Here is a 61,664-nt window from a genome sequence, read left to right on the forward strand (position 1 = left end):
TGTAGGAGAAAAATAGCGTCCGCAATTTAAATTTTGCAGACTGTGCATATCTATTACACCGTTTTTACTCATACATACATACATAAAGGATGGGATAAATAATTAAATTCACAGATAATTAGTAAAATAACTTATTTATTACAAGCCTTGTGAAGAATATCATTTACAGCACATGTCAATAACTCGCAATCTATGAGCGATTCGCTGTTAAACATATCACTATCATGTATCGTTTTTGCAGCGTCGCATACATTAGCGATATTATTCTGTTGTAAAACAGTTATAAATTATTTGACTGTTTCATTTACAATATGCGTATTTTCGCATAACCAGTAATACATATGATCTAAGCATTTTTCAAAATCGAATAAATAGAATAGAGTTGGCGGTTTTATATATAAAGAATTATTAGATAATCCTATTTTTATAATATTCGAATCAGATATTTTAACCACTTCGAATGTCATCTCGAATCCGCAATGGGATTTCAGTCGATTGTAGAAGCCGTTAAATGTCCGCACGGTTCAGCGATTTCCACGTTTCAAAAGGCAATATTATCTGATTGCCCCGATTATCGCCGAGAACCAATTCCACGCAAGATACAGCTCCAACGTTTATTCCAATGTCCAAATATTTGTATGACGTCGGGGTTAAGGCGTATCATCTTCCGAGTATACGAACCGCGCGATGAGGCTCGGATGAGATGCTAGGGAGTAAAAACAATATTATTTATATAAATATTTAAAAGATGTAAAAAATATTTAAAAAGTATAAAAATTCTTTAAGTTAATTAAAACTTACTTGTTACATTTCTTCTTCTTACGTGGTGAAGTTTCATCAGCATCTTGAATCGGAACGTAATAATTCATGCGGCTTCCTTCAGTGAGATACATTTTTATATGAACCTTTCACACAAGTGGCCGTTGCAATACTGAACGTATGAAACATATTTAAAATATGTATTAGCGTTGCAAAATTGCAATGTGGTGGGAATTATTGCCGACGCGATATTTTTTTTAATTTTTCTATTCAAGCGCCGATGTACGGCTGCTTTGTGATGACATCACTCCCACGTGTGAGATTTAACCGAATGCACAAAAAATGCAACATAATATAAAATTTTCAAGCGCTAATGTGCGGCTGCTTTGCGATGACATCACCCTAGATATCAGAATTCAAACGCGCGTGTCAAAACATGACAAAATCGTGAAATATAAGAATAATTATAAAGGTTAATTTGTGCTAATATACAAGTAATTTAAAACTTTTTCGATGCATCTGGGCTGAGATGACATCATCATCACCAGGTGTGAGATTTAACCAAATGCACAAAAAATGCAAGGTAATATAAAATTTTCAAGCGCCGATGTGCGGCTGCTTCGCGATGACATCATCCTCAGATATCCAAACGCGCGTGTCAGACTATGACAAAATCGTGAAATATAAGGATAATCCTCATGATTAAATTGCACTAACATACTTGGACAGCAGCATGTAATTTGAAACTTTTGCGATGCACCTGGGATTTGACATCATCTCTAGACGACAAAAAAATGCAATAATCGACATTAGTCAAAATGTACGTGACAAATCGCGAAATAAAGATTTAGTTGATACACATGATGGAAAGATACATCAAAATAGAATATAAAATCATGGTAAAGAGGCACACCTTGTCAATATTTTCGCCAAGAGTTCCGAGACAAGAGCTATTAATAAGCGCATCTTGTTAGCAAAAATTTTTGGCATAAATTTAGAAATATGGCGGAAAACAATGCCGAACGAATTCTGTGCGAGCAATCTGCAAGGATGAATTCGATAGAGGAGTACGTTGCGTGGGAGCAACGATGCGACGAATATATCGAATCGGTGGAAGAGCAAAGCCGAATCAAACGTCCACGATTATCGATCGGGATTCGACAATCGTTGATTGCCCGAATCGCACGACTCGAGGGATTGAAAAACTCGTTACGCAGGCGTTTTGTACATGAGGGTGCAGGATGCAGTACGCGGCAACACGGATTGATTTGGCGAGAGATCGATACGACGTTCGAGAGCCGCATATTGACTGGTGCGATTATAAATCATAATTATATCGAGCCTCGTCAATTTTTCGAGGATGCCAAAGACATTGTGCTCGAACACGTGCAAAATGTGTTGAAAAAACTCTTTAATGTGAAAATTAATACATTGTTCAATGGTGAATTTGTGATGGGTGATAAGCGCGCAAATAAAAGTATCAATACGAGAAACTATAAACTCTTTCGCACATCCGATTTACACGAATGGTACGAGCGGCGCGTTGTCGAGCCCACTCTAGCATTGCTCGAAGAATTTCAGGAACGCGATAGCGGGTGGGCATTGTCGCGAATACTCGATTTAACTGTAAATATAAATAAACAGAATCCAATGCGCGCGGGGTGCCACATTAAATTACCGCGAGAAATAACAATGAAGAGAGCGGTAATAAACGTGCAATCTAATGACAATGCGTGTTTCGCGTTGTCTGTGGTCGCCGCTCTATATCCAGCCGAAAGAAACGCAGATCGGGAATCTTCGTATCCTCATTACACGACAGTGCTGAATCTCCCGGACATTGAGTTTTCAGTGAATCAAATTAAAAAATTCGAACTTGCCAACGATATCTCAATCCATGTATATAGTATCGAGGAAAAGAACGTTGTCCCGATACGTCAGAGTGAGTTGAAAAGAGACAAACACGTCAACCTGTTGTACATTGAAGACAACAATGTTAGACATTTCGCGTGGATCAAGAATCTATCCCGCCTCGTGAGCTCGCAATTGAGCAAACATAATAGTCAAAAATATATCTGCGATCGGTACGTATATATTTAATAAAATAATAATTGTAGAAATAATTGAACAAAAAATAAAAAATTATTTCTTTTTACAGATGCTTGCACTACTTTGGCTCAAACGACAAGTTATAGTCACATATGGTGGACTGTCAAGAGATGAACAAGTGCACTATCCAATTACCGAGCGATAAAGACTAGTGGTTCACGTTCAACAACTATAATCGAAAAGAGCAGCTTGCTTTCGTCGTATACGCCGACTTGGAGTGCGTTTTGGAGAAGACGGAGGAAGAGAAAAATTACCAACATCATAAAGTATTTAGTATTGCTTATTATGTACGTTGCTCGTATGACGAATCGTTATTCACGTATCATTCTCATCGCGGTATCAATTGCATGTCATGGTTCGTCGAAGAACTTAAAAATTTAGTACTGAGCGTAAAAAGCATTTTATCAGCTAATGGTCCCCATGGTAAATTTAACACCCGATGAATGGGAAAAATTTCACAACGCGACACAATGCCACATATGCGAGAAACCATTCGTAGAAGACGATACACGCGTACGCAATCATTGCCATCTGACAGGATATTACAGAGGTCCCGCGCATTCAAATTGCAATTTAAATTATAAAGATTCTTTTTGCATTCCTATAGTTTTTCATAATTTATCCGATTACAACGCGCATTTTATTATCAAGGAAATAGCTACAGCGTTCGAAGGGGAAATCGAGTTACTTCCGATAACAAAGTAGAAATATATATCATTTATGAAAAACGTTAAACTTGTCGACGTGAAATGGAAAAATCATATTAAATTGCGTTTTATTGATTCGTATAAATTTCTTACAGTCAGTCTCGATAAATTAGCATCATTCTTGAATAAAGACAAACTCAAAATTTTAAAATCTGAATTTCTAAATTTACCGCATGATAATTTCAATTTATTACTTTATGGAAGGGGATCTTTTGGTACGAATATATTGACTGCGTCAACAGAATGCAAGATACGTGTTTACGCGCGAATCATTTTACAGTTCCTTGACCAGTGACACAATATCCGAGAGCGATTACGCGCATGCCGAAAACGTCTGGAAGCGGTTCTCCATTCGAACGCTGGACGTATATAGCGACTTGTATCTCAAAATTGATGTTTTATTATTAGCAGACATTTTTGAAAATTTCCACGAGAGTTGTATTAAAAGTTATGGGCTAGACCCCGCGTATTACTATACTCTTCCCGGATACGCGTGGGACGCCATGTTGAAGCATACGAATATCATCTAAGAATTGCTTACAGATATCAACATGGTTTTATTTATCGAACGCGGAATACGCGGTGGTTAAAGTCAATGTTCTAATAGATACGCACATGCTAATAACAAGTACATGCAGTTGTACGATCCATTGAAACCTTCATCGTATCTCACGTACTTTGATGTAAATAATTTTTACGAATGAGCAATGTGTCAACCTTTGCCCTATGCAGATTTTTGATGGGGTGACGACGTACCCGATTTTGATACATCATCGATCGCGCTCCATTCGTCTATAGGCTATATCCTTGAAGTAGATCTCGAGTATCCGCAACGTGTTCACGATGCACACACCGATCTACCGTTTTGCCCTACACACGACAAATCATCTAGTAAGCAGGATAAACTGCTCGCAACCTTATATAATAAGAAGCGTTACGTGACATATTATCGCAACCTGCAGCAATGCACGCCACACGGACTTCGTGTTATAAAAATACATCGAATATTATAATTTTCACAATCTCCATGGCTTCGCAGTTATATCGAACTCAATACACCATTCCGAGCATACGCGAAAAATGATTTTGAAAAAAATTTATATAAATTAATGAATAATGCAGTATTTGGCAAAACGATGGAAAATGTGCGGAATCACGTTAATATTAAGCTCGTGAAACATTGGGATGGAAGATATGGCGCAGAAGCAATGCTTGCAAAACCAAATTTTCATAGTAGAAGCGTGTTTTCGGAGAATCTGATCGCTATTCAATTGCGCAATCTCGAGGTTAAATTTAATAAACCAATCTACGTGGGTATGTGTATATGCGACATATCCAAGACATGTTTGTACGAGTTTCATCACGATTATATAATACCTATGTATCGAGAGAAATGTAAAGTCATGTACACCGACACCGATAGTTTCATATATCACATCGAGTGTGAAGATGTATATGGCAATATAAAACGCAATGTCGACAGACTCGATACCAGCGATTATGCAATGGACAAGTGTACGGTATACCGCTCGCGAATAAGATACCAAGTTTAATAAAGGATGAAAATAATGGCGCTATCATGACCGAATTCGTCGGGCTTAAACCAAAAATGTACGCGTTGCGAGTAGATGGTAAGAAGGATACGAGAAAGGTAAAAGACGTTCAAAAGTAACGTCGTCGCGCGAACAATAACGACGATTACACGCGATGTTTGAACGAAGAGATTGAAATTACGCGTCAGCAGTCTTGTATAAGATTTAAATTACACGAAGTATACACTATTCGCGAGACAAATATTGCTCAAAATCCGTACGATGATAAGCGGTATATCGTACCCGAAACCACTGATACGCTACCGTGGGGACATTACAAAATACCCTTGTAAATAAAAATTATGTATATTTATCGTAAATAAAAATTACGTATATTCATCGTAAATAAAAATTACATATATTTATCATAAATAAAAATTACATATATTTATAAATTTAAATTATATGTATATTTATTGTAAATTATATATATTGCGACGAATTTTATCTCCGTCTCGTGGCCGAACGATAGACGCATCCGCCATTTTGATCTTCCTGTCGCGCGGATGTAATTTGCGCCGACAAAGAGGAGTTAATTCGCCGAACGAGAGACGCCGGAGAGTCGTGGACAAAAACGGGAAAACGGAAAAAGAGATCCACGCGCCAAGTGGGATGTTAGGTGTTCCGCGCGTACCGTGACGATATTCGAAAGATAATCGCGAAAATCGAACTTGGGCGCCAGATACGGTCTTTCACGCATCAATTCGCGAACACAAATAAACGGCGAAATAGACACGAAAGAAATCGTCGGAATTCGCCACGGGCTGACTAGCTCGCCTAACATTAGAGGGGCAAGGCGAGTGTTGATCTAACGCGTTAATTTGTGCAAGAGGCGACAGATACAACTAGGAGCGCCAAACACAGCTGAAAATAAACTCGATCATTAAACAAAAAAATGACAGATTTATTATAATAGCGGGAGCCGAAGCTCCTTGAGAATAGCTATGATCAAGATCGCGCGGATGTTCCACTGCGGTAAAAGAAACGCGGGGACAGTGGGTGTTAGAAACGGGGCGCAAAAACCCCGCCGAGTGTACGCCGATGTCGGCCCGTTAAAGCGCCCGTAATTTGCTCTCGGCGTTAAATACGCTTCGCACCGCGGGGTTAACAATGAATTAGCTGCTGAATACAATTTGGGTGAGAATCTATCCGATTCTCGGTATCCAATCTTCAAAGGCGACCGTATCGTTCGCTATTATTACTTAAAAACTAACACGCAACTTAGAACCAACAGGCATTTATCGCAATGCGAATAGGCTTTGATTGCAGAAAGACGTGATACGCAGTATCGAACACTCAACACACACGCGCACACTCCACGCAAGAATCGTGAGGAAATTCGTACAAAACGCGCTCACAACTCCGAAACGCGATTCTTTACAACTGACATAACATACCGAATTTACGCGACTCACACTTTTGTGCAACGCGTACAATAATCGCAAAAAAAATTCGCACTAGACGTGCACGCAAAATTTAGACGCGAAGATTCGTAAACGTCATACAAAAAGGACGTTTCTTACGCGATCGACACATACACTCGGACGACCGACATACAACCAAAACGAGACTTAAACGCTAAACGCGCGAGAACCAACGCAAATACGATATCTGAATCTCCAGAGAGACGACACACGGTTATTAAAACGCGAGGTAATGTCTTAATCTGCGGAAATCGATACTTTCGAGGCCCCGGGGCTCGAATCGCTTGACGACGTGACCGTGACGCGAAAATCTATACTAAAGTATCGGGCTTAGCCCGTACATCAAAGTACGAATTCACGGCGACGACGACAGAACAAAACGATTTCCGGACGCAAGCGCGGGTGGCGAATATGTCGGAGGATAACCTCACCGGTACCCTTTCTCTCTCCGGGGCTGCACGGGGTCGGCGACGCTGACGTCCTCTCGTCCGGGTCCGTCCCTCGATCGCTCAGACCGCAATGCTCTCGAAATGGCTCTCGTGAGAGTCTTTGCAAGACGGTTGCTCTTGTTACGCACGCCCGGGCCAGTCTGATTCCGGATCATCGCGATCCAGAATCGATACCTGTGGGCCAGCCGGAACTGCGCACACAAGGTGCGTATTATCGCGATCAATCATGCGTTATCACGCGCTGTGGCCGGCGGGCGGCACGCCTACGGTCGTATCGGGGGTGCGCGCGTTCTTAACATTTCAAACAATAAATCGCTAGGGCCCTTTCCGCATGGCCGTCGTGAGGTCTAGGGCGAACGGCTTGGCCGGAAGTATCGCTGCAATCCTTTCGATCGTCTTTTCCTGGGATTGTGTCTCGCCATCGGGAGCATCATTGCAGCCCCTCCGCGGGAACCGAATCCGCACAGGCCTGGGTCCTTGCGCGAGGATCTTCTCGCTGTCCCGTGCGTTGCGCATTACGTGTGTGGATCCTGATCCCGTCGTGACGTAGCTAATTTGGCCGTTAGATGTTTTGGATTCCCGGATTACTGGCTCCTTGCCCCTCGAAGATCGTCTTTGATTTACAGTCGTATTCTCTGCCCTCCTTTAGCGATCTTCCGCTCTCTCTTTCTCTGCCGGGGAAGCTCCCAAGAAATACTCGTACGGAAAGAAAATAATAAACCAAATTAATTTAAAGCACGAAATCTCAATTAATAACGCCTCTCTGGAGACAAAGATACGGTTCTCGCTATTTTTCGACTGGCGCGGACCTTTAGCCCGCGCTTTGCGATCGGAGAGGGTTTCAACGGACGCGCGAGAGACGGCAACGTCATAAAATATTGTTATAGCCCGAAAAGGCTATACACGAATTAATTGATATATATTATAATAGATATATATTATTATTTTATACAATAAGGCATTGCTCAACGTGTAACACGAATACAGATCACGTTACAAGCGTTGACCGAGCGAAGCGCTGACAACGCGAGCCACGCGCGAAGCCCGAGCGACCGTGCAATCATTTCATTGCGAAAACGCGGAAATCAGGGCAAGCGGAAGAAGGACATTGCGAAAATGCAACGTAGAAGTCCTAGTTAAAAGTGAAGTAAAAAGGAATAAAGAAATTGCGAAAATGCAAGCAAAGAAGTCCTACTTGGAACTCCTTAGCTTGCATCCGGATCTTGCCAAAATCAAGCGACACGACACATAGTCGTTAAACGATCCCCTCCCAGGAAATCAAAGGGAGATAATAAAAAGACCCATCGCTAACGAGCGGCGGGCAGTCTTGATCATTCATTAATATTACGCGGGTAGTCACAATAACTACCAAACGGGCAGTCTTTACCATTAATATTACGCGGGCAGTCATCATAACTACCAAGGGCGCAATCTTTATTCCTAATTACCTTCACGCGTGTGAAATCACTAACAGTCGGCAGAAATACATACAAAGAAGCGAGATGTGAGTGTCGAGACCGAAACTCGACTTTAGACACGCGCACGACAAGATATCCATTATCGCGATACGCGACGCGAGCGAAAGTGCGGAAACATTGTAATTAAGTCAAGTCACGAATAAAGCAGATATTAATATATTTATTTAAATGCAAAAGTGTCATTTTTATTCAAATAAAGTCAGTGAAGTTCTCGGGCGGAGCCCGAATTCCTAAATTCCTTCCGGCAAACGATCCCAACTACCGTGCCTCTCACGGAGGCACAACAATATCCATAAGATGTACATTTTATAAGGTGTACAATTATGTTTATATTTGTAAAATATTTTTAATATTATGTATTATTGTTAACATATTTATAATATATTATTTTTATCTATCCAAGAGTTGTATGTAGCATCAAGTCCAAACCATTTCACATAAACCTCGTCACCCTTTTTGCGTATCACCTTTTCCACGAGATGTACGTCGGGTTTGACAACGCGTTATAACTCGTATTCGTAAAATCCGCCGGCGACGGGATTTCCGCGCGAATCTTTGAATACATAGGTCACGGAATTAGTTTTCTGCACTTTAACGATCTTAAACACTTCGGTCGACCAATTTGGCGTATAACCTTTGTCAAAGATGGTCTTGAATTTACTCACGCGTACCGGATCGCCTACTTTGAATCTTGCTGATGCCGCAATCTTTACATTGTATACCGTATTTAAAAGTTTATCGGCGATCGCGGGGGTAACATCTATAGGTCTCATACCGATTGTGCGATGTTTTTGCGGATTGTACTCTCCAACGAGCCGGGACAACGCGTCGATCCACATGTAATTTCCATTAAGCGTAAACATTTTTCACATATTGCTTTTTAACGTTCGGTTGAATCGTTCTACGACCGAGGCTTTTATGACAAAGTATGTCGAATAATGATTAATGCTGTGTTTTTTCACAAGTTTCTGTACATCTGCGTTGTAAAATTCTTTTCCTCTGTCGATTTGAAAATTTTTCGGGATCTTCCATCGTCTCAAATTATCTTTGCGATAGCATCAGCCGTCTCGTTTCCACTCTTACTCTTGAGCGGTGCAGCCCACGCATACTTGCTCAACACATCGATAACTATGAGTATGTAGTTGTAGCCTTTGTTGAATTGTGCATATGGACGCATCTCGACCACGTCCGCCTGCCACAGATCGTCGTATCCGCGTACTATGACACGTCTACGTGGGAAATTTTTTCTTGCTGGAGCATGCAATTCTTCTACGAGCAGCTGTTTTTCAGAGGTCTTTTGCGACATATTTGATCGAGGCATAATTTGCAATAATGAGATAATTCCTCCACATATATTCTTTATATATCTTTCTTCTCCTGCGCTGAATTAGATGTAGTCTGCGCGTGAGTTGCATACTGAAGCATTTTCTGCATCTCATCCATCATTATTTGCAGCGTTTGCACATTCGTCTCGAGCGTGATTATTTTTTTCTCAAGTTTTTCCTGTCTGTCTTCCAAAAGCTTGACACGTATTTCCACGTACTGTTTGTTTGCTGCATCAGTATCATCTTCCGGTTGCGCTACGCGTCGTATCTTGCGCGACCTTGCGTCAAAGCCGGAGGCTGTCTGACACAGAGCATTATCGCGCACATAATTTCTTAGTAATCCATTCCATTGATAGTATGAGTTGTTTGGTGTTCCCAACGATAATCCAAATTTATTAATCGAAATTTCGATACAAACAATAATGACAAACTGACTCGTTTCGCCAACGCATAGATTAATTTATAATAAGGCCAGCTTCGTAAAGTTCCTCGATAATTGATAATATTTCATTGTCATGAGTAATGTTGCCGGCTTGACGCGAAGCTTCCAGCAATCGCAAGCGATCAACCAACTCGTTGAAATCATTCCAATGCACGTAATCGATCTTATTATCGTTTAACGTCATAGCGCGCGGTATGTTTATAATGCTTCCAGCTTTTTAAATAGAGATTAATGGTGCTATTATATTTTTATACTTGTATCCCTTGTTACTTAACACTGGATTACGCATATCATTGCCACGTCTATGCGCATTTGTCGCCAGTAATATATTTTTGTATTTAATTTTATCATCGTCATTGTATACGTCACCGTCGGGTATTCTCTTGAAAATCAACTCGTAGAGACCTGGTGTTCCCACGTATCTTATTCCACCGATAATTATATTGTCATCTTTATCCACATCAAAAATTTTATCACCAAGCATCATTCCATTGTTGCAAAATTTAACACCGTAAACATAATTCATACTGTTATTTTTACCTTCACTCAAAATAGCTCCCACATATTTTTGCCCTAGTGGACCCTGATATGTGCGCAATATATTTTGACCCTCGGACGTTTGTAATTGATGTTGAACCGACGTCATAAGCGTTTCAGGTGTGGTTTCAACAATTTCTTCCACATACGGAGACGATCTTTCGTGCAATATTTGACTCGATTGTACATCTTTTATCGGAATAGAAGTAACCACATTCGATAATTGTTTCATTCGCTTACGTTTCGATTGATTTGGAGTAGAAGTTATTAGCGAATCGTTCAATGATATATTTGACCTTGTTCGCTTTGTTCCAGACTCTTTTTTCAGATGCTTGTCTTCGAGCATATTCGATATTTCGACTTTCGCTTCATTAGATTCCGCATTGATTGTATTTTCGACAAGTTGTTTTAGAGGTTCGATAATTGGTTTAAAGTGCCTCTCCAATGCGACGTCTTCCTCCATTTGACCGGTTTTTAAAGAACGATATTTTTTGCGGATTGATTCGCTCGTTTTTACAATCGCTCTCGCAATCTTCTCACGATCATCACTGTCAATTGTCGTAGTCATGTTGCGCTCGGACGAAAATTTTTAGACGTTGTTAGATCGATGTATCGATAGCGACTAACCACTTTATGGTATTGCATGATCGTTCAATCCTTTTCGATATCTTCCATTAGTCTGTAAACTGTCTTTATCAATCGCTACAAATCCATACTTGTGTTGCCAACATTTCTGACAGAATGTGCGAAAATCGCCGTAAGACATGTCAGTATTTACATGATCGTTGTATACATGTTCCAAGTTTGTACCATCTTGTTTAAATAAAATCAGTAAATTTGCATTGTCCCGTATAAGATGCTTGGGTATCTTGGCATACGTTTGACAAAGATAGAAACAGTTGACGCTCGAGTGTCGACCCATTGCAAAGTACTCTCTTATCGTATCTTGCTTATCGCACGCCACGTCGTCAAAGATAAAAATGGGATTCGGAAGCGCCTCGCTCAGTGGAATTACGTCACTATTATTAGAGAATGTAAAATAACCAATTTCATCGATCGATAATAGCAAATTTTCCAAGTATCGATATTTCGGTTGTTGAAGTGATTTCGAGTATACGTACACATTCTCGAAATGTACACCGTGTGGACTTTCTATCAAACTTATCAACACGTTAGTCTTACCGCAATTCGAAGGACCGCAAATGATACCGCGTATAGTAGTCGGCAGCATGTTTCCATGCTTGCGTATTTCTTTCTCGGACATTACTCGTGTTTTATCATCAAAATTTATCACTTTGATTATCGTCGCTTGTCGCGCGAACCGCATGTTTGCTCTCGCGAATCTCAAATCAGATTTTAGAAAATGAGTCATCGGGACCCTATTTATAGAGGCGCATCGAATCGAAACCGCTCAGTCTCAAAAATGTTTCTTCTTCTATCGGCTGACAGCGATATTCTCAAGCTTACCACCGAGCAGTTACAGATTATCTCCAAGATTGTTTTACTGCGAGACTTTGGTAGCTACGTGGAACAATTGTGGGACAAGCTTCCCGAACATATAAAAACTGACTCAGAGGTTCAGTAGTATCGTCGATGCACGCGACATTATAATTTGTCGTGGCAGCAAACACATTTCGACGGTCCAACACCGTTAATAAAAAATTGTGACAAATGTCAGCAAAAATTATAAGAGGTAGCGGTTTGTTAAATCGTGCGATAAACGCACTTCTTATCGAATTACATATTCCAGGCTATCAGTCTTGCGGACCGGGAACTCATTTAGAAACACAAAGGAAATCGGGAACTTGGGACAAAAAATGGAATAATTGAACCGGGTGGATTGGTACGAAGGATAAGGTAGAATTAATCAAGATCCACTATATCCGGACCGACACGATAATCCTCGTCCGTAAGAGGCACAGGATAAAGAGGAAATTGATTTAGGAGGTACTTGTACCAGCCTTCCCTGTCCTGGTCTTCGAAAAAAGATTCCGACTCTCCTTCGGGATCGGAAGATTCCGGTTTAAAATCTTCCGGTTCTTCTTTGAGATCATTCTTCTACAGGCTTCTTCAAAATTGTCCGACGCTTCCGGGAGATTCGACGATTCGAGTAGTGAAGAGAAAAGGGGAGTGGGAATTCTCGACAGTTGATAATCGAGAGATGGCTGGTAGTTGAAGGGGGGAGAAGGAGTAGGAGTTGTCGGCAGTTGCTGGAAATCAGCGAAAGATGGCGAATATCCGGAGGGAGAAGGGGGACCAGGATTTTCCAGATGTTAAGGAGATTCAGAGAAGGTAGGTGGGATGTTCAGGGGGAGAGAGAGAAGTAAGATTTCCCGTCTGTTGAGGGGATTCAGGGAAAGCAGATGAAGGAGGACGCTCGGGGGAAGAGACGGATAAATAAAAGGGGGGGGGGGAATAATGAGGAGAGGAAATAGGAGGACAAGGTGATAGGTTGTGTATCTTGTGTGTTCGTGTTTGTTTATTGTATATTCTGATTAGACGATAAATTTTTAGATTAAAGGAATGCTTATCTAGGTTAAATTTCTTATAATCTATAGCGTAATTAGGATCTGCGGCAGCCCGAGCCAATTCTTTTTCAGTTTATTCCGACGATTTCGCGACCTTTTGATGGTCGCGCGCGTAGGTTGATTTAATCTTTCCACTAAGGAAAGGGAGCCGTGATGACTAATAATAATAATGAAATCGATAGTGAAGAAATTCTTAATTCACGAACCAATTCTTGAAAGTTTTTCTTTAATTAATTAAATAATTCTAGATTTCAGGTCCGGATAATAAGGTCCGGATAAAGAAAGTGTATATTTTATATTTCTATATGAAAATTTTTGGACGACCTGGGAGAAAAGGGTGTTAAATGTAATCGGAAGTCACTCTGTAAGATACAGGTAACTCTCGATGACAGACAAGAAATCGGGAGCCGCTTTGTAAAATACAGATAACTCTTGACAACTGGCAGCAAGTCGGGAGTCACGCTGTAAAATACAGATAACTCTTAATGACTAGTAGCAAGTCGGGAGTTACACTGTAAAATTCAGGTAACTCGTGACGACTGTTAGCAAGTCGGGAGTCACACTGCAAAATACAGGTAACTCGTGGTGACTAATGTGAAGTAGAAAAAGAATATTCGAGGTAATATTTCAAGGGAGGAAGAATGAGGATTAAGGAAAGGAAAGTTACACAAAGAAACAATTAAGATCTAAGTACGAAGTATCGAAATGAGATACTGATTGATCCAAGAATTATTTAGAATACAAGACGTAAAATGATAATAATAATAATAATAATAATAATAATAATAATAATAATAATAATAATAATAAAAGGAAGAATAAGAATTGAAATTGTTCAACTCACTTATTACTTGAGAATGCATTGAAACTTGTAGTGACTAAGTGTGATCCGACTCCAGCTGACATAGCTGATCGGAATGGGATTGGCAGTGATGGCTCGGGAACTCGGCTTGTTGTGTTGCTGGTTTAAACACGGCTTGTTGTGTTGCTGGTTTAAACACGGCTTGTTGGCACTTAACACTTACGTATTACTAAGTCTTTTATTTTTATTTAAGCTCGTTCTCTACATAATTTAGAGTAGCGGGAAAAAGAATACTTGATCTCAGAGCTGACTACTAACTAAGTAGTGTGTTGGTTGAAGAACGAAAACGGAATGAATTTTTGAGAGAAAATCTCGCGTATCCTCGAATCTTAGCGTCTCCCTATGTACCCTTTCCATTAGGCAACCAGAATTCTTTTTTAGCAAATCAAATCTTTACTATTTATCTCCCTCATTAGTAAGAAGTGCTATCCTTTCAGAAAAAGGTTCAGAAATTGCGTCTATTGGTGTAGGTTTTTGTTTTTAAAAGTTAAGTCCAGCCTATTGGAGAGTCCGTTATGATTGGCGAAGTTGACATTTTTATTGTTCCCGTTGAAATTTATCTCAAACAGATAACACAAGAGGGTGGTCTGGCAGGCGAGCACGTGGTGTCAAGTATCGCGAGTTCTGGTTACGGATCTGGGTTTCATCTGTAAACCATTGTCCCTGTCCCTTTCCTTATTCTTTGTTTTAAACCCTTAACCCTGTTGCGCGGACCTTAGAGTTGAATATTTGATCCATCTGTTTGTTTTCCGTACGCGCATGGTATAGATTTTTAGCGTTCAAGGGTTTCTTATCTTTGTTTAAAATTTTCGAATCTTTGACGTGGATCTTAGTCTCGGAATATTTATTGATCCGTCTCATGATTAAAAAATTTTTTGTTATTCTGGAAGATTAGTCTTGCCTGCTAGATATTTCTTGGTTTATTGTTTACGTCTTGTGCAAAAAGGTTCCAGAGCGTATTTTTTATGTCAGTGAAAGAGTTTTATGAAAGAAAAGAATCGTGGAGTCGATCGGATGTAACAATAGATATAGATAGTGTAACGTTCCGCTTTTGCAAGACGGACTAGGACAGCTCGGTCGGGATTCTAGGCTCATGAAAGTGGTATCGAGATACGAACGCATAGTTATGTAGTTGTAATGAACAGATTTATTGTACTTGAAAGTGTGTGTGTGATGTACAATGAGTGTGTGAGCATACGAGCTATGAATGTGCGCGCTTGAATGTACAAGATCAGTGTGAAATCGCTGAAATATAAACTACACATAGGTGCGCGTGTGTACGTGGAATGTGAGTGTGTGCGTCTGTATTATACGAGTGTGTAAGCGCATATGATATAATATCATATAATATATATTGCGTGGTGAATGTATACGAGAGGCGCGTGGTTAATTCGAGTGCGGGCGGTACTGCATACAATGCAGCGTAGTCATCTTTCTGGGGTCTTCGAGACTCGAATTATCGATTATAAATCGCGCGGCGCGGGTTTGGCAGGAGCCACTAGCTATCGGGCCGAGGATCGTGCGGGCAGTGATTGCGGTAGCTTCGGTGGGCGTTCCCTTAATGCGTAGGGATGATGATATTGATTCCTGCGAGTCGATCAGCGTTACGGTAGGGATGCGGCTCGTCTCTCGGCGCGGGACTTATCGCTCCGTACCGATGGCGAGTTCGTGGTGACGATAGCGGTCGACGGTAAGTCTGGTAATTCGCGCGGATTTTAATAGCGTCGGTTAGCGGAATCGCGATGTGGATTTACTCAGACTCAGGAGCGTGGCAGCTGACGAGTACACCCGTCCGGGGCGGAGAACTCCTCTTCACGTGAATGCTACCGGTACACGCAGGTAGTCGGAAATCTGCGTGGTGTCGAGAACGGGGTTGAGTACAATCCCGGTTTGCCTCTAACAATTATTTGAAAGGACTGCTCGTTTGAGATGCCGCAAACTCTCGGCGAAGGTTGAATACGCTCAATCCCGTTTTCTCTATCATAGGAGCTTTCTAAGAATCTAGGATATTCTCCAGGCGTCTTACTGACTCTGGCAGATCGGAAGATCTGCTCTCGATAGACGAAAACGCGCTCTGTTTATACGGGTTTTCGGCGCGCGCGTCTGCGTAATTCGCCCGAGCGCGTCACCGGCTCTTGATAGTTCCGCGCGCTTAACGGCGGTTAGATATTTACGCGTTTTGTCTATTGTTTAAAAAATGGGCGCTCAGCGCCTCCGCTTTTTGTCCGACTGGTATTCGTCGGGCGGCGGACTTTCGGCGGATCGGGGGTCGGGTAATGATTGAGAGTAACGATAGGGTGCATCGTTACAATAGAATATAGAATAATTATCACTTTTGGTTCAGTTTTGGTTTACCCATTTTGTTGTATCGATACTTTTATTGATTTGGAGTTCTTCATTTCAAATCCCACGAAAATTCTGGTTTCTCATCTCAGATATGTCCCTAAAAGGCGTCTTATTGTCTTTTAGACATCTTTAAAATGTCTTTGGCCTACTGTAAATTCCTAAGATTAATTTGCTATTAGTTTTCTTGAACAGACATTGTTCACTTCCCATATAATATTAGACATACAATAAAAATATATTTTACTTTCGTGACATGAAAATAATATCCTATATGTAAAATGTTTATATATTTATATATACATGATTTAAATGTACATTATATAATATATATATTCATTGATATATTTTATATATACATATGGCATATGTATGTGTATAGATTAAATGTGAAATGTAGATATATAATTTATATATATTTATATATATTATATATATATTTTGTTGTACATAATACGTATATACATTGCTATACATCATATACAGAGTATTCGACAAATAAGTGACCAATCAACAGGTGGAGATAGATTAGGTCAAACTGAAAAGAAAAATCCTGTATTATTTTCCGATTTTTGTAATAATTATTAAGAAATTAATTAAAAAAGATCGACTAATTTGTGCGAGTATTATTGCGCGCTGAGAAAAAACGGCCTGATATAGGCGGCATTGATATGTGGTTGCTAGAACGCAAGAATCCATCGTTATGTACCGCTCATACGTAACTGTTGTCATTTGTAGAGCGCTCTTTCCAAAACTTTGTCGCGCTATTTCTGGGTTGTGTCTTCTACTGTGCGCTCTTTCGCGCGAATTGGTCGATCTTTTTTAATTAATTTTGTAATAATTATTACAAAAATCGCAAAATGGTACAGGACTTTTCTCTTTTCAGTTTGACTCAATCTATCTCCACCTTTCGGTTGGTAATTTACTTGTCGGATACTCTGTATACAGACATTATGCAATCTCTAGATACATATATTGCACATATACTCCGTCCAGCGAAAGAATAATCTCGGATCGGACGAAAACTCATCCGTTTCACACAGGTCTCCTCCCACAGAACGCCTAGAAAGCCCCCACCACATTGCCATATTGCTCGTGCAGCTTGCCAGTGCTAGCAACAAGTGACAAGTCCCTTCGACTGTGTAATTTAAATATATTACAACTCTTGCTCTTGTAGTTGGCTGTCTTATTATTCCTTATTTTAATTTTGTATTGCGTGTAAGATTTCGATTTTATATCACATTGAAATTAATCAAGATTGTTTCATCCATTTAATTTTCTAAATTGAAATAATAATCCCGGACTTGAGGAAGCCGTATCTATGTATACGGTATTGAGTACTTCGCCATGTTCTCCCTATTTTGCCTGCCTATGCGCGAATCGAGGTTATTCTCTCGCTGGACGGAGAGTAGATAATTTGTTGTATATAATATTGTTAGAGATGTTCGTAATGTCTCGCATTTTTAAATGCAATCGGATGTATTTTTAAATCGCAATGCGAGCCGAGTTATTAAGCGCCGATGGATGTACGCCTTGAGAATGCGGCCCCATGGACTAATATTTTCCGCGTAACGCGTATCGCGTAACCAATCAGATTTTCTATGTTGCGTAATAGAAAATGTGTAATGCCTCTCATTGGTTATGCGATACGCGTTACGCGAAAAATATCAGTCTATGAAGCTGCACCTTAGTATAAAGAATAAAGGAAGGAGCGTTTGCTTGAAAAAGTGAAACTAGAATCAAACAAACTATAATGTCATAAATGACATCACATAGTGGCGCTAAAGTCAAATGGTCAATAAATAACTTTCGTATTAGTATCTGAAATCCAGTCACAAAATATGAGATATTTTAATAAACAATTTTAAAAATTAATGAAACAATTAACGTAAAAGTATTTTTAAATCCTTTTTTAATTATTTTATCATATTATTTACAAATTATAAACCATTTATCAAAAATATATTTATGTATAAAAGTTGCTTATAAAATAATTAATCAATTGTTTAATTTAACTAGAATATTAGATTTCAAGTTCTTTATACTCCGTCCAAAGAGAGAATGACCTCGAGCCGCGCATAAGCGGGCAAATTGAGAAAATGACGAGATACTCAATACCGTATACGTAGATACGGCTTCTGTGGGTGGAGACCTGCGCGAAACGGACGAGTTTTCGTCCGGACCGAGATCATTCTCTCTTTGGACGGAATACAGAGTAATGATGTCGAATTTGAAAAAAAGAATAAAAATTCATAAATAAAAAAATTGTACACAAAAAAACAATTCTTTATTGTCTTTTGTGAATTATTAATTTAATATAAAAATTACGATTATTTTCTGATTTTTCCATCACATTCTTACGCATATAAAACAATCTTGTAATAAAATATTTATAACAACATTCTGTATTAAATTACTGTATGTGTTTTTAAATTTTCTTCAGAATGATCCCATAATTTCATTTAAATATTTTTATTTATGAAATATCTGGACGGAGCCTTTGTCAGGGGAGGATGAAGTCTAAGGGATGAGAGGACTAAAAGCTACTATCACGGATGTGTACAACCAAGATGACGGTCGATAGAGGCTAATGCTACGGTGTATGGTTATTTTCATGCTGCGCAATTAATTAAACTATTGTACTTTAATAAATCGACAAATCATAAATTTAATATATTAGATTCACAGTAAAAGAATTTTGAATTTAAAAAGTTACAATAAATAGAATGAATTGTTGGTTTATAAATACCAAATATACCGTAAAAATCGCATACAAATTTTTTTATTAAGAAATAAGAATTATTTTTTCACAGATTATAACAAATTTTAGACATTATTGATCTTTAAACAATATCATCTTATTGTATAATTGTCTTGTACTTAATACATTATTAATGCTATGATTTTGCCCTATGAAGTACAATCGAATCTTAATATATTTCGCCACAATCGCTCTCGTAAGATGAAACGCATCATTTTTGAACGCGCTTTGGTTGTGAGAGATAGTTGTAGCAATCTTGTAATCTTTCCAAAACGATTGAACTATTGCCTTCGTGCAGTGGTTGTTTGAATCCAAATTGTTTTATATTTCTCGAATTCAAAATACCGAACAGATCATTTATTAAACGTATGAATCTTATCGTCGGCTCTGCTTCTGCAAATTCAATAAATTGTAAATCTGTTTTATACAGCTCTAGCGCATTAGTCACAGAAGCACTGAAGACTTGCGTTGCAAGTTTAACTTTTCCATTTTTTGTTTGTAATATTGTATATGAGACGTCCTTAGTTTGTTATCTAAGTGCAAACCTTTTTTAACTTGTAAGTAATTAAACATCGAGAGATAATTCCATTGGATGATATTACCATTGTCATCGATGAATATTTTGATTTCTGCCAATATATTGCGCAGTAATTTGATAGCATGGCATACGACAAGGAAAGCAGTCACTTCTCCCTGCGTTGTGGGATGATTGAAGTGACCCTGAAAAGTTGCATAGTTTAAATTGCATCCTAGAATAGTAAACATATTTAAATTTGCTGCAACTTCATCAAAAATCACAGCAATTATATTCATGCCATGCTTATGCAAGGATATTAAAGCTTGATCGACTAAGCTAGCTTTTTGTTCTGGATTAAGCCCATTAATTAAAAAATATCCTATAGGAATCTTCCAATCCGTTGATGCAATTAACCAAAAACACCAATGTTTCTTTTGCCACTGTCCCGTAACCACAATAGATATCAGGCCCCACGTCAACGTATTTTATACTTTGTACCATCATATTCAATATGCTGTCTCACAGCCGTTTCATCAAATATGAGAACCACGAATAAAGAATAGGATTAACTTAGCACGCTTTTCAATCGATTTCAATGCTTCTATATTGTCACCAGGCTCACAATTAATGAACTTGTACCATTTGCACAGTGTTTTCAGTATTACGTCCAGACTCAAAAAAGGATGAGTCGACGGAAGGGCGTAACAACTATCTCTTAATTATCCCGAAATCAGACGCTTTGCGGCGTAAGAATCGGGTCGAACGAACTCTTAGGTCTGAAAGCCAGGTAAATGACCGTTCGGGTCGCTACTACGCTGTTTATTCAGACGTTCGCTCGGTGGTCCCTTTTCGGTCAGGGAATTTAATCCCTTTTACGCGGGATGGGACCTAGTGCGATCTTCGTATTGGGAACGAGAGAAAGGTTAAGAATTGTTTAATTAGTTAAATAAAATATAATTTTATTCATAAGAAAAATAAAAGGTTCGAATACATGATAAATATATATATTTGTAGAAAATGATAACATTTATCGTGTGAGTGTGAGTGTTTGTGTGTTGTTGAGATTATCGCTCCGCGGGTGTTACAATGGTTCGGGAGACATCAGTCAGACGTCTGAGTTGGAAAAGGCTCTATCGTTAAGATTAGAATTCTGACTGGTAAATACAATATTTTCTATTATCTTTCAAAAAAATAAAAACATAGTGTAAAAGTAGGTCAGTGAGAAAATGGGTTATTGAACGAAGGAGATATGGAGATCTTTAAATTGTGTTAATCTTGGTAGGACGATGCTGCTTCCAAGTCAGGAAGCTCATCGATAAATTCTTGGATTGCTTTGTCTATGTAATCCAATTCAGGAGACTGAGGAGAGGGAGAGAGAGAATTATCGAGGATCACTGTTGAAAGTGAAGAGAATGATCCCGGGGAGGGGGGTAGATTTGGAGAAAACAAGGAAGAATATTCAGGGGAGTAGGAGGGGGAAAAATAGGGAGGAGAATTTGGAGTAACGAGGTCGCTAGAATGTTCCGCCCTCGAGCGAATCGGTGGCGGCGGCGGGACCGGCGATGGGCTGGCCGCGCCTAAGTCCCGGAAGGGGGGTGGGGGGAGGGCCCCCCCCCGCTAACCTTGACCGGGCCCAGCGGCCCACCAAGGGCAAGACCCGGAAGGGGGGCGGAAGACGGGCTGCGGCCCCTCCCGCTGATCCCAACCGGGCCCAGCACGTGCCTCCGATGAGTGGCCTTCACTTGGACACAGTACAATTGGACACGGTGCAAATGGACACATTACAAATGGACACGAAATTGTGCACACGGTTCAATTGGACACAGTGCATTTGGACACAGTAATATTGGATACAGTAGCTTTTGGACACATAAGAAAATACGCATCGTTCACTTGGACACCGCTCAATTGGACACTGTTCATTTGGACACCGTTCGTTTGGACACAGAAAGATGCGCACCGTTCGTTTGGACACCGTTCATTTGCCCACCGTTCGTTTGGACACCGTTCATTTGCCCACTGTTCGTTTGGACACCGTTCATTTGCCCACCGTTCGTTTGGACACCGTTCATTTGCCCACCGTTCGTTTGGACACCGTTCATTTGTACACAGAAACATGCGCACTGTTTGTTTGAATATGTAACAGATGGAGAGAAATAAAAATCATTTTGGGAAAATATAATCAGTATTCCTATAACACTTTATACTGGTAAATCTATGTAAAATATGAAATCGTGGAAAGGAGATACATTTGAAGGTTATAATATCTGTCAAAATAAAATATATTCAGACTTTTATATCTCTGATACTGATGTCATTAATTTTACATTGCTTTTAGCACTTTGTTTAGCCTTTCGCATATTTGGATGTCTTGCATGGATACAGTGGGTTCCGCCCCCCCTGCGGGGGGGCTCCACTTCCGGAAGATATAACCTAACCCAAACCTATTTCTTATTTAAAACAAAAATTTGGTGTGGATTACGTCGTATAATTTAAATCAAATTTTGGTGTCCAAACGAACGGTGTCCAAACGAACGGTGGGCAAATGAACGGTGTCCAAACGAACGGTGGGCAAATGAACGGTGTCCAAACGAACAGTGGGCAAATGAACGGTGTCCAAACGAACGGTGGGCAAATGAACGGTGTCCAAACGAACGGTGGGCAAATAACGGTGTCCAAACGAACGGTGTCCAAATGAACGGTGCGCATCTTTCTGTGTCCAAACGAACGGTGTCAAAATGAACAGTGTCCAATTGAGCGGTGTCCAAGTAAACGATGCGTATTTTCTTATGTGTCCAAAAGCTACTGTATCCAAAATTACTGTGTCCAAATGCACTGTGTCCAATTGAACCGTGTGCAAAATCTCGTGTCCATTTGCACCGTGTCCAATTATACTGTGTCCAAGTGCACCACTCCCGCCTCCGACGCCGCTCCCCCCCGATCAGTCGGGGAGAGAGTGGATGCGGGTGGTGCGAAAGAAGAGGGGGGTGGCGGGGACGGGGCCCGCAGAAAGGGACCCGCCCCGCCCCCCCCTCAGGGTCTGGGGGCCTGTTGGGGGGGAAGGGGGGGCTTGCGGCGGCCTCGCGACCAGGGAGGGTCGGGGTGCGGGGGCCTCGCCCCCCGGGGCCGGCGGTGGTTTTGCTGTCCGCGCCGGAGGGGTCGGGGCTTTCCGTTGGGGCGGCGATGGCCCGGGCCCGGAAGTGCATAGACCTCTCGGGCCTGGGCATCGCTGACACCCGTGTCAGGAGTGCCGCGAATGGGGGGACCTTAATTGCGGTCTTGGGGCCCAGGAGGGTCCGAGTAGGGGACCCTGAGCCCCCACGTCCGCGGAGCTGGCGGACAGCCTGCGGGAGGTACTGGAGGGGACAGGGGTCCGGGTTGTCCGGCCCACTAAGCTCGCGGAGATGCGGCTTAGGGAGCTGAACGGCTCGGTAACCCCCGAGAAAGTTAGGCGGGCCCTTACGGAACTCGGGGGGCCGACGGGCGGGGTCATCCGGATCGGGGAGGTCCGGGGGGCCTTGTCCGGCCCGAGGACCGTATGGGTCCGGGCATCCATCCCCCTCGTTAGGAGGGCGGCGGCTGCCGGAAGGGTCCGCGTGGGGTGGGCATGGGCACAGGTGGAAGTGCTCCGCCTCCTGCGGTGCTTCCGCTGCCTAGCAATCGGCCATGTCAGGCAGCATTGCACGGGAGGTGAGGATAGATCCGGGTGTTGCTACTGGTGTGGCACGCCCGGACATCCTGCAGCCCGGTGTCCGGCGGGGTCCCCCAGGTGTCTGCTCTGTTCGGACCTGGGGCGACCGGCGGACCACTGCGTGGGGGCGAGGGGCTGTGCTTCCCCCCGCGCCGAGAGAGGAAGGAAGGGGGGGGCCTCCCGCGAGCAGCGAGAGGCCCCGGAGCAGCCGCAGGAGGCTGTCCCGCCTGCCGCGATAAAAGCGGCGGGCCCCTCCCTTACACAGGAGGATGGCACCACGGGGGTAGGGGGGTTGAGAAGGTGGATATGGAGGTGGGGGTAGCCCCCCTCCGGTCCCTCCTTCCCCCCACCAATGGTGCCGTAGGGAAGGTGTCCCCACAACAACGGGGACTTTGAGGGGGGAGGTCTTTAAACCCCCTCCCCTTGAACATGGGTGGCTCATGGGTGGGGGGCCCCTCTAAAGTAGTGCAAACGCCAGTTTCCGGAGGGGTCCTCACGATCGCCCAGGATAACACCCCGGAGGGGTTTTAGTGAATAGTTCCCCGGCTCGCCGGGGGGAGTCCCACATAACCCTGTCCCGATACCCGTCGGGGCAAGGTATGCGTAAATGCATTTCCCCTCCGTTACAAAAAAAAAAAGGTCGCTAGAATGTCTGTAGGTGTGTGTGTAATCGTAATCGTGGTTGTTAATTCTATTAATTATTCTAACAATTCCATTTACTTTGATTAAATTGCTGTTGATTTTAGCGATATATTGGTTAGCTATCCTAATCGTTTTTGAGTCAGCTTGCGCCAACGCCCTCCGAGTCCTGCGATAAACTCAATGCACGTACTTGGTTCGCGAACGAAGTCGCTTGATTGAAATACGCAAAGATCTTTTTCACTATGGAAAATTATAAGTGATGATTCCTCGTTGGAATTCGCGTAAGGGAAAATTGCTTGGTAGCGACTTACTCTTTTTAAGTAGAGGACGGGCGGGCAGCGTAACTCGTAGATCGTCGTTCGTGGTCGAGAGAGATGCTGTTGAACAAGACGGGCCGGACTGATTTGTTAACCGGGTGACTCTGCTAAAAACTGAGAGAGTGGAGTCTCGCGGGCTCCCTTTTTATAGTTCGTCGATTGGTCGAAGGTGAACATTTTCCGATGGACCTTTGCACACGTGATTTTGAGGTAAATAGCAAAGGTCTATGATTTCTATCAATGATGATGCGGTTATTTTGTTAGATATTTCGTAAGGTGATTTCATCGTCTCTTCGCTGTTTATTTGTTCTTTCGCTGGAAAGTCTATATATGGAATATCTATTGATCGGCTTAATTTCTTTTTGTTTTTCTCGTGGTTACTCATAGATATATTTACTGATAAATGATGAAATGTATAAAGTTTAAAACGTTATGTGGTGCAAGATGTTTTATTTACCGAAAGACTTATTTTTATTGTCAATCGACGATCCTTGCTGCAATTTCGCGGAAGGAAGGAATCGTGGAGTCGGCAGGACGTAACATCAGATGAGGCAAGCACGTATTTTTTTCCGAACATATGCGTACCCTCGAAGAGAATAGAAATGTAAGTTGAAGCGAACATTTTATCTCTGGGTTGTACTTTTTTTAGTGGTATTTTTTTAACTTTATGAAGCTGTCGTTTCAGCAAATGCTTATTGACATTATCTATGTCTTTTAAGACACCTAGCTATTGTGCATCAAGTAAATTGTTCCGTCGCAAAACTGCCACAATATCTTTAACTCTTGCAATAGACTTTGCGCTTCTGCGTTATATTTGTTGCAGAATTCTAATTTTCTTCCGATACATTTTTTTCATATTGTCGAGAGCACTTTGCAGCATTCGTTTTCGTGGTGTATATTCCGAAATACGTGGAGAGAGCTGTTCCGCAAGTACGTATTATTTTCCTCGCCGATGAATAAGAATTTTCGAAGCCGACTGCTATATTTAATACTTAAACACAAATGCAAATATATAATAAATCCAGTAAAATAAATATTTGTAAATAATTATTACTTACAAGAAAATGAATGTCATACTTTCAGTGTTTAAAGTAGTTCTGTAAGTTCTGTTCTGCCTCCACCAGACATGTTTAAATAGCTTTCCATCGAATGGTCGTCGTATCGAATAGTATCTGCGGTGTTTGTTAAAATCAGAAAAAAGATTAATATTGCTCCATGATCATGTCATCAATTTTTAAAGATCTGTATTCAATTTTTTTTAAACAGAAAGCATAATTCGTTTGGCTTCACGGGAAAGCGGCGGCCAATATTTATTTTAAAAAATGACGGAAACTTATTTACTGAACGAGGTTTTAAAATCATTCGTTGAAAAGTCAAATCCATTAAAAAATTCTATGAATTTCTATGAATTCTTTCCTACGACCAAAGCACGTTCGAAAATCATGCGGTTTACCTTACGAAAGTGATTGCGGCAAAATATATTAAGATTCGATTGTACTTCATAGGACGACAGCATAGTATTAATAATGTATTAAGTACAAGACAATTATGCAATAAGATCGTATTGTTTAATGGTCAATAATGTCTAAAATTTGTTATAATCTGTAAAAAAAAATTTTAATTTTTTTAATAAAAAAATTTGTACGCAACTTTTACGGTATATTTGGTATTTATAAACCAACAATCCATTCTATTTATTGGAACTTTTCAAATTCAAAATTTTTTTGCTGTGAATCTAATATATTAAATTATAGTTTGTCGACTTATTCAAATACAATAGTTTAATTAATTCCGCAATGTAAAAATAACCGTGCATCGTGACATTAGCCTCTATCGACCGCCGTCTTGATTGTGCACATTCGTGATAGTAGCTTTCCTTTCATCCCTTAGGCTTGATCCCCCCCCCCCTCCCTTCCCTGACAAAGGCTCCGTCCAGTATTTCTTACATCCATGATCTGATTAATATAAATATAAATATATATTTTCGTACATCGACGATAAATGACTGAAATGAGGGGGAGGGGGATTTAAGGCGGCAGAAGGCATGAACCAAGTATCCATCTCTTCTATGGCAGCGGCATTGTTGTATCTGTGTAGGGCGTTTACATACTTCCTCAGCCCGACAAATAATTGTTAGGAAACAACATTTGTGGGTTTGAGAAAATATGCGAGTGGCTGAATCGGGAATCGAACCTGAATCATTCGCTTTACGGGCAACTGCTCTTACCACTGAGCTATTCAGACCTCACACCTTACACCACTTTAACACAGTTCAGACTCCAGAGCGATGTTGGAATCTTGCTCAATAGATGCAGTGCCGATTGCCACGGAGAGACGACATCCTCAGCACGTCTCCAGAGTGGTCCAATTGTATTAAATGATTGAAAATTGGCTCCTGTAACCGCTCAGCGATGAATCTTGACTCGTCACCAGTATGCGAGTCCATCCTAAACCATTTCGCCTAAGCAGCCCTCTTTTCTACTCCCAATTAATAATACGATCTTCCACCGTCATCACTTGGTGAATCTAGGGGACAGATTACCAGCATTTATACCCAAACCTGTTTAGGGGGGGGGGGGGACGGAACTCACTGCGTCCACGTATACACTTTTCTATCCACACAACAATCGTGGGGTGGAACTCGCTTTGCGTTGTAAAATATATGCGTGGACACAATGGGTTCCGCCCCTCCTGCTACGGGGTGACTCCACTTTCGGAAAATATAACCTAACCCAAACCCATTTCTGACTAAAATTTGGTTTGGGTTACGTCATATAACCCAAATCAAATTTTTGTTTTGAATCAAATTTTAACTTTAAATATCTCACAAAATTATAACAGACTTGATGCTTGCGGGGAATTACTCAGAACACTTCTCTCTACTTATTTAATAATTTACAAAATTATAGAAATTGGAGGTGTCTTCCTATCTTTATATATTTTTCCAAATTTTAACTTTAAATATCTCAGAAATTATAAGAGACCACCGATTAAGTCATAAGGAAAAGTTATTCAGAGTCATGTCCTTGACAACATATCTCAAGATCAAAGTCATCGGCGACGTGTGACCTATAATATGCATATTTATCCCATTTATCTTCATTTCACGATTGAAAATTGTGCGCGAAAACATGTTCTTCCACTATTAAGAAATATATCTCTTTATTAAAAAATAAGTATTATGACCTGTCGCATTTCCTCATCCAAGATCACATAGACTTATTACATTTCTTGTAGTGTTCACTGAAATATTTTCTGTAGCTATTTGCCCTCAGATATTCTTAAAAGATGTTCAAACCACTGAAGCCCGCTTTATTCTTTTGATTACTGTCTCTTTTGTGCTTCCATCTTATTTAAAATTATTAATATAATAAATATAACTACGGTATTCTTCTTACTGACTTTTCTCCCTCGATCCGGCAAGGCATAGGTGATCCTACCAATAACTATATATATGTTACCCCGGTATAACTTTTAGGTTCATTAAAATATTCCTCAACTAGCAAATGCTTTCATTGCGAGATATGTTCTTCGATGTTTATTGCCGCAATATACATAGTTACATATTATTTATGAACCCACATTAATAATATTAATAACATGAAATTAAACAAATTTTAGAAAATATAGTTCTTTTAAAGCAGCATTTTAATAAAGAATAATGGTTCGCGGCAAATGTGCTTAATTTAAATCGATTATTGATTGAGCTGTTGATTTATAATGTTCACCAATCACAAATATGCAACGCGTTATGAGTCACTCGATTTGAACCGTATGATACAAATGTTTCAGTCTGTCAAGAACGACGTGCACGAATAGTGTGCCCTCAAGAACACAAATAGCATAAATATAATATGGTATATATATAAGAAACAATTGTCACAGTTTTTAATCAAACAAAAGATATAGAAAATATATATGATCTGGTAAAACGTGGCGCATGAATAGAGAAGATTAATTCGTAAAAGTTCGATAAGTGGTACAATTTGTGAGTGAAGAAAAGTTTGCTAGTTACTCGTTGTATCATACGGAAATATTACTTATTGAGTCGTATGAGAGCAACGAATCTCTACACACAAGATAAGAGTCAGTGAGTGAGAGAAAGAGAGAGAGATAGATAGATAGATAGATAGATAGATAGATAGAGAGAGAGAGAGAGAGAGAGAGAGAGAGAGAGAATGTGTATGTGTGTGTATACGCGTATACGTTCTCTCTCACACATACATCCCATCGCATGTAGCAAACAGTTGATCGCAGCGAGCGCCTCACGTAATCACCAGCATGCGACGGTGAGTTGAGCCGCTCCTGCCTGCCTTGCGTACGCGGTCCGTAATTCGTTAACTATTTTGGCTTATAATTTAAAAACTAAGCCTCGGAAAAAATTTTGGCAAAGGAAAAATCATCTTAGAATAGTATCAAGTACATGACATTGTAAGGACAGAAGGTTGTTTTGAATCATCCTGTAAAAAACAATTGTTATACACCAGATCAGTATTTAATCAAACAAGAGATATAGAAAATATATACAGGGTGTTTCAGAACAACCTTCCATCCTTAAAATGACATATTCCTGATACGATTCTAAGACGATTTTTCCTTTACCAAAATTTGAATTGAATTGAATATAATTTTTGAATTATAAGCAAAAATAGTTAGCAAATCACGCGTCGAGTACAGAAGGCAGCCAGGATCGGCGCAACGCGCCGCAGCTAACCGTCCGACGTGTGACTACCACGCATGAGTCGCTAACTATTTTATTTTATAACATAAAATTATGCCTTAAATAAAATTTTGGTAAAGAAGAAAATGAGTAGTGATACTATGAGAGTTCTAACTCGGGTCCTCTGAGGGGGGTTGAGGGGCGAGGGGAACCCGTGGCGGGAGGTATGACGTCACGCGGGGGGACCGCGGCGAAGCGATTGGCGCTGGGGCCGCGGAGATGGGGGAGGGGGATCGCGGCGGAACGGTAGGCGCGGGGGCCGCGGAGAGGAGGAGGAAGACCACGGCGGAACGGTAGGCGCGGAGGCCGCGGAGAGGGGGAGAGGGACCGCGGCGGAACGGTAGGCGCGGGGGCCGCGGAGAGGGGGGAGATAGCGCGAGGCGTCCGCGAGTAGGTGTGAGAGAGATAGCGCTAATGATATTCTACGGGCGTGGGAGAAGGATAGCGCGAGGCGTCTATATGAGCGTAAGACAAGGATAGCGTTTGCATGCACGTTGGAAAAGGATGGCGCGAAGATATTGCATGCATGTGGGAGAAGGATAGCGCGAGGCATGCACTTGAGAGAGAGAGAGAGAGAGAGATAGCGTTTGCATGCATGTCGGAAAAGGAAAGAAGAAGGTGCAGAAATAATGGACATATTTATTTAATATAATAATAATAAAAAGTTTATTCAATACTTGTGTTTATAATACAATGTGTGTGTGCGTGTGTGTGTGTTAAAAAAAATGATAATAATATAATAATAAAACATAATAATAATAAAAAATATATATATATATATAGGCGGCGCTCCTTCTGAAACAAAAAAAAACATTATATTAATACAAATTTAATTTTTAATATTTAATATATTACGAATCTTAAAAAGATACTTACAATTATTTCTTTGACCTCTTGTTCGAAGGCTCGTCCCACGATTTCTCTACGTCCTCCTCGTAGGGCTCAAGCCCGAAGAGACGTCTTAGGTCTAAATGCAGACCGTTGGGGTCGTTATCCTCCCACACGTCCTCGCGGAACTCGCGCTCGTGCCGTCGCAGCGTTCTCACAAATCGCCGGTGTTTGATACTCACGAATCCGGGAATCTGGATATCGCACGTATATTGATACTATCAATTAAATTGAAATTGAATAATAATATATTATAAATAATTAATATGATATAAAATAAAAAATGCTACTTACTCTTTGGAAAACCACCAAATTCAACAGGGCTTTCAACAGCCTCATCGCCAGGTCCTCCGCCCACCATGACGCGTTCCAGCGACCCCGACACAACACGGCTTCAATTAATGATGGCATTTTTCAAACTTCACTTTACCACTTAAACTTTTTGTCACTCAGTGCTCGAAACGTTATAACAGCCACGACAGGGCAGACATTGTCTCGATTAAACATTTTAGAGTAGGGGATGTATCAGTTACAAAGAACGCTTACCTTTTGCACATGATAAGAAGACAAAAATTAGCATGTTTCCACGAGCAAATATCTAAAGTCTTTTAAATATGAATAATATATTATTATAATATGTAAACCACTATCGAACGGCTATGAACGGCTATTGAACAGCTTTGAACGACTATCGAACGGCTTTGAACAGCTATCGAACAACTATCGAACGGCTTTCAACGGCTATCGAACGGTTATTGAACGACAAAACAATTATTTATACATCATTCAAATATTTAAAGTCTATGTCCATGTACTAAAATGTAACATCTATATTTTAATTAACTAGCTAACGCCGCTATCTAACGTCACGTACAGAAATTTAATACTCACGTACTGGGATATGAAAGAGAAAAAAGGAAGAATAAAAGAGAATAAAATATATTTTAACAATAGTTTACTCTAAATAATGTTTGGATGAATCTTTATGATGATTCGTCCACCAATTGAATATTTTAAATACATTTTGTAAAGCGCAATTTTTTAAATGGTTTTCACAGCGCATAGTATTAGTAACATCTAGCTTATTTAACGAAGTGATATCTTCATAGTCCGCATCCAAGGTCTCAATAATAACGTCGTTTCTCACATCATCGTCAAGTATATCGACCAGCCATTCTCATTTTTCGCGTCCTTTAACGTACACGATAGGAGATGCTTCATCTTCCTCTCCCGTCGCGCCCATCACAGCTCTCGTAATCAAACGCCTAGCGAAGCTGTATGGAACGTTTCCATCCACCCATTAAAGCCCATGGTGATGTCCGATTAGCCATGAAGCTTGACATCTCTCAGATTTTGTAAGCGCACGCCATGGTACGGGACTTGCAAAAAAGTAATGAGAGAGAACAATTCCATTTCTCAATATCGCTACTTCCTTCACGATAAAGTTTCGCCCGATAATGAATCCCTGCAGATCCACAAACGTTGACGCGATCATAATATTACCGTACGATTGCAAGAACGATGTACGACTGTTGCCGATCGTCAAAATATCAGTCTTTATATATTTTGACATTGGAGGGGATATTTGCTGATTTCGGTAATTTTATGAACTACGTTGGTCAATGGGCAATATTCGACAACGCGATCGTGTAAGATGAGACAATAGGCGGTAGTATTTGTCGGTATATCCTCCTTGCACTCAAACTCTAATCTCACGTCCACGGTGGAATTTTTAACAGACTCGTTTTGTCGCGAGTAATCGATAACCGCGAGAGGACCACAATGTAGAAATTTTGAAATGTTTAATAGCACATCATCTTTATCATATCCATAATAAGATTTGCGAAAACGAGAGTACATATCGAACAAGAGGGCGAATCTATTTTTATCAAAATCTAAATTCAAATCATCGTAGGGATAAAATTCCGAGTTTAGATAGAGTTTAACGTTGGTCAATTTGCAGTCGTCGAATGTAGTAATATCTTTTGACACAGCATTTTTTCTGCCAATCTGCAGCGCAAAGATCACATATCGCGGCTTCTCCAGCTGAGAGGCGGCTTTCACGGTCCACGAATGCTTGGTCGTATTATGCAATAGAGGAAATTCGTATAGATCCCAAGAGCGAAAACTGATATTCAAATATCGCCCGCTTTCCAACGCGCGCAGCTAGGATAGTTTATTGACCTCGCTCAATATTACATGTGGCATACGCCATTGTATCTTGAATAATTCGATATCAGCTTCAACCGAAGCATGTCCAAATATGGAATTGTTGTCGTTGCGCGAACGTATCAGAATTAATTCGTGACGAGCGTTGATCACAATTCGCTTATAATCTTCGCAAAAACCCAATAGTATGTTTAGCGGCACGCAAAAATTGAAGTAAGATTCAACAGCATTATGTGACATATTCCACGCAGCATTCCCCAAGATTTTACCTTTCTCGGTTGTTAGAGAGATATAGTTTTTAATCGTGGAAGTTATTCCAACGTTTCTGTTGCGGTCAATCTCCACACCGTTGAGTTCATATTGAAGTTCATCAAACATAAACGCGACACAATTGTTTCCCAATACCACTCTTCCCTCTTCAGCAACTTTACGCACCATCAACTTTCCTTCGACGTATAGAAAACTTTCACATGGTAACGTGTACAAATCTTGATGTTGTATCGGTATCCGTATCTCGTCGCTATATCCAAGCGTTGTGTTGGCGTATGGATTGTGCGTATGGGTCTCAATTTTGACGATACGGTCGTCAAAGATCGGCTCACCTCCGATATTCAAGATGTCAATCATATTGTTAAGTATTTCGTACGACGAATCCCAATGATTTTAAAAACTCGCGATTCAACGCGCTCAGCTTCTTTTTAGCGTAACCAGATATCTGATTATTGTCACCCGATATAGCAGTCACTCGCCTTCTCGCAAAAATATTGTCCCTCGCAAAGATATTGTCTCTCGCGTGCTCCGTACTTCCGTTCAACACAAGCATTTCATTTGTCTAACGCTTTATTTTTGCCGCCGTCGTATATGCAATCTTACGGTAATTTCCTCTCCTCGAAAATCGAGCAAATCCTTTTTGATCAACAATGCGTATCGTTAAATCAGTAATGCTCCGTGCGACGATCGGTAGATAAATGATCTGTGTAGGCATTTCCGATATTTTATATCCTGGCGGCACGCTCGGTGAAAATTCATGTATTGTGTGTACGCGCCAGTGGTTACGCTGCATTCTATACGAATAATATTTACGCTAATAATATTTATCGGTACATCCGATTCGTGCCATTTCCGAGGCTGTAATATACGATTCGACGAGAATCCCAACAACGATCCAACGTTGCCCGGTTTACTAAAATTTATCCTATAGACACATTTGATTTCACTTTTTAGCGTATTATGATTAGCGCGAAGCGTTATTGGATATTCATCGTGTTCTTCGCCATCAACAATATCGTTGGAATCAACTACGCGTCGATGTCGTAAAATTGCATGTCGGAGATATTCGTTTATAGCATGTAATTCGTACGATCCCTCGGGAATCGTAATTTCCTTATCGTCGTTATCAAAATAAAATTTATTATTCCAAGAATTCACGTTCGACATCGTATGATACGTTTCAAAGTCCGTTAAACCAAGCTCGTAATAGCCGTTTAAATCTATAAAGTAGCCGGAAAGTAGCTTACAGCAAGAGCGCTACTCTTGCCGGTCAATGTAAGTGTGAGCGACATGCTGGAAAACTGTCAAACGAATACTGAGTCGCGACGGTGAATTGTCAGGCTTTAAATTCATATCTATCATCGACCGTTTGAAGAAATCGAAGACACAATTGTCCACAAATACTTCGATTATAATTTTGATAGCCCGTGTGATTGTATTCTATATTTGCAACATTCTGTCCAAAATATCGCACTAACTCCTTGGGCGGTCGCAGATTTCCAAAACTATCGAAATATACTACACGATCTCCCCTCTTTGCATACGCAACCCAATGAGTACCGGAACCATCGACGTCATCCAAATTGACGATACCGTTCTCATTTCGTCGTACACCGTTTATCGGTAAATTATTGCGCATGAAAACACTTCTAAAAAATTGTATACGCATACGTCTTGCAAGCTGTTCCAATTATACATTGGTTGTTACACCGACAGGCATTTTTATTTTGACATTTTTTTTTCTTGGCTGCTGTTGAGAACCCTCGTCCACGCTTGTATGGAGCGAGATAAAGTCCGTGACCTTCCATGGCGCGATTATGACGTTGCATTTCTTCGAGCGGACGTTGCGTCGCCTTGCTATCGTTCACTGCCTTCGCGATTCCCGCTGCTCCGCCAGCCAACGAACCGAGAACTCCCAATAATGGTAAAATTGGTAAGATAGATTGCCTTCATAGCCGCCCAAACAGCTGTAGCGGCTGCTCTTTCGCCAAGAGTCGAATCTCTCGCGGTAATACGCGTTCGCGCTTTCGTGGCGAGTATATTATCCGCAATGTGTCGTTGATCGAGATTGTTGCTTCGGGAATAAACTATGTCGTGCTCGCGACACGCGGCATCCAATGGATTGATACCTCGATCGCCTCTAGCCAATCTTCTTTAGCCGTCTCTATCGAGATCTTTTGGATGAAGTACCCTTCTCTCTCCACAGTGTAATTCCAAGACTTTTAATAGCCCTCCTCCCCTTTTCTCCCTACCGTCCAACTTTAATTTCTCTAATAATTTGTTTCAAGTAATTTTTCTAAAACTATTTATTGTAAATTTTCAACCAGAATTTAAATTTTAGTTTCTTCGTTTATATCCGGTTGATGTCCTTCGTATTTATTGTAACACTCGCGAAAACATAATTTTCCTTTACGTAGACTCACGCACACGAACACAATTACACATTAGAATTTAAGAAAATATATTTTATAAATAAGACTTCGTAAATCGAATTAAATGTTCCTTTATTAAATTTTATTTTTTTTTAAATCATTTATTTTCATTTTCTTGAATAAATGTAACATTAAATTTTAAATTTGATTAATTCATTAACCCGACCTTTTTCCTGTTATCCGAAATCGCACAAGGTCCCGTCCCGGGTAATAATGATTCAGTTCCTTTACCAGAAAAGGGACCGCCGAGTGAACGACATTTCGATAGAGTAAGAGCGATCCTTCCGGTCGTTGACCTATCTGAGGCTCTGGTCTGCTCGTTCGACTCTAGGACATGCATCGTCTAGCGTTTGTCTAGAGGTAAGTAAGTTACGCTAATCCCGATGACTCTTCCTTTCATTGAGTCTGGACATAACACACTATATTATAATATAGAGAAATAATTGGTAATGTTCTTGTGTACTATATCTACTAACAAACACACGACTAGATACTGCCTAATGTGAATTTTTGCCGCAGTATGTAAAAGAGCCAACAAAAGAGACATAAAATAAGAGACGTGAAGCATATACTCAAATATCCGAATGAAAACAGATGTTTCAAAATCGAATTAAAAAACAGTTGTAACGATGCACCCCCCCATCGTTACCCGGCATGTAGCCAGCCGGAAGTCTGCCGCCCGGCGAACACCAGCCGGGCAGTGGCAGAGGTGCCTAGCGCCCTTTTTAATACTTCAATCACCGCGGTTGTGATAAACAACCATACGGCCGTTATACGGCCGCCGTTACGCCGAAGCCCGAGCACAGCCGAACGCTGCCGGAAGATCCCGAGCGTCACTCGCCGAAACGTCGCGTCGTTTCGCCCAGGGGAAGCGACGCGTTTACCGTAATTACCCGCCGAAAACAACGCGTCGTTATCCCCACCCGGGGGCGAATGACGCAATTACCGATAGACGCTCGGGTATAAAAAGACAGCGTTTCGGCATCTCGGGACGAGAACGATTCCTGAATCCGCTCGAACAGTACGCTCCGAGATACTGTACCAGAACCGATCCTGAAATTCGCAGCAACGACGGAACGTGAGGTTGACGTGTTCGCAGCCTCCGCCGAGCATTCTCGGTTTCCGTGCAGTCTCCGAAATCCTGATACAAATCCGACTAACTCGACGAGAGCGGAGTGTTCGCCGTTCTCCTAGATTACGGTTTATCATCCGACCGCTCCAGCCAGCCGGACCGTGGGTTTGCGAGTTCGCTGCCCCGTCGAGTTTTCTTGACTCCACCGCGCTATCCTCAACTCCGCGAAAGGAAGCAGGGACGGAGAGTTCTCCGCCCGGTCGAGGGTACTCGATCTCCGATCGCATTTCCCTACCACTGGGAATACGCGCTTAATCCCGCGACAACGATCAAAACTGTTGTGATACTTGCGAATTATAATCGCCGCGCTGAAATACCTGTCGCCTAATATTCCATTATATTCCGCGCGCCGTCAAAATAAACACGGCCTTGCCGTACACACGCCGACCGACCGCGCCCGATTTCTTGCGCGTTTCGCGTGCCGTCAAAATAAACACGGCTTTGCCGTACGAATATTATAAGCGTTTCGATATATCGAACATCGCGCACTGAATAACGAACGCGCATTGCATTTAGCGCGTTGCACCATCCGCCGCGCGCTCGCTATTGTAAATCGACCATTGCCAAACGAGGCAAATAAAGACGATATCTGTTAACTAAATCTTTCGTGTGTCTCACCTTTTCACGAGCCCTGATTCCGACCGAGCTCATCCACGCACTCGCGAAAAGTAACCCCGTTACACAGTAATAAAATCAATCTGCTGAAAGCATACTGTGACGTTGACTACACAAGAGATCCCTAGACAAAGAAAATTATTGTACAACCATTAGATTCATAAGATTTATTTTACTTTGTTGAGGGAGCAATTAATTGAAGTTCAAGAATATAATCGGTAATCGTATTGTCCGGCACAGAGACTGAGTATATTGTTGCAGCGGAATGTTGTAAAGCAATGCTGAGATTTACTTGCAATTTTCGGCCGGATTTCTTGACTCACGCCTACTGCTCCCCTCTTACTGCTCGGATTTTAGCAACGCAGCGCCGGACGCTCGTAACTAAGGAGCGCGTCACTTAGTCTCAGGAACGTGCGTATCACAAATGTAATAGCGCAATACTGAAAAAAATTGCAGAAGAATTGCTATATTGCCCTTCCAAGCGCGAAGGGCCGCACTCAAGAATAAAGTATCCTTAATATCGCTGTTCTGAGGAAATCGACAGTTGTGTTGACTTGTGCTAGATTAGCACAACTCAGATATGCAATACTGTCTTTATCGGATAATTACAAAGTCGAATTATGAAAATAGAAGTCGAGCGCGAAGAGCCGCGCTCAAAAGTACAATATCCTTGATATTGCTGTGCTGAGGAAATCGAAAATTGTGCTGACTTGTGCTAGACTAACACAACTCAGATATGCAATTATATGTCATTTGGATATCTGATGTGAACGTAAACGTTGGTTGAATGTAGTATTTTTTATGCAAAATTATTTTTTATAACTTTTTTTCTTACTACTATTTTTTTTTAAATACTACTATTTTTTAAATATTTTAACACATTGTTAGTACAACTTAACACAATAATTAAGAAAATTGAAAAAAATGAAAAGTGTGGGGCTAATCTAAAAAATTGTTTTTTCCATTTTTTCCTGCATTTTTTATATTATAGTTTTAATATTCGAACACAATATAACATAGACTTAGTATAATTCAACACAACTTTGGAAATTAATTCTAAAAGTGAGGGACTAACTTCGAACAGATGTTGAGACACACACACACATACACACAAATTATGACAGAGAGGTATCTTTGACTCAAGATATTTGCGATGTTTTCTTAGTTTTTTTAATCCTGTATATACATCAATATTCTTGTACGTAACTTTGCGATATTGATAACATATTTTACCAAACATTACATAAGAATATATCACAATTAAGAGTTGAATGTTTATATTCATACCACTATTGTAAAAAAATAAATGTCAAAATGCACGATTCTACACTAATCGACACGAGGATACGCATATATACGTAATCTTATCGAATTCGCCGCTGTTCCATGAAAGTTGGCGGAGTAGTGTAAGGACATGGATCTCTTTTATCTTACCGACCTAAGAAAAGTTCGGAACGAAAACTAATAAAACATGAGTTCGTCGAGGTAATAGGCTAATGTGGCCATTTCCAGTTTGTGATAATTCATGATAATGCTTGACGAAAATGATCGTAAATCGATGTTAAAGTGGCAAATTTTTGTTTGTAACAACTGAACAAAGTGCATTTGAATGAGGCAGTCATTCGAGCCGTCCCGATCACCAGAATGTCGACCGAACATTGGAACGACGACATCGCCTACACTTTTTCTGCTCATAGAATATTCTTAAGAATATACGGTCTGTGGCCATTGCAAGCGCAGACGCTGTTCACGAGGATACGATGGAGCTTCTGTATTATTGCGCAGGTACGTCAATATAAGCTGAATAGCTATATAATATAACGTATATACGATAGAAAAAAACGCAAAAAGGAGTTGATATGCAAAGTAATTTTGTAATATTTTTTTCGCGATAATAATGAATAAATACATCTTTTTCTACTGGTAATTAAAATTTTTTAGTTGCTGTAAAAATTTATAATCTATTATAATATACAAAAGTTATTATTATGTTTCCTTTGTCAGTAGCATACGCGTACATTCATTTCTGAGTCAAAAGAATTATTATTTAGTTGATGGTGCTACCCTTTGTAACATTGGATCTCATGTGGAGCAATGAGAACGCGGATACAGGTATAGAAAGTATACTATATTTTGTGTCCGCGGTGCTTGGGATCATAAAACAATTGTGTATCGCTGTCAATCAAAAGAAACTAGGCATAAACATTAATGCTGCTATTGATGATTGGTTGTCCGCTAAAGACGATGAGGAAACTCGAAAGATTATGAAAAAATATGCGATTAAAGCCAGAATTCTCACTTTCATATTGCTATATTCGGCTTGCGGATGTTTTTGTATTTACGTATCAGCGATCGCGTTTATAAATCTGAAGCAGATATTTTTCACGGATTCATTGGATGGTAAAATTCACTTGTATATTTATCAATATATTACTAATTTTTGTTGGTGTAATTTCTTAAATTCAGTCGTTTATTGTGATATGTTATACGTGCTAAATAACGTTACCTTTATATTTTGCATTCTCATGGTATGCAGCTAATGCTAATACAACAAATTGGATACTCCTGGTTCCATCTGGCCCATTGGGCAAATCGATCACTGGTTCGCAATATGTTATAATCCTCCTTATTCAAATTGTTCAAACATCCATAATATGTTCGACGCAATGTATCATAGATAGCTTTTTCTTCAACGTTACCATGCATCTCTCTGGTCAACTTGAAGTCCTTAAAAACAGATTCAAAATTTTCTTGAGCAAGCCAGACACTGAGGCAAATTATCGAAAAAAATTCGTCGGCTTAATTAATAGGCACAGTGAATTAATGGAATTCTATCAAAATTTAGAAGACAGCTTCCATTTTTTTATATTATCTCAACTCGTGATGGTGACGATTATGCTTGCACTAATAGGTATATAGTATACGATAAAGATTTTATTAAATAAAATAAATATATATAATAATAATAATTTAATTTGGTAAATATGCTTATTAGGACTTACTCGCAATGATCTTAATCTTGACATATGTTATTAAAGTCATGATCCTAAGTAACATCCAAAAGGTTTTAGCCGTCGCTCATTTTTTATTAAAAAGTCATTAACAATTAAATTGTACAATAAGAACAAGTATTATATGCAATAATCTAAACTTCTCCGATTTGAAAAACCATGAATTTTATATTAATTGTATATTTAAATATTTAAGTAAATGCATGGATGCGGGAGGCTCCATCACTTTATAATAATTTTTTCTAATAATTTTCATTCAAAAAATAGAAATTAGTTTGAGTTAGATTAGAATTTTTTGGGGCGGAAATGGAGGGGCTCCACCGCTTTCCCGCTCACTCATTCATTTTACAGTGACTATACAGACAATAATTTATTTAATAATTATTACGGATGCGTACATATGCATGTGTGTATATCTATGGTATATCTATACAGGATGTCCGGAATCGGAGTTAATTGCATCACCGCGCTTACACTCATGCAAATTGATCCATCTTTTTTAATTAATTTCTCAATAATTATTACGAAAATCGCAAAATGGTAAAAGACTTTCCTACTCATTGTCAGTTTAATCCGCTCTATCTGTAAACGATGGGTGATGCGATTGATTCCGGACATCCTGTATACAAATGAAGTTTTGTGTGAAATTCACATAGGACCGTACAATTATAAATCGTACAATTATATTGTTTTTTTTTATATACAGGGTGACTCGCAATGACCTATTTTTACTTAAATACTTAAATATACAATTAATATAAAATTCATGCTCAGAGATCTTCCGATTATCATATTTAATACTTGTTCTTATCGTATAATTTAATTGTTAATAACTTTTTAATAAACAACGAATGATGGCTAAAATCTTTTGGATATTACTTAGGATCTTGACTCTAACAATATCTCTAGTAGCACAAGTTTATTGCAGCAATATTGGCTAACAATATATACCCAATTTTTTATATTGGATATAAACCGATTTTCCATATTGGTCCAATATTGTAAAGTAGACGCTCTCCATTTTCGAGCTAATATTAAATTGTAATATTGGATCAATATATGAATTTCATCTTTAACCAATCTTGGTTAAAATTGAAGTTCATATATTGGTCCAATATAATAAACAATTTTGTTAGATTGAATACAAATCGATTTCTAATATTGGATTAATATTGTAAATTCTTTTTTAACCAATATTAAATGGTATTATTGGACCAATACATCAACTTCTTCAATCAATATTGCTAAAAATTAATTTTGCATCATGATATACCATGTCTCTATATCAATATTGATAAGAATATTGATAAATCATGATGAAAAATAAATTTTTACCAATATTGATTAAAAAAATTTAATGCATTAATTCATAAATATAGTTCATTATTAGCCAAAAATAAATATAAAACCTGCTGTTACTAAATTCTAAACAAATTAAAATAAAAAATGAACATATACAAAAAGATAATTACAGTTTACAGTTTAATACCTTTCTAATTTTTAATTTTATTCAAAGTTTATAAACATTCTTATACAAATATAATATTATATATTAATATGATAATAAAGTTTTATATGAATTTAACAAGTTTTAGAAATATAATATAAAGTTCTAATAAAGAAATTTTAATATATAAGTAATAATATTCTCTTTGGTATAATCAATGAAAGAAACCTTTTATAATACTCTTTGGTACAGTCGTTGAAAGAAACTGTTTATTAATTATGCTCTCTTCTCTCTTTTCTACCTCCTTCTCTGTCTCCACTCTCTGCAAGGAACTTCGATATTTTTTTTAGAATTTCACTTTTTGATGCGTTTTGTAATTTTCTCGAAACAATTTCTAGAAATAAAAAAATCTATAAATAAGTTCCTACTAAATTGTATACAAGTTTTTCATTCCAAACTTAGTTCTTAATTAGTTATTAATATAAAAAAATCTATATACTCTATACTAAATATCCAAAAAAACAATAATTTCTAAAATTTGAAAATTATATCAGAATAAGTTATATATAAATATATGTCAATTTATTAATTAGTATAAATTTGAACAAAAAATAGCGAAGTATACTATGTTTAATATATATTCCATTTTGTATATAAAATTTGAAAAATTTGTTTGAATTTTGTTAGTATTTTTTGATAAATTTTTAAAGATATTTTTACTAATAAAAAATTAAAACTTACCAAATACTGCAGCAGCAATTTTGATTGCAGGAAAATCACGCTTTTTTTGCTTTCCACAACCACTAAAGTGTATTGATACAGCTTTCTTCGTAAGCAACTTCATTACTGAGAGCACTAATTCTTTCACCGTTTCTTCAAAAGCAAGGTTGAGATACTTTACCTAAAAATTAAAATGATTGTTTATATAATAAAGATATTTGTTAAACTTAAATAAATTACTTGAAGTAGACTATGTTATATAGTTCTATTTTTATATTTTTTAGTTCTATTTATATATTTTATATTATATAATATATTATTAAATATTTTATATATATATATATATATATATTGGGTTGAGTAAAAAGTCATTGCGTATTTTTGCAACAGATGGCATTAGTTCAGTTTTGGCAGTACTAGAGTCATTCACACATATGTTTATCATATATCGTTTAACAGCTGACGGTTTAAGCTTCATTAAAAAAAAAAATTGAGCGATTTAGTTGAGTTTTGAAGATTTTACAACAAGTTGAAGATGAAAGACCAAACTGTGCATTTTCGCCATATTTTACTGTTTTACTTCCGTAAAGGCAAGAACGCGCGTCAAGCTTGTGAAAAATTGCGTAAAGTTTACGGTGACGATGCTCTACAAGAACGTCAGTGGTTCAAGAAATTCCGCGCTGGTGATTTTGATCTCAAAGATGCTCCTCGGTCAGGAAGGCCCACCGAGGTTGATGACGACAAAATAAAGGCATTGATCAAGTCAAACCCACGTTACACGACACAAGAGATTGCAGAAACATTGAAAATCAGTCAAAAAAGTGTTCACGTCCACCTAAAGAAGCTGGGATACGTAAGCAAGCTCGATATTTGGATTCCTCATGAACTCAAAGAAGTTCATTTGACGGCGCGTATAAACATCTGTTATATGCTCATGAAACGTGAAGAAAACGATCCTTTTTTTAAACGAATGATAACTGGTGATGAGAAGTGGATTGTTTACAACAATGTGGAACGCAAACGGTCTTGGTCCCGACGTGATGATTCGCCTCAAATGACTTCAAAAGCAGAACTTCATCAGAGGAAGGTTATGCTCTCAGTGTGGTGGGATTGGAAGGGTATGGTGTTTTTTGAGCTCCTACCAAGGAACCGAACAATCAATTCGGATGTGTACTGTCCGCAAATGGACAGTTTGAACGAATCTGTCATCCAGAAACGTGCGGAGCTTGTCAATCGTAAAGGAGTTGTGTTCCATCACGACAATGCGAGACCACGCACATCTTTGGCAACCCGTCAAAAATTATTGGAGCTTGGATGGGATGTGTTGCCCCACCCAGCATACTCGCCTGACCTTGCGCCGTCAGACTTCCACTTGTTTCGCTCTTTTCAAAACTCCTTGCGTGGAATAACGTTAAATTCAGATGAGGCGGTAAATCAGCACCTTGTTCAGTTTTTCGCCAATAAAGACAGATCCTTCTACGAACGGGGAATTATGAAGCTCACCGAAAGATGGCAAAAGGTCATCGGATAAAACGGAAAATATATCATTGATTGATCTTTGTTCTTTATATAAATAAATGACTTTGAAAAACATACAAAAAATACGCAATGACTTTTTACTCAACCCAATATATATATATATATATATATATATAATAAAACATAATATTATGCACAAATAATACATTATGTATGTATGCATGTATGCATGTATGCATGTATGTATGTAATGTGTGTGTGTGGGTTTTATTTATGTATAATACTGTATTATTATAAATTAGTAACATTGATCATTATGTGATAATTGTTTTAGATATCTTTTTATGCTAAAGAAGTTAAGCTTTATATTACATATTTCCATGAAATCGATACCAAATAAACATTAAATTTCTTCAAAAAATAAAACTAACTTTCGTTTAAATTTATCTACATATCCTGTGTCATGATAATAGAACAATTCAATATAAAAATAGATATAGCAAGTAAAAATATAAAGTCTATACCTGTATGTCCCAAAACTCTTATATTGACAGAGCTCCAATCATCACTGGGTACAGTACTGTTCTTTAGGTATCTTTTTCGGATTGATGGAGTTATGTTTTTAGGCCATAATGCAGTTTTGTTATTAGATAATATCTAAAAAGAAATATTATCTTCAAATACAATGCATTTGGCTTCTACTTCTAAAAAATTAATTATTTTAAATTAGTCTTACAATTTATACATTCTACAATATATATTTTTAATTTCTGAGATTCACAAGGATAACTAAAATAAATACTGTATTTTGTAAATTGCTTACAAATTAACAATTATATTTCTTGTGCATTTTTAAGAACAATATCGAAAATTCGTATAATATTTCCATTTTTTAACAACGCATAACGATCAGCTCTATGACAGGCCACAAAATGATACTTGTCAATAATTATCTCTTTATACTGACTTAGATTAGAGCTTTCCATGCCAGCAACAAGTGGCCCACTTTCATGTTTTCGTTTTAAAATACCCAATTAGAAATATATTTCCCAGGAATGGAAGTATTTTCAGAAAGTCGTCGTGATAATTGTGCTAATGATTTTTTCCCACCCCGAAGAGATCTTTTTATTTTCCCCAGAAAATTTTCAAAATCAAACGCACTTATATCATCTAATGTCCTATTAAAATTTTTAACATCATCTGGAAGATGAACATTTGGTCCAAAGAACTCATCAAAAGTCTTAACAAATTCTATCAGTAAAGCCCGTGCATAATTACATAATTGTACTGCTAAGTTTGGATGTGAAAGAATAAATATAACAGTATGAAAAATCTTAAAATGTTCCATATGATTATTTGAAATAATTCCATTCAGAACAAAAAGTGAAGATACAAGAGAAATTGGCGTAGTTCAGTAGCTTTCCATTTTTTCATTTTATTCAAATTTTATGGTTTCCTTGAAAAATCTACAGGAATGTATTTGTGCAATGATTCTAATCTTTTGGATAAGATATTAATTCTTCTTGCATCTAATTTACAAAAATAATTATTTCCTTGCACCATTTGAAAAAGCATTCTTCTCATAACTCCTAAATAAACTAAATGCATTGGATCTAATATGAATTTTGTAACCATAGGAAAATTAATCTCTGTTAAAGGAGAAATACCATTGTGATGCCCCAACTGCGTTTGTAGCAAAAAATTCTCATCTGTTCTTATTTGAACACCGATTTCATTAAATATTGTTGCACCAAACGGATGTGTTTCTTTTTGTGTGCATCTTTCGCAACCATAAAAACCATCATGATCTTCAATTACTTTAACAAAAGCTCTAGCAGGTGCATCACAAATAAAACTTAAAACCGTAACTGAATATAGTTTTGTATCGATAGCTAGCCCAACATCACAAAGATTTTTGTACTCTTGTATAAAATCTTACCGATATTCATGTACATCTAGAAGTTTAGATTGGCCGCAGTATACAGCAACAATGAAAAGATCAAGTTTACAAAATGATTGATCTATTTTGCAAAGTATCGGCCAAAATTGAATTGATGAACTATTGGTTAATGGCAGCCAATCAAATAAGTTTATTTCTTGTAATAATTTCAATAAGGGTAACAAAGGGTTACAAACAAAGATTTTAAGTTATTGGCAATTCCAAAATAACAATATTTTCCACCATACATATCAAGAACAGAAGTTTTTCTTGGTGTTTTTAATAAAATCCTAGCATCAGTAAATTCAATAAAATTGTATTTCTTTAATATATGCAATAGAGAGAATTCAAAGCGGCATGAGAGATTCTATATTCAACACTGGGCAAGATTACTTGCTAAGTTAGAATTTATATTTACTGTAGAATTTGTTAATATATTATAACTATTACTAATAGAAAATTCTGCAATATTATTATCGTTAGAATTTCTTTCAAAATCATCTTCAGATAACTAATATTCAATAGAAGAGCATGAGCTATCAGATTCATTATTAACACAATTAAAATTTATACCTTCATTCTCATTTATTAACCAATCAGAAAGGAATTCACATTCATTGAATTGCTGGCAATGCTCTAACAAGTCAGAATTAAAAGATTCTTTAGAATATTTTGATCTAATTGGTTCTTCAACACTATTTGTTTCCTTATCCTCTGTCTTAAATATTGCAAGATGTTTTTTAACTCTTTCATTAATTTTTTTTCCATTTAGTACGTTTCTTTGAAGACATTGTAAATATTAAACTATATATTACCTTTTATCTATTAATAACTATATATTATCTATTATTTATTGTATTAACTATATATTTATTAATTATTTATTAATAGTAACCGTTAAATGATATATATACGAATGTCGTTTTTAGAGGATAGGGATGGAATGGATTTAAAAATGATGGAATTTAAGAAAAGTAGCGTAATAATCTGCAAAATATGATTTTAGAAATAATACATACTGTGTATCTAGAGTAAGAGGCAGGGTATACGATAAATCCTGATAAGGGATAAAAGATTAATTTTTACCTTGATTATAAGATTGCGAGTCCTCCTCTTCCAATTTTTTGAACAACCAAATTTCAAGATTTGATGCCGAAATAGCTGATTTCAATATCACCTTGTTCTTACTAGTGCGAACAAGTAACAGTCGAGATTTATAGAATTATAATTTATGAAAAGTAAAGATTTGGTTGTAAGAAAATTATTGGTCACAAGCAATAATTTTATAATAAATAATATTGTACATATTTTTATTAAAATACGAATAAAAGACAAAATTACATGCTTCAAAAAAAATTAGATAGCTTCAATTAAGAAGAAAAATTATTACCTTTATCATACGTTTATTGTTATTTTTCTTTTTTATTATGTTTTTTCTTAATTATAATTAGACTTTCAAATAATTTATTTGTACACCAGATGAATAAATGAATGTTGTAAGTACAAAAATTTTCCAAACAAAAGATATAAAAACGAAGTCCGAACAAAGGATAAAAACGTGCACAAACACGTCTACGTTTACTTCGGTTTATGGGACGATAACAAACGGAAACACACGCACGTTTATCGTTTATCGATTAATGAGACAAAACTAAGTTGTATCACGCACTGCCGATACTATGTTGTAATAGTATCTGGGTTAAGTTAAGTAACTCGCGTGGCGCGAAATGGATCTTTTCTCATTGGGCGCGTTCAGCAGAACAAACCGCTTAGTACTAATCGAACGTGATTGACTCTTACCTTTAGAACCAGCAAATCAACGTAGAGCAGTGCGTTCTCTCTTGCTCGCACAGAGCATAGCGTGTCATAGCGCTCTCTTTCGTCATGCTACGTGCGAGCGAGAGAGAACGCAAGGGAGACGAAACAGAGTATGTCCTTTTTTACGTGCACCTCGGCTCCCACTCCTCTAGATATACTGTGTCTATGGTAAAAGCGCAATATTCTAGTAGCAGAAGTTCTCACTAAAATTTTCTATTTAATATTTTATTTTGTATTAATAATAAAAAAATAAGTATTTTTATTATTAATACAAAGTAAAATATCAAATTTTAATGAGAACTTTTGCTACTAGAGTATTGCGCTATTACATTTGTGACACGCACGTTCCTGAAACTAAGTGACGCGCTCCTTAGTTACGAGCGTCCGACGCTGCGTTGCTAAGATCCGAGCAGTACTCCCGAGAGGAGCAATAGGCGTGAGTCAAAAAATCCGACCGAAAGTTGCAAGTAAATCCCAGCACTGACGTAGAGTATTGATAAAATGACAATTTAGCAGTTGTTCTGCTGAATGCGACCAATGTGTCTATTTTACTAGGCTGCATACGTAGTCAAAGAAACCTACGATTCATTGCAACAAATTTGAAATTTATTGCACATCAGATCGGTTTATTCAATTTTATATAAAAATGCAGGTTTCCCAAAAATACTACAATTTAATTAACTGTAAAGAAACAGTACTGCAATATAAAAATTATATTAAATATAAAATAAATTCTCACATATAACGAGCGTGCAATATTGGCAGTGCACTTGCATTGATTTTATTACCAATATTGGTGTCATCGTCGGCACTGCAATATTGGCAGCACATTTGCATTGATTTTATTACCAATATTGGTATCATCATGGGCACTGCAATATTGGCAGCACATTTGCATTGATTTTATTACCAATATTGGTGTCATCGTGAGTACTATAATATTGGCAGCACATTTGCATTGATTTTATTATCAATATTGGTGTCATCGTGGGCACTGCAATATTGGCAGCACATTTGCATTGGTTTTATTACCAATATTAGCTTTGCATTGGAAAATAATTGGCCAAGACATTCCCAATATAACTAATATTTAGCCAATGTATGCCAATGTATTGCCAATGTATTGTGCTACTAGGGATATGTCAAGTTAAGGTCATTAGTGATAAGTCCTCTAATTACCTTTAATTTATTTAATTATTTACACATATTATTACACATAATTATTGTCATATTGAGACTATCATTTTCGTCTCTTATTTTATTTTTTGAAATAAATTTTTTTTTATATTTAGGATTACGTATAAATTTGTGCCTAAACGAGAAAAATCATGTTGAAATGGCAAAGAGCGTTCTAGTCTTGAACTACTTATTAACGGAATCACTAGTACTCACCTATGGTGGTGATTTCCTACAAAGGGAAAGTGAAGGTATATTTTATGCATTATACACGACTTCCTGGTTCACGCTTCCTTTAGCGCTGATGAAGGATCTGCACTTTGTGATGATGAGGTCGAATATTCCATTTCGTCTTACCGGTGGAAAATTTTTCTACGTTAATCGTGAGACGATGATGTACATTCTCAAGACAGCAGTCTCGTATGTTTCCGTTTTACGAATAGCATTAAAAGAATAATGATGATCTCTAATTCGTGTGTAAATACGTGTTTCAATATGTGTATATATGTTTGGGTGTCTGTATATCAAGACTTAAAATATGCAGAAAACAATATTGTACAAATATTACACTGTAAAAGATGCAAAATATTATTATATTATTGATTAAAGTACGTATATTTTACAACATACTTTTTTGTATAGTGTAATTTAGATATTTTTAAATTATTTAATTATAAGATTATCAAGTAAATTATCAAGCATTGCGTCGTTTGTCAGTTAAAAAAAATTTGATTACAATTAGCTGTTTATAATATTCATAGCTAAATTGTGGCATATAAATTATCAAGCTCAGAGATATTTTTATATTTATTATTAATTACAACAATTACTCAGACAATTACTCAGACATCCGCTTTTTTTTTAATTTGATGACATATTTTTATATTTTCTGGAAAATATATTAACAATTTTTACATTAAAATATATTAGTTAATTAGTTACAAACAACAATTTCAAAGTCACCATGAAATTAAAATATATTTTAATGCACCATGAAATATACAGAATGTCCGGAGTCAATCGCATTACCTGTCGTGTGCAGATAGAGCGGATTAAACTGAGTAGGAAAGTCCTTTATCATTTTGCGATTTTTGTAATTATTTTGTGATTATTGAGAAATTAATTTTAAAAAATCGATCGATTTGTGTGAGTATAAGCGCGCGGCGAGAAAGAACGGCCCAGGGACAACCCAAAAGTTTACGGTCGCTAGGCGTGCGACGAAATTGTGGGAAGAGCGATCTACAAATGACAATGATTACATACAGGCGATACATAACGATGAACTCTCGCGTCCTAGCAATCACACATCACACAATGGGTTGTCCTTTTTTACTGTGCGCTTACACGAATTGGTCGACCTTCTTTAATTAATTTCTCAATAATTATTACAAAAATCGCAAAATGGTAAAGGACTTTCGTATTCAGTTTAATCCGCTCTATCTGTATACGACGGTTGATGCGATTGACTCTGGACATCCTGTATATTTGATTGTTTATTTCGAAAGGAAATTCAATTTTTTATATTTAAATTGTCTTCTTTTTACATTAAAAAAATGGTGATATATTAATTGTAATACGGTTTTAAGTTTACGTGTATATTTATCGCGTATATTTATATACAGAATGATTTTAATCAACGCACGCGAATATCTTGTAAAATAAGCAAGATGGAAAAAATGTTTTATGCAAAAGTTGTAGGGTTTCGAGAAAGCCACATGATAAAAATATGGACTTGATCTTGAGTGATTTTTTCAAAACGAGGTCAATGTGGTCGGTTTTCTTAAATGAAAATTCTCATTTTTTATTGCATATTCTTGTAGCTTATTTTGAGAGTTTTGCAAAACACTATAATAAAATATTTTCTCATAAAGTACTTTTTGAGTTATTTTATAGTTTAATCTGACATATTTTGATATAAAAAATAAAATATTTAATTTTCGATAAAGTATGTAATTATTTCCAATGTATTTTTTTAAAGAATTATTTGTTTTTTTCTTTATATTAAATGATTTGTCTCATTATTCTGTACATAAAAATATTACGGTAGATTATTAAATACTAAATATTTTACGAGATATTTTATTTTTTATATCAAAATATGTCAGATTAAGATATAAAATAACTCAAAAAATACTTAATAAAGAAATACTTTATTATACTATTTTGAAAAGCTCTCAGGATAAGCTACAAGAATATGCAATAAAAAATGGGGAGTTCCATTTAAGAAAACATTGAACACATTGACCTGGCCTTGAAACGGTCATTCAAGGTCAAGTTCATATCTTCATGATATGTCCTCCTCTAAACCCTACAACTTTTGTATAAAACATTTTTTTCCATCTTGCTTACTTTACGAAATATTTGCGTACGTTGATTAAAGTGAGTTATCCTGTATATTTATATATTTATTATAATTATCCATTCACTTCTTTATAATGTATGTTTTTTATTTCCACAAAAATATTCATAGATATATCTTCCACTTTATCGCATTCTTTATATATTATATTGTTATATTGCTTTTTCTAAAAAAAAAATATTTGCTCAAGGAAAATAACTTTTCTAATTAGAAATTTGAACACGCGGTAATAAATTATTAGCATATTCTGAAAAAAATTTTTCTTATTATTATTTAATATATAGTATTTGTGTAATAATAGTATCAAATCTTCTTTCAGTCTCTTATTACTTTTTTTATTAAATATGATGTTCTCTTGTTTGCTATTTTTTTATTTATTTGTTTGGAAAGAAACATATGCATCGTTTCCTTAGTGGATGACAAAACGATAATTTCAGAAAATTGTCCAACTTTTTCCGTTTCTCTCTCTCTCTTTCTCTCTCTCTCCCTCTCGTAACTATAGATTTTTTATTTATCAATAAATAGAACACTTAAGCAGCTGTAGGCCTATTATTCTAAAAATTTGTATTGTCAAGAATGATGTTGCAACCGTATAATTTGTACAAATACAAATGCAAATGCAAACTATACTTGCGTTCTATAAGAAATCGGAGGAGTGATATGAATAATGAATTAGAAAGAAATCCAAAGAAAGTCGCGAGGGGTTATCGCAGCGTAACAAATGCGACTTGTATTGATAACAAATTGGATATCGAACGATGCGATCATCGTGGAGAGACAAAAAGTTACAATTATTTTTGAAGAGAAACCAGGAAGAAACTCGGCAGACTTACCGTAAAATTTTTATCATGGAGACAATAATAATTCAAGAAATTGCGTGGAATAATTTGAAACTTCAATGGACTCGAAAATGGAACTTATGCAGTGGAATGCTGAAACTGGGTATGTTTTGACGCTTTATAAATATCTCCTTGGTATACTTGGACTTTCGGTATTGGATGAAGAAAATGTATTTTCAAGGATTCGATGGTTCATGTCGACAATGGTGGAAGTGAGTTAAAATATCTTTTTGAATATTATTAATATAATTAATATATATCGAATCCCTATATCGTAGTTTTTTTCATCTGATTTATAAATTTTAATTTCATTTATGAGTCTTACATCTTGAGTCTTACATCTTACGTCTTGAGAGAATCTTGATGATATCTTACTGCATGAATAAGAATTGAAACAAAAGTTATAAATAATAAGTACATACTACACTATAATTTGATAAAAATAACGTGTTTTCATAAAGACTGAATATATATGTTTAATTTTCATGAATTAGCTGACTGCAACGATCAGTCTGTCACTGGAAGTGATTCGACATTGTCACGGTTACGAGGACGCTTTTGATGCTTTTCTATCGGCCTCTTCATCTGTGATTAGCAAGTCGAAACTGCTTTTGCATCGCATGAACTGGAGAGACAAGTTGATTCTGGTGCAAGCCATCATCCATGATTGGACTTTCGTCGAGAATTCTCACTCGCGCGATATAATGCTGAAGTATGCGCGCACAGATAGATTCGGCTCTTTGATATTCTTTTATCTTGGTTGCGCCTCCTGCGCGTTTCTCTTCTCGCCCTTTATATTCGCTAATCTCGATCTATCTTGGATTTTCTTGGAAAATCAGACTTACAATAAAACGAACGAAAGAAGATTGCTTTTAGCAGCCTATTGTGTCTTCGAAACATATACATTCTTTGCTTACGGCTTCGTTGAAGTCCTGCAGACATTACAAATTCTCAACTGCATCTCGCAGTGCGGAAACGATGGATTTTTCTTCGATCTTACGATGCATGTGTGTGGACAATTCGAGGTTCTTAGGACGGACTTCGCTGAAATAAATAGCGAGCAATCGCTTTCCCACAATAAACTCGACATCTGAACTTGACTGTTGAAAAGACATCACCGTCTCATAAGTCTAGCTGTCTAGTACATCGTCTGCAAAAAGCATACAGCTTAGTCATCTTGTCGCAACTTTTAATGAGCATCATGCTCTTATGCGTCGAAGGTAACTTTTATTTTAAAAAGGAATAGCAATTGAATTTATACATACACATACATATATATACATATATATATATAAATACATATATATACAAGGTGTCCGATAATTTTTGACACACCCAAAGTGTGTATTGGCTCAAACTGAGAAAGAAAGTCCTGTACCATATTGTGTATATATGGTATAGGATGGCTCACTAAAGGTGTTATAAGCTAATATTTCTGCAACTGAACAAGATATAAAATTCTTATTTTCCAGCGACTGTTTGATGTTAAAACGAGTATTTGACGTAAAAATGGAATTGCAAAATTCCAATACAAAATTAATGATTTTAAAGTAAGAATTTCATATCTCGATCAATTTTAGAAATATTAACCTGTAATACCTTTAACAATCCATCCTATATGCATGCGCGCGTGCGTGCGCGCGCGCGCGCGTGTATGTGTATATATATACAGAGTATATGATAATAATCGCACTAGCCATAATGTGCAGGTAGAGTTGGTGAAACCGAAAGTCCTTTACTATTTTGTGATTTTTGTAATAATTATTAAAACATTGAAAAAGGTCAAACTAAAAAGAAAAGTCCTGTGCGATTTTGTGGTATAAGCGCTCAGTGAGAAGAAACAACCTAATAATAGACGCGCGAAAAAGTTTTGGCAGGAGCGCCCTACAAATGACAACAGTTACGTACAAATGGTACATAACGATGGATTCTCACGTTCTATCACATATCCGTCTAAAAAAAAACATCACAGATGTAAAAAAAAGCGCTAAATATATCCTTCTTCAGCCAAAATAGTCTTTTACAAAAATGAATTACCATCCAAAATTACATTTATTTTACAAAAATTTATCGCCACCAAAAATATTATCTTTTCAAAAATTATATTTATACATTACATTTCATCTGTATTAATGACACGGGAATACAACGCTAAGTTTTTTCCACATGAAATTTTTTTACTTTTTATTTTTTTAACATCAATTTTTTTGTATTTATTTTTTAACCTCAGTTTTTTAATTTTAATTTTTTTAATTTTTAATTTCTTTTTCTAAATCTAATTTTTTGTGTCTTGTATTGTGCTTTTCTTGAATATACGTTTTAATATATTTGGATTAAATAAATATGTGTAAATAATTATTTAAAAATATAAATAATTTATTATATATACGTATATATGTATAAATATTTTGAAAATATTAGGTGTACAAATAAGTTTCCGCCGTTTGACAAAAGTTGGCGCCACCAGTAAGTTATGGTTAAAATTGTCAGATGTAAAACGTCCTTATCGTAAGATTGGACATCAGTCAATAACATAACCTTAAAATATTAGTGATTTTTTATCAGTATAATATATTCTTTTGTGTGCAAAAATGTCGAGTTTTGAGCCGAATAAGCGTCATTTGCGGGAACTTTTGATTTACTTCTTCAATTTGAAGAAATCTGCAGCTGAGGCGTATCGATTGCTTGTAGAAGCATATGGTGACGCTGCCTTAAGTGAGAGAAGTTGTCGTGAGTGGTTTCAAAAGTTTAAGAACGGTGAATTTGACATCGAAGACAAAGAACGTAGCGGAAGGCCGAAAGTGTATGAAGACGCGGAATTGGAAACATTATTGGATCAAGATTCGTGCCAAACGCAAGAAGAACTTGCACTTACATTGGGAGTGACTCAAAACATTAAGTTCCGTTCTTTCACAATAAATGCCCAATTTTTGATAAAAAACGGCGGAAACTTATTTGTATACCTAATATATACATAATAATAATTATACATTTGTATAATCAATTTTAAGTTTTACACCTTCTTTTATGCTATATGTATATGTAAATGTGTATATAGGGTGTTAGAAAAATCTGGGAACGATCAAATATCTTGAAAACGAAACTTTTCTGAGAAAGTTGTAGGATTTTAAAAATTCTATTCAATGATCATATCCGTTTGACCTTGAATGGAGGCGTCAAGATAAGGTGAAAGCCAACATGATTTTTTTAAATAGAACATCCCATTTTTTATGACACAGTATTAAAGATGACAGCGAGACGTTTCCAAAACACTACTTGATAACCTATTTTTGTTGAGAATTGTCTGAGTTATGAGCTTTAAAATTTACGGTACCGCCAGCATTATCCAGGATGTACCGCGTGGATGTTGCATGGTCGGACCTTACATCTCTATGTGTGTGTGTGTGTGTGTGCGTGTCTGTGTGCATGTGCGTGTCTGTGTGCATGTGTGTCTGTGTGCGTGTGCATCTGTATGCGTGTGCGTGTATGTGTCTGTGTACGTGTGTGTGTACGTGCGTGCGTGTGTGCGCACGCGCGCGTATGTATAGCAAAAAAGGGTCCCATAACCACATGTGATCTCCACATGTAGTATCCCCAAAAAAACATGTTGATAGGTTATTGGTTACCGGACCCTTCTTTATCGAAGAAAATTTATCAGATGCTTGATACTAGATCGTATTCGTTATACAAGTAACAAATTACTTGTTCATAGTATATCAAGTCAAAGTAATTTCTTTTGCAAAGTAAGAAATTACCTTTGATAGTCACCAACATGGTATTGACTGAAAGGGAAAAAATTACAATATTGATGATGAGAGGATATGGTGACCGCGTTAGGTCCTTCGAACAAGTAGCGACTTTGTTTAACGATACTTATGCAGATCGTGAACCAATTTCAAAGTCTACAGTTCAAAAAACTGTCAGACGTTTCGAAGAAACGGGATCTGTCAAGGACCGCCCGCGAAGTGGTATACCAAAATCAGCGACACATTTCGATAAAAGTTTGAATGAGATGCAATCATTTGTAGAAAATCCTCATTTTTCGATAAGGAAGGTAGCACAGGCGACTGAAGTTAGTACATTTTCCATTCATAAAATTATAATGAAAGAAAAATGGCATCCTTTTAAAATAAAATTTACTTAGGAGCTAGCGGAATATGATTTCAATAGAAGAAATGAATTTTGCGATGAAATGATGCGTCTATGCGATAATGATAACAATTTTCTTGATAATATCATTTTTTCCGATAAAACTTCTTTCGAATTAAATGGAACGGTAAATCGTCAGAATTGCCGCTATTGGAGTGACGAGAACTGGATGCGTGATCTCCACACACAGTATCCCCAAAAACTGAACGTGTGGGCGGGTTTTTACGAACGTGGTATTATCGGGCCCTTCTTTATCAAAGGAAGTTTAAATGCGAACACTTATCTACAATTATTGCGAAATCAAATAGTTCCTGCTATTGACAATTTGTTTGACGGAAATATACAAAATATTTAGTTTCAACAAGATGATGCACCGCCACATTATGCAATAGTAGTGCGTCAATTTTTAACTGATACTTTCCCAAACCGATGGATAGGAAGATGTGAAGAAATAGAGTGGCCTTCTAGATCACCAGATCTTTCTCCATTGGACTACTTTTAAGGGGATATGTTAAAAACAATGTGTACAACGAAATCTGCTAACTTGGCAGACCTTAGGAAACGCATACTGCACCAAGTAAATCTTATCTCACCAGAAATGAGACGAAACGTTTTAAATGAATTTTATCGGTTACGTCATTATCAAGCAGCAAACGGAGACAATTTGAACACTTAATTTTGTAAAAACCCGTCTACACACACACACACACACACACACACACACACATACACACACACACACAGCAAAGAGGGTTTGGAGTCATTAAATACTGTGGGAGTGACGAACCGCGGGGTCCTTACCTCTGCTGACACACACACACACACACACACACATACGCACACGCAAACACACACACACACACAGGGGTGTAAAATCCGACCATGCAATCTCCACGCGGTACATCCTGGATAATACTAATGCTGGCGGCACCGTAATTTCTAAAGCTCATAACTCAGACAATTCTCAACAAAAATAGGTCATCAAGTAGTGTTTTGGAAACGTCTCGCTGTCATCTTTAATACTGTGTCATAAAAAGTGGGGTGTTCCATTTTAAAAAATCATGTTGGTTTTTACCTCGTCTTGACGCCTCCATTCAAAGTCAAACGGATATGATCATTGAATAGAACTTTTAAAACCCTACAACTTTGGATGGAAACATTTTTCTCAGAAAAGTTTCGTTTTCAATATATTTGACCGTTTCCAGACTTTTCTAACACCCTATATATTTATTATATGTAACGAAAAAAACGAAAGATATACTTATATATTTCATTTATTATATACATTTATTATATATTAACGAAAAACGCTATCGCGTTTCTGGATTTTGCTATACAGGATGTTTCATAATTTCCCTTCTCGAATTATTCTGTACTATACGGAAAGAATGCAGTATATTACATAAATTATGAAAAATTATTATTATTTAATATATTATTAATTTTATTTTAATATTTATGACATACATACGTGCGTAGATATTTATGCGTGCATGTGTGCGCGCGTACGTATATGTGCGTATATACGTGTGTGCGTTGCGTGAGTGCGTTGCATATATATGCCCGTGTGTATGTATATGTGCGTGCGTATACATATTATGAACCTAGAACAATATGGCGTCTTGTGAATAGAGAAACATCTAGCGGCGTATCAATGAATCTGGAAAATGGCCTAGCAATGTAATTTAGCGACGTATCAGTGAACCTGGAAAATGGCTTAGCAACATAATCTAGCGGCGTATCAGTGAATCTGGAAAACATGGCGTCGACACCTTTTTGGCCGAAAAATTCATATGAAATATCGAGATCTGTATATCAAGTGCATCTACTCATGTTATTTTCATATTATCATATTCGGAAAAATCCATGTTTTCGATTGATATGTTCATCTCTCGAAAAGATGCTCCGACGTATGAGATATTCCAAATTCAGTTTCTAAAATTTTCAAAAAACGTTCTCACTCTGGTAAATGATACACAGTAGCGTCTGTTTACAGTAAACAAAAAGATGACGAAAGATATACTTAGCGAGACGCTACCGCGTCTCTTGATCAATGCCGTCCATATCAGGCCATTTTTTCTTACCGCGCGGTAATACTTGCGCGAATTGGCTAATCTATTTTTAATTAATTTCTCAATAATTATTACGAAACTCGCAAAATGATACAGAACTTTTCAAATCAAAAAGTTGTTTAGAAAAAAATTTCATGTTTTCAAGGGGCCTCTCTAACTAGGTAAACATAAAATTGCCCCCGCTCCCCGTCTAAAGGGAGCGGGGATAACTTCAAAATTTTAAATGGAACACCCCATTTTTTATTGCACATTTCTGTAGCTTATCTTGAGAGCTTTTCAAAGCACTATAATAAAGTATCTTTTCATTAAGTACTTTTTGAGTTATTTTATATCTTAATTTGACATATTTTGATATAAAAAATAAAAAATCTCGTAAAATATTTAGTTTTCGATAATCTTACCGTAATACTTTTATATAAAGAGTAATCAGATAAATTAATTAGTGTAAAAAAACAAATAATTGTTTTAAAAAATACATTGTAAATAATTATATATTTTTTCTTAAAAACAATTTTTTTATACCAATTAATTTATCTCATTATTCTCTACATAAAAGTATTACGGTAAAATTAATGAAAACTAAATATTTTACGAGATATTTTATTTTTTATATCAAAATATGTCAGATTAAGATATAAAATAACTCAAAAAGTACTTAATAAAAACAAACTTTATTATAGAGTTTTGAAAAGGTCTCGATAAGGGCTATAAGAATATGTAATAAAAAATAGAGGTTTCAATTTAAAAAATTCAATGTGACCTTGATATGATCTTAACAATACCATCCAAGGTCTAACTAATATTCCTATCTCCTTTCCTCCTCAAAATCAAACAACTTCTGTCTAAAAAGTTTTCTTCTAAAACTTACAAGTTTTGAGATATTTGCATGTATTGATTAAAATGACTCACCCTGTATATAAATATTGAAAAAATTGAATAAAAAATTTTGCAAATTTACCATTAATTTAGTTCATCATCATACATATTTCAGGTTGTCAATTAATTCTCACGCTGTCTATGCACAATACGTTCGCCGCTATGAAACACCTCCTTTTTATCGTCGTGCTGCTGGTACAACTTTTTATCTACTGCTTTGCCGGTCAAACGTTGGAATTTCAATCGCAACGACTTGCTTACGGCATTTACGAGACACCGTGGTATAATTTTAACGTGAGCGTGATGAAAGATTTGCCACTAATGATACTTCGAACAACTAATCCTCATCGGTTAACTGCAGGAAAATTTCTAGCGATAAATTTCGAGAGTTTTAAAGAAATTATAAAGATTTCCGCTTCGTATTTGTCCGTGTTACGAGTGATGCTAGACACGCGAGGTATTTTTTATGAGTAAAAAGACAATATTTGAATTTATCATTGTATAACATATTGATTTAAGAATTATAATATTTTTTTAACACATGATAAAAAGACCTGTCATTATAATATTGCTTTTTATACTATATTGATAGGATTACTGAATTGATTATAACAAAACGATTAAATAGATATTTAAATGGAGATAAATGTAAAAGTGTTTTGCTTAGTTACAGAATAAAAACTTGAGTACATTTATTAAATATATTATCATTATTGTAATAATTTTCGAGTATCAATAAATTAATAAACTTGGAAATTTCGAAACTTCTTGGAAATTGGAATATATATATATATATATATATATATATATATATATATATATATATATACAGGGTGTCCTAGACCACTCGCATACCCTTTTCTTTCAAAAACTAAGCATTTTAGAGAAAAACGTTTTGAACAAAAATTGTATGGTTTTGAGGGGAATATAAGATGCTGTCATTAGTTTGACCTTGGATGGCATCGTTAAGGTCAAGTCAAGGACACCTTTAATTTCTTAAATGGAACCCCCTTATTTTCATTACATATTCTTGTGGCTTATCTCGAGAGCTTTCCAAAACACATTTACAATGAATTTTTTTAAACGATTATTTGTTTTTTTTCACTAATTGATTTGTCTCATTATTCTGTACACAAAAGTATTACGGTAAGATTATAAATAATTTACACGATATTTAATTTTTTATATCAAAATATGTCAGATTAAAATATAAAATAACTTATACTACTTTAACGTTCTTACTTTGTGATTGCATAACCGTTAAACTTTGACACAATGTATATAAAGTGATTTTAATTGAATGTTTAATTGATTTCTGCCACCTATTTTTCCGGAAGTGAAGATGTTATATATTGAGTAGTCATCACACAGTTCATATCTGATTTAACAGATCGTGTGGCACGTTTTGCTCTATGGTGTAAGTCATCATATGTACAATATTAGCCAGTTTTATAAAGTTCTGTTTTTAATAGAGTTACTGTCAGTAAAAAAAAAATTATTTGAAAATTGATCGTGGTGAGTATAAATTTTTCTTGTTTTTTATCATATATATTTTTTTAATTTTTGAGTAAGTTATTTCAAAGATTATTTCTGTATGTAACTGAATCATGTGCACAATATAGTGCTCATAATTTAAGCAAACGTGAAATAAAGTTTATAGTTTTATTGATCTCCTTTTTGCTCTAAATATTCTAAACATCTATGCTACGTTTTTATTCTGCAAATTTTTTTTATTTATATCTATTTTTCGATATCTTGAAACTTAAAATTCGGAAATCTTTTTTGTCTCTTAATAATAATGCTACATTTTATGTCTTATAATCGTCTTAATAATTGTTCTTACATAGTAATGATACATTTATATAGTCGTAATTGATTTTAGAGGAAAAACTTTTTTTATCAGCAAATTTCTAAATAATGATGTTGAAATTTTGAATAATTAAACCAATCTTGCTATACTACGATTGTCATTGATGTTTTAAAAAAACTTTTATTTTATACATATGTTACGTCCAGACTCGAAAAAGGATGAGTCGATGGAAGGGCGCAACAACTATCTTAATTATCTCGAAATCAGACGCCTTGCGGCGTAAGAATCAGGTCAAACGAACTCTTAGGTCTGAAAGCCAGGTAAACGACCGTTTGGGTCGCTATTACGCTGTTTATTCAGACGTTCGCTCGGTGGTCTTTTTCGGTCAAGGAATTTAATCCCTTTTACGCGAGATGGGACCTAGTGCGATCTTCGTACTGGGAACGAGAGAGGGGTTAAGAATTGTTTAATTAGTTAGTAAAATATAATTTTATTCATTAGAAAAATAAAAGTTTCGAATATGATATATATATATATATATATATATATATATATATATATATATATATATATATATGTAACGATGCACCCCCCATCGTTACCCGGCACGTAGCCAGCCGGAAGTCTGCCGCCCGGCGAACACCAGCCGGGCAGTGGCAGAGGCGCCGAGCGCCCTTTTTTAATACTTCAATCACCGCGGTTGTGATAAACAACCATACGGCCGTTATACGGCCGCCCTTACGCCGAAGACCGAGCATAGCCGAATGCTGCCGGAAGATCCCGAGCGTCACCCGCCGAAACGCCGCGTCGTTTCGTCCAGGGGAAGCGACGCGTTTACCGTAATTACCCGCCGAAAACAACGCGTCGTTATCCCCATCCGGGGGCGAACGTCGCAATTACCGATAGACGCTCGGGTATAAAAAGACAGCGTTTCGGCAGCTCAGGACCAGAACGATTCCTGAATCCGCTCGAGCAGTACGCTCCGAGATACCAGAACCGATCCTGAAATTCGCAGCAACGACGGAACGTGAGGTTGACGTGTTCGCAGCCTCCGCCGAGCATTCTCGGTTTCCGTGCAGTCTCCGAACTCCTGACACAAATCCGACTAACTCGACGAGAGCGGAGTGTTCGTCGCTCTCCTAGTTTACGGTCACTCATCCGACTACTCCAGCCAGCCGGAGCGTGGGTTTGCGAGTTCGCTGCAGTACTCTGCGTTGATACCACTGCTTCGCTATCCGAGTACTCTGCGTTGATACCACTGCT

General features: G+C 37.3%; 1 protein-coding gene and 2 pseudogenes across 1 annotated transcript; 2 read left to right on the forward strand and 1 right to left on the reverse strand.

The window, feature by feature from the left end:
- The first annotated feature begins 38,328 nt into the window (after positions 1-38,328).
- On the forward strand, positions 38,329-48,792 carry LOC138941721 (odorant receptor 13a-like). The gene is made up of 4 exons (XM_070311589.1): positions 38,329-38,491; positions 38,758-39,106; positions 39,243-39,617; positions 48,413-48,792. Exons 1-4 carry the CDS (start codon positions 38,351-38,353, stop codon positions 48,751-48,753), a joined length of 1,206 nt encoding a protein of 401 aa, XP_070167690.1. The 5' UTR covers positions 38,329-38,350; the 3' UTR covers positions 48,754-48,792.
- On the reverse strand, positions 41,980-48,045 carry LOC138941894 (uncharacterized; annotated as a pseudogene).
- A 2,477-nt stretch (positions 48,793-51,269) lies between the features above and the next one.
- On the forward strand, positions 51,270-59,197 carry LOC138941922 (odorant receptor 13a-like; annotated as a pseudogene).
- The last annotated feature ends 2,467 nt before the right edge of the window (positions 59,198-61,664 follow it).

This window comes from Polyergus mexicanus, unplaced genomic scaffold, assembly GCF_030449975.1.
Source record: "Polyergus mexicanus isolate NDT 795.1 unplaced genomic scaffold, iyPolMexi1.0 SCAF_20, whole genome shotgun sequence".
NCBI classification, from domain to species: domain Eukaryota; kingdom Metazoa; phylum Arthropoda; class Insecta; order Hymenoptera; family Formicidae; genus Polyergus; species Polyergus mexicanus.

Excerpts from the sequence above, each read along its gene's own strand:
- LOC138941721 (XM_070311589.1), top strand. The coding sequence starts at position 38,351 with ATGTCGACCGAACATTGGAACGACGACATCGCCTACACTTTTTCTGCT. Across the intron at positions 38,492-38,757 it reads GCTTCTGTATTATTGCGCAG|TTGATGGTGCTACCCTTTGT; the intron begins GTACGTCAATAT and ends ATTATTATTTAG. Across the intron at positions 39,618-48,412 it reads GATTATGCTTGCACTAATAG|GATTACGTATAAATTTGTGC; the intron begins GTATATAGTATA and ends TTTTATATTTAG.